This window comes from Somniosus microcephalus, chromosome 19 (genome assembly GCF_052327205.1).
Source record: "Somniosus microcephalus isolate GS21.2 chromosome 19, FLI_Smic_1.0, whole genome shotgun sequence".
NCBI classification, from domain to species: Eukaryota; Metazoa; Chordata; class Chondrichthyes; order Squaliformes; family Somniosidae; genus Somniosus; species Somniosus microcephalus.
The window spans coordinates 84,709,393-84,781,481 of NC_141005.1; the positions used below are offsets into that span (position 1 = coordinate 84,709,393).

At 49.4% G+C, this 72,089-nt stretch overlaps 1 protein-coding gene across 1 annotated transcript; it reads left to right on the forward strand.

The window, feature by feature from the left end:
- Window positions 1-8,031: 8,031 nt before the first annotated feature.
- On the forward strand, window positions 8,032-39,305 carry LOC147104969 (scavenger receptor class B member 1-like). Its single transcript, XM_085962127.1, has 6 exons — window positions 8,032-8,112; window positions 8,939-9,142; window positions 11,866-11,961; window positions 12,673-12,788; window positions 13,806-13,972; window positions 39,205-39,305. The coding sequence occupies exons 2-6, from the start codon at window positions 8,942-8,944 to the stop codon at window positions 39,303-39,305; spliced, it is 681 nt and encodes a 226-aa protein (XP_085818253.1). The 5' UTR covers window positions 8,032-8,112; window positions 8,939-8,941.
- Window positions 39,306-72,089: the final 32,784 nt, after the last annotated feature.

Sequence of the window (72,089 nt, forward strand, 5' to 3'; positions counted from 1 at the left end):
CTGACCGGGGCAGTGAGTGTGGAATGGACTGACCGGGGCAGTGAGTGTGGAATGGACTGACCGGGGCAGTGAGTGTGGAATGGACTGACCGGGGCAGTGATTGTGGAATGGACTGACCGGGGCAGTGAGTGTGGAATGGACTGACCGGGGCAGTGAGTGTGGAATGGACTGACCGGGGCAGTGAGTGTGGAATGGACTGACCGGGGCAGTGAGTGTGGAATGGACTGACCGGGGCAGTGAGTGTGGAATGGACTGACCGGAGCAGTGAGTGTGGAATGGACTGACCAGGGCAGTGAGTGTGGAATGGACTGACCGGAGCATTGAGTGTGGAATGGACTGACCAGGGCAGTGAGTGTGGAATGGACTGACCAGGGCAGCGAGTGTGGAATGGACTGACCGGGGCAGGGAGTGTGGAATGGACTGACCAGAGCAGTGAGTGTGGAATGGACTGACCGGGGCAGTGAGTGTGGAATGGACTGACCGGGGCAGTGAGTGTGGAATGGACTGACCGGGGCAGTGAGTGTGGAATGGACTGACCGGGGCAGTGAGTGTGGAATGGACTGACCAGTGCAGCGAGTGTGGAATGGACTGACCAGAGCAGTGAGTGTGGAATGGAGTGACCAGGGCAGTGAGTGTGGAATGGACTGACCAGGGCAGTGAGTGTGGAATGGACTGACCGGAGCAGTGAGTGTGGAATGGACTGACCAGGGCAGTGAGTGTGGAATGGACTGACCGGGGCAGTGAGTGTGGAATGGACTGACCGGGGCAGTGAGTGTGGAATGGACTGACCGGGGCAGCGAGTGTGGAATGGACTGACCAGGGCAGTGAGTGTGGAATGGACTGACCGGGGCAGCGAGTGTGGAATGGACTGACCGGGGCAGTGAGTGTGGAATGGACTGACCGGGGCAGTGAGTGTGGAATGGACTGACCAGGGCAGTGAGTGTGGAATGGACTGACCAGGGCAGCGAGTGTGGAATGGACTGACCGGGGCAGCGAGTGTGGAATGGACTGACCGGGGCAGTGAGTGTGGAATGGACTGACCGGAGCAGTGAGTGTGGAATGGACTGACCAGGGCAGTGAGTGTGGAATGCACTGACCGGAGCAGTGAGTGTGGAATGGACGGACCAGGGCAGTGAGTGTGGAATGGACTGACTGGGGCAGCGAGTGTGGAATGGACTGACCAGAGCAGTGAGTGTGGAATGGACTGACCGTGGCAGTGAGTGTGGAATGGACTGACCGGGGCAGTGAGTGTGGAATGGACTGACCGGGGCAGTGAGTGTGGAATGGACTGACCGGGGCAGTGAGTGTGGAATGGACTGACCAGAGCAGCGAGTGTGGAATGGACTGACCAGAGCAGTGAGTGTGGAATGGACTGACCGGGGCAGTGAGTGTGGAATGGACTGACCGGGGCAGCGAGTGTGGAATGGACTGACCAGGGCAGTGAGTGTGGAATGGACTGACCGGGGCAGCGAGTGTGGAATGGACTGACTGGGGCAGCGAGTGTGGAATGGACTGACCAGGGCAGTGAGTGTGGAATGGACTGACCAGTGCAGTGAGTGTGGAATGGACTGACCGGGGCAGTGAGTGTGGAATGGACTGACTGGGGCAGTGAGTGTGGAATGGACTGACCAGAGCAGTGAGTGTGGAATGGACTGACCGGGGCAGTGAGTGTGGAATGGACTGACCAGGGCAGTGAGTGTGGAATGGACTGACCAGAGCAGTGAGTGTGGAATGGACTGACTGGGGCAGTGAGTGTGGAATGGACTGACCGGGGCAGCGAGTGTGGAATGGACTGACCAGAGCAGCGAGTGTGGAATGGACTGACCGGGGCAGTGAGTGTAGAATGGACTGACCGGGGCAGTGAGTGTGGAATGGACTGACCGGGGCAGCGAGTGTGGAATGGACTGACCAGGGCAGAGAGTGTGGAATGGACTGACCGGGGCAGCGAGTGTGGAATGGACTGACCGGGGCAGCGAGTGTGGAATGGACTGACCGGGGCAGTGAGTGTGGAATGGACTGACCGGGGCAGCGAGTGTGGAATGGATTGACCAGAGCAGCGAGTGTGGAATGGGCTGACCGGGGCAGTGAGTGTGGAATGGACTGACCAGGGCAGCGAGTGTGGAATGGACTGACCAGGGCAGTGAGTGTGGAATGGACTGACCGGGGCAGTGAGTGTGGAATGGACTGACCGGTGCAGCGAGTGTGGAATGGACTGACCAGAGCAGCGAGTGTGGAATGGGCTGACCGGGGCAGTGGGTGTGGAATGGACTGACCGGGGCAGCGAGTGTGGAATGGACTGAGTTTTGTGGATAGTAGGTTTCAGGAGGTGGTCACCCCGCAGCTACAGAGGGTTCAGGGTGGGTGAGGGATTGGGTGACCACCAAGCAGACTGGATGGAAGAGGCAGGCAGTGTGGGAATCCCCTGGGAGTGTGGCACTCACACAAACCGGTATTCAGTGTTGAGTACCAGTGAGGCTAATGACGCCTCAGGGGAGTGCTGTCAGGAGAAAGCAGGGACAGCGTTCTGAATTTGGACGATCAGCCATGATCTCATTGAATGGTGGAGCAGGCTCGAGGGACCGAATGGCCTACTCCTGCTCCTATCTTCTGTGTTTCTATGTAAATCCACGGCACCGTGGGCAACTCGGCTGCACGGGGGGCACAAGAAAGTGTAGCAGTGCAGTTGGTATAGGGGATTCGATAGTCAGGGGGATAGACAGGCGTTTCTGCAACTGCAGATGTGAATCCCACATGGTGTGTTGCCTCTCTGGTGCCAGGGTAAAGGACATCACTGAACAGGTGCAGCAAATTCTGCGAGGGGAAGGGGAACAGCCAGAAGCCATGGTCCTTGTTGGAACCAATGATAGAGGTAGAAAAAGGGTTGAGGTCCAACAGGCAGAGTTTCAGGAGCTAGGAAAAAGATTAAAGAACAGGACATCAAAGGTAGTAATCTCAGGATTACTCCCAGTGCCACGTGCTAGTGATTGCAGGAATAGGAAGATTGTGCAGGTAAATGCGTTGCTGGAGAAATGGTGCTGGAGGGAGGGCTTCAGGTTCCTACGGCATTGGGACCAGTTCTGGGGCAGGAGGGACCAGTACAAGCCGGATGGGTGGCACCTGAACAGGATGGGGACAAATGTCCTCGTGAGGAGGTTAACTAGTGCTGTGGGGGACGGTTTAAACTAATTTGGCAAGGGGAGGGGAACCAGGCCGCAGCAGCAGAGAGGAGAGACAAGGTGCAGAGAAAACTAGGAGGGACTAACAGCAACAGAATAGTGCAGAAAGAGCGGCAATTAAATGGAGGAAAAAAGCAAAACAAAGTCATCGACAGTGCTATCAATAACCTGCTCACTGATGCTCAGTTTGGGTTCCGCCAGGACCACATGGCCCCAGACCTCCTTACAGCCTTGGTCCAAACATGGACAAAAGAGCTGAATTCCAGAGGTGAGGTGAGAGTGACTGCCCTTGACATCAAGGCAGCATTTCACCGGGTGTGGCATCAAGGAACCCTAGTAAAACTGAAGTCAATGGAAATCAGGGGGAATACTCTCCACTGGCTGGAGTCATAGCTAGCACAAAGGAAGATGGTTGTGGTTGTTGGAGGTCAATCATCTCAGCCCCAGGACATCGCTGCAGGAGTTCCTCAGGGCAGTGTCCTAGGCCCAACCATCTTCAGCTGCTTCATCAATGACCTTCCCTCCATCATAAGGTCAGAAGTGGGGATGTTTGCTGATGACTGCACAGTGTTCAGTGCCATTCACAACTCCTCAGATAATGAAGTAGTCTGTGCCTGCATGCAGCAAGACCTGGACAACATTCAGGCTTGGGCTGATAAGTGGCAGGTAACATTTGCACCACACAAGTGCCAGGCAATGATTATCTCCAACAAGCGAGAGTCTAATCACCGCCCCTTGACATTCAACAAAATTACCATCGCCGAATCCCCCAGCATCAACATCCTGGGGGTCTCCATTGACTGGAAACTTAACTGGACCAGCCACATAAATACTGTGGCAACAAGAGCAGGTCAGAGGCTGGGTATTCTGTGACAAGTGTCTCACCTCCTGACTCTCCAAAGCCTTTCCACCTTCACAAGTCAGGAGTGTGATGGAGGGTAACAAGGAGGGTCGATGAGGGTAGTGCGTTTGATGTAGTCTATATAGATTTTAGCAAGGCTTTTGATAATGTCCCGCATGGCAGACTGGTCATGAAAGTAAAAGCCCATGGGATCCAAGGCAAACTGGCAAGTTGGATCCAAAATTGGCTCAGAGGCAGGAAACAAAGGGTAATGGTCAAAGGGTGTTTTTGTGACTGGAAGGCTGTTTTCAGTGGGGTTCCGCAGGGCTCAGTACTGGGTCCTTTGCTTTTTGTGGTATATATCAATGATTTGGACTTGAATGTAGGAAGTATGATTTAAGATGTTTGCAGATGATACAAAAATCGGCTGTGTGTTTGATAATGAAGAAGAAAGCTGCAGACTGCAGGAAGATATCAATGGACTGGTCAGGTGGGCAGAACAGTGGCAAATGGAATTCAATCCAGCGAAGTGTGAGGTAATGCATTTGGGGAGGGCTAACAAGGCAAGGGAATACACTATAAATGGTAGGACACTGAGAAATGCTGAAGATCAGGGGGACCTTGGTGTGCATGTCCACAGATCCCTGAAGGTAGCAGGACAGGTAGATAAGGTGGTTAAGAAGGCATACAGGATACATGCCTTTATTAGCCGAGGCATAGAATATAAGAGCAGGGAGGTTATGCTTGAACTGTATAAAACACTAGTTAGGCCGCAGCAAGAGTACTGCGTGCAGTTCTGGTCACCACATTACAGGAAGGATGTGATTGCACTAGAGAGGGTGCAGAGGAGATTTACAAGGATGTTGCCTGGACTGGGGAATTTTAGCTATGAGGAAAGATTGGACAGGCTGGGGTTGTTTTCTTTGGAACAGAGGAGGCTGAGAGGAGACCTAATTGAGGTGTATAAAATTATGAGGGACCTATTTCCCTTAGCAGACGGGTCAATAACCAGGGGGCTTAGATTTAAAGTAATTGGTCAGAAGTTTAGAGCGGATTTGAAGAGAATTTTTTTTCACCCAGAGGGTGGTGGGGTCTGGAACTCACTGCCTGAAAGGGTGGTAGAGGCAGAAACCCTCATTACATTTAAAAAGTACTTGGATATGAACTTGAAGTGCCGTAACCTACAAGGCTACGGACCAAGTGCTGGAAAGTGGGATTAGGGTGGAGAGCTATTTGTCTACCGGCATGGACAGGATGGGCTGAATGGCCACCTTCTGTGCTGTAAATTTCTATGATTCTGATGATGGGAACACCACCACCTCCAAGTCACACACCATCCTGACTTGGAAGTATATCGGCCGTTGCTTCATCGTCGCTGGGTCAAAATGCTGGGACTCCCTCCCCAACAACACTGTGGGAGCACCTTCACCACACGGACTGCAGTGGTTCAAGAAGGCGGCTCACCACCACCTTCTCGAGGGTAATTAGGGATGGGCAATAAATGCCGGCCTTGCCAGCGACGTCCACAACCCATGAACGAATAAAAATAAAATAAGTTCTGTTTATGGAAAGGACTGTTCAACCATTAAGTGGGAAGAGCCCTGTAAAAGGGATCTATAAAAAACCCAAATTGTGATACTCACAAGCATTACACAAACCGAGCTTCCTGAATCCAAATCGCTGCATTTGTCTGTAAAGCGAGAATGATCACTGCACTGAAGGACACTGTTTGCAGAAAAGCCCAACTAAGGGAGCAAGTATTTGAAGTTCAGCTCATCTTCCTGTAAATCTGTAACTGTCTCATCAAACCTGGCACAAAGGAAGATGGTTGTGGTGATTGAAGGTCGATCATCTCAGCCCCAGGATATCGCTGCAGGAGTTCCTCAGGGCAGTGTCCTAGGCCCAGCCATCTTCAGCTGCTTCATCAATGACCTTCCCTCCATCATAAGGTAGAACTGGGGCTGTTTTGACAATTACATTTGCAACTCCTCAGATAGTGAAGCAGTCCGTGCCCGCATGCAGCAAGACCTAGACAACATTCAGGCTTGGGCTAATAAGTGGCAAGTAACATTTATGCCACACAAATGCCAGGCAATGACTATCTCCAACAAGAGAGCATCTAACCACCTCCCCATGACACTCAATGGCATTACCATTGCTGAATCCCCAATCATTGACATCCTGGTGGTCACCATTGACCAGAAAATTAACTGAACCAGCCACACAAATACTGTGGCTACTAGAGCAGGCCAGAGGCTGGGTATTCTGTGGCGAGTGTCTCACCTCCTGACTCTCCAAAGCCTCTCTACCATCTACAAGGCACAAGTCAGGTGTGTGATGGAATACTCTCCACTTGCCTGGATGAGTGCAGCTCCAACAACACTCAAGAACCTCAACACCATCCAGGACAAAGCAATCAGCTTGATTGGCACCTCAACCACCACCTTAAACATTCACTCCCTCCACCACTGGTGTACCGTGGCTGCAGTGTGTACCATTTACAAGATGCACTGCAGCAACTCGCCAAGGCTTCTTTGACAGCACCTCCCAAACCCGCGACCTCTACCACCTAGAAGGACAAGGGCAGCAGGGGCATGGGAACACCACCACCTCCAAGTACCCCGCCAAGTCACACACCATCCTGACTTGGAAATATATCGCCGTTCCTTCATCGTCACTGGGTCAAAATCCTGGAACTCCCTTCCTAACAACACTGTGGGAGCATCTTTACCACACGGACTGCAGCGGTTCAAGAAGAAGGCCCACCACTGCCTTCTCGGGGCAACTAGGGATGGGCAATAAATGCTGGCATTGTTAGCGAAGCCCACATCGTGAGAATGAATATACAAAAAGGTTTGATGTCTTCATTGGGTAATCAGACTGCATGAACTGAGGACATCAAGTCTCTGGGATTCAATGTTACCCGTGAAGCATCTGTACATAGTCTGTAAACTGAAGTCTTCATCATCATTGCCTCTTAAAAACCTGACTTTGGTTCAGGAGCAATATGGTAAATTATGTTAATTTGTGAGCTAGAGACCCTCACACACATCACACATCAACACCAATCAAACATCTAAGAAGGATTAGAAGTTCTCATTAGGCTTTTTGATGACTTATTATGGTGAGTACAGGGGAACACAGAGAGATTGTTACCCTGTACATGTTGAGCGTCCCAAATCCAGAGTTCCAGAATGCGGACTCTGGGACAATTGGTGGCAGGGGTCTGGAATCCATAAAATGTTCCGGAATCCGGACACCCTGAGGGAGGTTTACCAAAAACTGTAATAACAACAGAAAATGCTGGAAAAACTCAGCAGGCCAGGCAACATCCGTGGAGAGAGAAATAGAGTCAACATTTCAGGCCGAAACCCTTTATCAAGACTGAAGAAGCACAGGAAATGAAACAGATTAAAAGGCCAGTTTGGGGGCTGGGAGAGAACAAAAGAGAAGTGAAGAGACATTAAGAGGGACACTAAACTAGTCCTATCACCATCTCGTCTGGTTTTGAATACCTTAATGTCTCTTCACTTCTCTTTTTTGTTCTCTCCTAGCCTGGCCTTTTAATCTGTTTCATTTCCAGTGCTTCTTCAGTCTTGACAAAGGGTTTCGACCCGAAACGTTGACTCTCTTTCGCTCTCCACGGATGTTGCCTGGCCTGAGATTTTCCAGCATTTTCTGTTGTTATTTCGGATTTCCAGCATCTGCAGTATTTTGCTATCTTACCAAAAGCGCAAGCTGGGCTTGGGCGTTTCCGGACTTCGGACATCAGAAACATGTTCTGAAGTCGAGACAAACCCAAAAACCGGCTCGACCTCGGTCCTGAGGTTGCCTGATTCGGGACGTTCTACCTGTATATGGTGAATGGTATTGCAGTCTTTGCATACACTGATGAGAGAAATTAAAATTTAAAATTAAATATTGTAATCATTGACATGTTTCTCATTTTACAGAGAGTACAGGCCAAAAAGCAACATAACCTTTAATGAGAATTACACCGTTTCATATCGTGTATATCGCCAGTTTCATTTTGTTCCTGAACGGTCGATTGGGAATGAGAGCGACGAGCTGGTCTTGCCCAACATACTCGCACTGGTAGGTCTCCCCTCGCCAGGCTACATTAGCATTAAATCAAGGCAGCTGCAGCAGGCAATGCAGATGTTGATTACAGGTTCACAAACCTCAATAAATTTACATGCAAGTGGACAAACTATGAGGATTTTTGAAAATGATGATATATTCATGGGCGCTGAAATTTACTAGAATGACACCAGGGATGAGGGACTTCAGTTACGTGGATAGACTGGAGAAGCTGGGGTTGTTCTCCTTAGAGCAGAGAAGGTTAAAGGGAGATTTGATAGAGGTGTTCAAAATCATGGAGGGTTTTGATCAAGTAAATAAGGAGAAACTGTTTCCAGTAGCGGGAGGGTCGGTAACCAGAGGACACAGATTTAAAGTAATTGGCAAAAGGGGAGATGAGAATTTTTTTTTACACAGTGAGTTGTTGTGATCTGGAACGCTGCCTGAAAGGGCGGTGGGAGCAGATTCAATAGTAACTTTCAAAAGGGAATTGGATAAATACTTGAAGGGAAAAAAATCAAGGTTATGGGGTATTTCTGGCACCCTAAGGAAGCCTGCTGTAAGTGCAACCCACAATTGTCTGTCCTCCTCACTCCTGTCTGATGCATTGGGTTATTTCCACATTATTATGATGCTATATAAATGCACATTCTTCCTTTCAATGCATGTGATACGGTATTTAAAATACATTCTCCTTCACAACCTAAAAATAAATGCCTTCTTATAGTTGTGCATTTTCTTTAGAATCCAGAGTCACATGCACCAAATTCACTGCTGGTCTGAACAAACGTTTCTTATCATCTACTAATATTTTTTAAATTGTTGTTTGTTTTAACTTTAGGGGATGGCGATCGTGGCCGAGAAACTCCCTCCATCGATGAAGCTCATATACAATGTTGCCATGAAGGAGTTTAATCAGACTGCTTTCATCAAAAAGACTGTACAGGAGATAATGTGGGGATATGATGATGAACTTATTAACTTCCTTAAAAAACTCTTCCCAAACCTCCTCCCCTTTAAGAACAAGTTTGGTTTGTTTGCAGATGTGAGTATTACTTGCAGGTACAGGTAGGAAGAATTTGTAGCTTTCAAAATTAAGTAAAATGAGCAAACACGGAATATAGGAATTGCTAGACGAAAAATGACCAAAGTCCATCGAGTTTGCCTTCTCCCATCCTGGTAGTCACATGATCCAATGATAATGGGGTTGTTGACTAATCACAGCGATCAATCTCTATCAATGAGTCTACAACAGACCCAGACATGATGTGAAGGAAGCTATATTCAGAAAAATACACCATTCTATGAAAGAATTCTGACCTTTGTAACATGACATACTAGGTCTGGAAATCTAAAAGCCTCAACAATGGAGAAGCTGTAAACAGCATACAGGCTATTGAGATAAGATAAGTTGTTGACACTGAATCAATAACCTTATTGAAACAGGAGGTTGGAGGTTCCTGAAAGTCTGAAGCCTTGGAAAGAACATAATGGTACACCCTGTTAAGGTGTCCTAAACCAACACTTTGGAAAGAAACACAGAAAATTAAGAAACATATGCCTTCGTAAAAATGACATCAAATGAAACACAGGAGGCACGAGTCTGTGTTGCAACCAACTGAGGTAAATAAGAATTGCATAGATCACCCGAGTTGAGGTGTTTTTATTTACACAAGATGCACCTGTTCCACACCGTTTTTTATGATAAGCTTCAAACACCTAGGGTAGAGACATAATGCTTAATGCTACCAGCTGATCTAACTGTAAAAATAGCAGGGGTCAGCAGAAAAATGACGAGAGATAATTAGCTTACATCAGCAGAAAACTTCAAAGGAAATACCACTGCAAAAAGGTATAAAAATTGAACTTTCAAATGGGATGATAGATTCGCTGTAAAGGGGCAAAGCGATTCTTCAGAGGCAGGCTCTAAGTCTTCAACTCTCTGGGCTGGATTTTGATTCTGGAGGCGTGTAGGAGGCGGGACTACAACTTTCGGGGTTGTAGTCCCGCCTCCATCGAGTTGTGGCCAACCCACGCGATTTTCACTTGATTGACCTTGTTGAGCCCGCCCAGCGGACTCAGCAGGCCAATTAAGGGCCACCCGGCAACAGGTGACGTCACAGATTGAGATTTCATCTCTCAAGAGCTTTTGACAGATGAAATATCAGCGTTTGACAGCTCTTTGAAGCTGTCAAACACTGAATCTGTACACAAAGTTAATTCCTTCCTCTCAGGCTGATTTAGAGATCTCTCCTGGGATGTGGGCATCGCTGGCAAGGCCAGCATTTATTGCCCATCCCTAGTTGCCCTTGAGAAGATGGTGGTGAGCCGCCTTCTTGAACCGCTGCAGTCCGTGTGGTGAAGGTACTCCCACAGTGCTGTTAGGGAGGGAGTTCCAGGATTTTGACCCAGTGATGATGAAGGAACAGCCGATATATTTCCAAGTCAGGATGGTGTGTAACTTGGAGGTGGTGATGTTCCCATGCGCCTGCTGGCCTTGTCCTTCTAGGTGGAAGAGGTCATGGGTTTGGGAGGTGTTGTCGAAGAAGCTGCAACCATGGTACGCCAGTGGTGGAGGGAGTTAATGTTAAAGGTAGTGGATGGGGTGCCAATCAAGCGGGCTGCTTTGTCCTGGATGGTGTCGAGCTTCTTCAGTGTTGTTGGAGCTGCACTCATCCAGGCAAGTGGAGAGTATTCCATCAAACTCCTCACTTGTGCCTTGTAGATGGTGGAAAGGCTTTGTGGAGACAGGTGAGACACTCGTTGCAGAATACCCAGCCTCTGACCTGCTCTTGTTGCCACAGTATTTATGTGGCTGGTCCAGTTAAGTTTCTGGTCAATGGTGACCCCCAGGATGTTGATGGTGGGGGATTCAGCGATGGTAATGCTGTTGAATGTCATGGGGCGGTGATTAGATGCTCGCTTGTTGGAGATAGTCGTTGTTTGGCACTTGTGTGGCGCAAATGTTACCTGCCACTTATAAGCCCAAGCGTGAATGTCATCTAGGTCTTGCTGTATGCAGGCATAGACTGCTTCATTATCTGAGCAGTTGCAAATGGAACTGAACATCATGCAATTATCAGTGAATACCCCACATCTTGAGAATTAATTAGAAAAAATAAGTCCTGCAAAAACCTTGGGTCCTCGTTGCAGTCTGTTGGAGGTATGGTAGTTATTTCCTAGTGTAGATCAGAATACAGCAATCCATCACAGTAAAGCAGTATTAGTGATGGTGAGGATAATGATAAGCTGCTTGTATATTGTTCTTTGGCCACTGGCTCCTGTAACATGCCTCTCCCACATCAAAGTAAACCTACTGAATGTTTCTTCCTCGAGGTGAGGAAGACCTTTGCGGCACCGAGTGGTCCTGGTTCGCATGCCAGATCCTGCAGGAGGCCAAAACCCCCAGTAACCCCCAAAAACTCTGACCCCAATCTTCGTAGTGACATCTTGATGCAAGGTCCTGAGTCCTGCTCCACATTATTCTGCTGCCCACAGTGTGATGGGCACCCCTGAACCCCATGTCCCCACAGTGCAGGAAGTGAGCAAAGCATTTTATGGGGCTTGTTGCACGTTACAAAATGGAGATGGGGTTGATTAGCTCACTCCCCCGCCACTCGCTGCTAAAGGTGGGAGATGCGTTGTCGAAATCAGTTCTAACTCCCTGTCACAATGTGACTGGCTTTACTCTGAGGGTAAGTGAATTGTAAATTCCCTTTCATGTGAAGACTAAATGATCTAACAGCCTGTACTCTGATTCTGTTACAGTTCAACAACACAGACACTGGATTATTCACAATTAATACAGGAGTTGATAACATTAATAAAGTTCAGAAAGTGAGCAGATGGAATGGTGTTAAAAAGGTACAGTTCCTGTCCTTGGGATGGGGAGTGAACCGTTTATAGTGTGGGAGGGCGGGGTTCGGGGGTTGTGGGGTATGTGGTGCGGGGGGGGGGCGGGTGTGGTGCGGGGGGTTGGGGTGTGGGGGTACAGTCCCTGTCCTCGGGATAGGGTTTGAACCATTTATAGTGTGGGGAGGTGTGGGGGGGGTGTGGGGGGCGTGGGGTGTGGAGAGGTGGGGGAGGGTGTGGGGAGGCATGGGAGGGGGTGGGGTGTGGGGGGGGGGTGGGGTGTGGGGGGAGGTGGGGAGGTGTCGGGTGTGGGGTGTGGGGGGAGCGTGGGGTGTGGGGAGGCCGTGTGGGGGGGTGTGGGTTGCGGGGGTACAGTCCCTGTCCTCTGGATGGGGAGTGAACTGTTTATAGTGTGGGGGGGTGGGGTGCATGGGGGTACAGTCCCTGTCCTCTGGATGAGGAGTGAACCGTTTATAGTGGTGGTGTGGGGGGGTGTGGGGAGGTGTGGGGTGTGGGGGTACAGTCCCTGTCCTCGGGATGGGGAGTGAACCGTTTATAGTGTGGGGGGGCGGGGTGCAGGGAGTGTGGGGTGTGGCGGAACCCAGGCTCCATCGTGGTTTCTGTATTCCTATGATTCCGTGGTCGATCAAGCACCATATTTGAAACCTTTATTTTGTATATCATGAAATGTGACTTAATATAAATATACTTCACATATTCTAGGTAAACTATTGGCATTCTGACCAGTGCAACATGTTGAATGGAACAGCGGGTGAAATGTGGCCACCGTTCATGGATCCATCAGACACGTTAAAGTTTTTTAGCCCCGATGCCTGTCGGTACGAATCAACAAAGATTTGTGAGCCACAAATACAATGAGTGTTTGGTAAATGGTACAAGTCCATATTGTAAAGGGGGTTCAGGTGGGGGCAGGAGTGAAATGCAATTGAGGGAGTCAAAAAGTACTCGTTTAAATTGAGATTATTTACCAAAGGGAGAGGCTTAAAGATGACAAACATGGGATGGGAACTGTTTCTTGTCTGTCTCCAGACACTAATCACAAATGCAGAATCATAAATAACACCTACCCTTCCTCTGGTGGAGGGTCTAGGACAAGGGGACATATCCTTAAAATCAGAGCCAGGCCATTCAGGAGAGAAGTTATGAAACACTTCTTCATGCAAAGAGTGGTAGAAGTGTGGTACTCTTTCCTACAAAAAGCAATAGATCCTAGCTCAATTAATAACTTTAAATCTGAGATCAGTAGTCAAGGGTATTAAGGGATATGGGCCAAGGTGGGTGGATGGAGTTAGGATATAGATCAGCCATGATCTCATTGAATAGCAGAACAGGCTCGAGGGGCTGAATGGCCTCCTCCTGATCCTAATAATTTCCTTCTCAGAGGCAAGAGTTTCCAATGTGGCACAAGATGGGACTGGAAAATGTTTTGATTCTACCTTCAGTTCCTGATCGCAAGCAGCGGCACAGAGCAAAAGAGAAAAGGATAAAGTCACGCCACCCCCATACACCTCACAGTAAATGGGGGGCTTCCTCCAGGTCATAAGTGGGGGCTTCTTCAAGGTTTTAGTAAATGTTCACACAATTTTCTGCCATCAGATTTAGAATAGTTTATTGAAGATATGGTACCCCACCTGACTGCATTTAATGTTTTGTAGAATGTTGTCACTTCCATGGCCTTTGGCCTACATTGTGCTAACATGATACAAGTGGCAATAAATGTGTTGTGCAATGAACAGGCACCAACAGGGTAACACAGCAGGTAATTCTTTCACTTAGCAGTTGTAAAATTGGCAGGAAACTGATTCTTAAGCAATTTCACTTTTAAATTTGAACAGGTCATTGGAATTAGTTTACCAAAGATCAGGCAGGACCTTTGGGTTACCTTCTTTCTGGTACATTGCTCCCAAGACCATGTTTGCGAATGGAACGGTGTATCCCCCCAATGAAGGCTTCTGTCCGTGCAGACAGTCGGGGGTGCTGAACGTCAGCACGTGCCGAGACCGTGAGTATCTGAATCTATATAACGCATAGTTAAACAATCACAAATCATAGATACAAGAAATAAACACTGAATCATATTCATATTTCAGTTTTTCCTTTCTTTTCATTGAGATTTGCTTTTATGATGATGTTGAGAGTAATGATGTTATTAGCAAAGTTGAAGCTCTTAGGATTAAAGGGACGGTGGCAGCGTGGATACAAAACTGGCTAAGGGACAGAAAGCAGAGAGTAGTGGTGAACAGTTGTTTTTCAGACTGGAGGGAAGTGTACAGTGGTGTTCCCCAGGGGTTGGTGTTGGGGCCACTGCTCTTTTTGATATCTATTAATGACCTGGACTTTGGTATACAGGGCACAATTTCAAAGTTTGCAGAGGACACAAAACTCAGAAATGTAGTAAACAATGAGGCAGATAGTAACAGACTTCAGGAGGACACAGACAGACCAGTGAAATGGGCAGACACATGGCCGATGAAATTTAACGTAGAGAAGTATGAAGTGATACATTTTGGTAGGAAGATTGAGGAGAGGCAATATAAACTAAATGGTGTAATTTTAAAGGGGGTGCAGGAACAGAGAGACCTGGGGGTGACTGCACACAAATCATTGAAGGTGGTGGGACAAGTTGAGAAGGCTGTTATAAAAGCATACGGGATCCTTGGTTTTATTAATAGAGGATAGAGTACAAAAGCCAGGAAGTTATGCTAAACCTTTATAAAACACTGGTTCGGCCCCAGCTGGAATATTATGTCCAATTCTGGACACCACACTTTAGGAAGGATGTCAAGGCCTTGGAGAGGGTACTAGAATGGTACTAGAATGGTACCAGGGATGATACCATTATGGGGAGAGACTGGAGAAGCTGGGATTGTTCTCCTTTGAGTAGAGAAGGTTAAGAGGAACATAAGAAATAGGAGCAGGAGTGGGCCATTTGGCCCTTTGAGACTGCTCCGCCATTCAATAAGATCAGGCTGACCTACCTCATCTCCACTTTCTTGAACTATCCCTATATCCACTGATTCCCTTAATATTCAAAAATCTATCGATCTCTGTCTTGAATATACTCAACGACTGAGCCTCCACAGCCCTCGATTTCTTCACCAGTGGATCCTTCCAGTCTGCAACAGGAGTTATAGCTAACATATCGCAGTTCGCCATCCATCGCTGCATCAGGGAGGTCACAGAGGCTCTCTGCAGTAGGAGAAGGGACCACATTTCCTTCCCACCACCAGAGGGAAGCAGGACAAGCGTGCATGTGGCTTTGCCAGGATAGTGGGATTCCCCATGGTGCAGGGCACCATTGACTGCACCCACATGGCTTTGCGGGCACCATATAACAATCCTGATGTCTTCCATAACGGCAAAGGCTGCCATTCACTTAATGTCCAGTTGGTGTGCGACCACAGACAGCGATTCCTCAATGTGAATGCCCGCTATCCTGGCAGCAGCCACGATGCCTTCATCCTGCGCCAGCCTGATGGTGGCTGGAAGTGTGCTGGAACACATCAAGCTCGTGGCTAACTGGTCAGAGACAAGGGGTAGCCGCTCTCCACCTGACTCATGACTCCACTCCGCAACCCCAACACTTCTGCACAGTAGTCATATAATGAGAGCCATGCTGTCACCAGGAACATCGGCCTGCTGAAGCAACAGTTCCGCTGCCTTGACCACTCGGGAGGAGCCCTCCAGTACTCGGCAGAGCGGATGTCCCATTTCATTGTGGTGTGCTGCATGCTCTACAATTTGGCCATCATGAGGGCCCAGCCCTTGCCAGCAGGGATTGCAGGACCACTTCAGGAGGAGAGGAGGAGGAGGAACAGGAGCAAGGGAGGGGGCAGCCACTCAATCGGCCTTCCAGAAGGGCGGTCCTTGAGCGTCTCATCAGACTGCGATTCCAGTAAATTCAACCCCAGATCCCTGTTGCTCACCACATCCCCATCATTCCATCCCTCTCGCAGGCCATATCACAGCGCACAACTGAAATGAGAGACAGTACAAAATTATCTGAAGTGATTTAATAAATTTATCAATAATCAGTGAACACATCTTTACAACAACAATTTTTACTATTCACCCTTGTGTGATCCCTTAGTGCCTCTTGTTACTGTGCCTTTGCCTGCTCTAGTGCTCCTGCAAAGTGTTGGCCCAGTGACTGCTGCACGGCTGGTGGAAGGCTGCAGAGTGTCCATGTGGGAGACTTCAGATGGCCTCGCAGGACGCCCTCGACCAGCTCTGGGCCTGGAAGGCCCGGCTGTAGACTGTACCACCTCAGGATGGACGGTAGCAGTCAGGGCTGGCTGGATGACAGGCAGCGACAAGGGCAATGGCGGAGTGGCAGTGATGGGAGCAAGAATGCTGTCATCCTGAGAGAGGACAGCAGGTTCCTGCTCCACTGACCTTCTGCCACTCCCCTGGGGCATCACCTCAGCATCCCTAGCAATCTGTTGCAGCACAGATTACTGGCGTGCTGTGACACTGTGAAAACCCCGGTCGACGGTGGTAGACCCAGCCATGATGGCAGCTGTCAGAGCTTGCGTGGCATCAAGCTGAGACTGCATGAGAGCAGTCTGAGATTGAATGGCAACAACCATAGACAGCATTACAGCACTAAGACGTTGCGTTGCTTCCGTCTGTGCTGCAATGGAAGCTGCCAGATCGCCCATCATATGCGGCATCAGGTCTGGGTCGCCACGGTCTCTCTGGGAGTCTGCCATCCTTTGCAGACTGGAAATGATGGGCTCCATGGTGTGCACAGAGCTCTGTTGGAGGTGGACTCCTCCACGCTCCTTACCATTGCTGAAAGGCTCTCTGGCACCCTTGCCATTGCACCTATCATCTCGGTGTGCATGGCTATCACCCTTCTTCTAAAGGCCTCCCTATCGAGGTCCTCATCTGAGTCCTGTGCAGCAGAACTCGCGTGCAAACTCGCTCTCTGGGGAGCTGGCCCCTGAGCTACCCTTTCCCCCTGGCCTTGCTGCAGCCCACTCGTTCCTGGTGCATCACCCTGTGCAGATCCCACTACTATACTAACCTCTAATGAACGCGTAGTGTCAGTATCTGAGCTGGTGCCTGCGGGTGAGACATGCAGTGATGCAGTGTGTTCTTCCTCCTCCTTCTCCCGCATCACACTCTAATGTGCTCTTGGCACAGGCTGCTCTGGTGCTTGCTGATTATCTGAAAGCATAAAGGCACAAGAGACAGGTTAAGGTGAGGGGAGTGGGGCAGGAAGGGAGAAATGCATGCATAGAACATGATTAGCTGGAAAGTGCGAAAGGCTTGTGGGGTGAGGGGTAAGTGGGATGTGAGAAGAAGGAGTAGTGATGAACATACCGTTGTTGTCCCCAAGGGGGTCAACGTCACCGGTGGCCACGGTGCCCACCACCTGGCCTCCTAATAATCATCAGCACTCGATGCTCCAGCGCAGACAGTGGTTGGGTGTCGGCTTGTCCCCCGCCTGTGCGCTCCTGCTCCCTCCTGCTGTGAGCCACCTTGGCCTGCAAGAGAAAGGAAAGTGTGTGAGTGAGTGTGGAGCAATGTGTTTGGGTGATGTGCCTGCCATAGTTGGCTCGAGGGGCCGATTGGCCTACTCCTGCTCCTATTTCTTATGTTCTTATAGCTGTCATTGTGTGCAAGGTGTGAGATGTGGGTGTGAGTGTTGGTAGGTAGAGATTGTTGGTGGATGAGTGCTGGGGGTGAGGTGCTTTGGCCAGTGTGTGCAGACTGAGGTTCAGATGGTGGTATATAGCATTTGTTGAGGCATTGACTCACCCTGACCACCTGAGTGAGGTTGTTAAATTTCTTCCTGCACTGTGTGTGGGTCCTGGGGACTACAGTGCTGCCTGAGACCTGATGGGCAACCTCCCTCCACATGGCGTGCAGCGAGGGCCTCCTGCCACTTGCCGGGTATAGCACCGCCTTCCGAATCTTCACAGCGGGCACCAACTCCTCCAATGCTTGGTCCGAAAATCTGCAAGCTCTCTCCCTGCGGTGTGGATCTGCCATGAATACAGCTGGTTGAGTCATCCGGCTCCTTGGGCTTGGCCTGCTCCTGCTTGCTGACAGGTCCACAGCCAGCAATGCTGAGAATGAGATTCTGCAGCATGAATGAACCTTCCCCTTAAGAACTGGAATTGCAGTGCTGAGGGAGTGCTGCACTGTCACAGGTGCTGTCTTTCGGATGAGACGTTAAACCGAGGCCCCATCTGCTCTTTCAGGTGGATGTAAAAGATCCCATGGCACTGTTTGAAGAAGAGCGGGAGAGTTCTCCCCGGTGTCCTGGGGCCAATATTTATCCCTCAATCAACATGACAAAAACAGATGATCTGGTCATTATCACATTGCTGTTTGTGGGAGCTTGCTGTGCGCAAATTAGCTCCCATGTTTCCCACATTACAACAGTGACTACACTTCAAAAGGTACTTCATTGGCTGTGAAGCGCTTTGGGATGTCCCGAGGTCGTGAAAGGCACTGGAGAAATGCGAGTCTTTTTCTTTTACCCCACTCCCCGGAGCCTGTAAGCTCACCCGAATCATAGAAATTAAAGCGGAGGAGGCCATTCGGCCCATCGTACTTGTGTAACGGCCGCTGCTAGCTTTCCAACTGGCGTAGGCTGTTAGTCTCTCCCTCAGTCACCCTTGTAAAGAATTACACTGAAATAATTAAACTGTGTCCGCGTCCAACACATCAGGTATTTTCAGGAAACAGTTCATTATTGTCAGTGCAAGTGGGGTGGGAACTACAGAATCAGATCGACAGTAATCAGCTGGCATCCTTCGAAATCCATCTTCCAATACGATGTGACACAGTAACAGACTCACAAATATTACTGCTGGACAGAGCGCAACTGTAAAGGAGATTAATGCTCCTCTCCTCATACGTCATTCCTGCCATCCCAGGTATCAGCCTGGTGAATCTTCGCTGCGCTCTCTCCATGGCAAGAACATCCTTCCTCAGATAAGGCAACCAAAACTGCACACACTACTCAATGTGTGTTCTCACCAAGGCCCTGTACAACTGTAGCAAGACATCCTTGTTCCTGTACTCGAACCCTCTCGCTACGAAGGCCAACATACCATTTGCTTTCTTAACTGCCTGCTGCACCTGCATGCTTACCTTCAGCGACTGGTGCACAAGGACACCCAGGTCTCGTTGCACTTCCCCTTCTCCCAATCTATTGCCGTTCAGATAATAATCTGCCTTCCTGTTTTTGCCACCAAAGTGGATAACCTCGCATTTATCCACATTATACTGCATCTGCCATGCATCTGCCCAATCACCCAACCTGTCCAAATCATACTGGAGTTTCTCGGCATCCTCCTCACAGCACACACGCCCACCCAGCTTTGTGTCGACTGCAAACTTGAAGATATTACATCTGGTTCCCTCGTCTAGATCATTAATATATATTGTGAATAGCTGGGGTTCTAGCACCGATCCCTGCGGTACCCCACTAGTCACTGCCTGCCACTCGGAAAAAGAGCTGTTTATTCCAACTCTTTGCTTCCTGTCTGCCAACCAGTTCTCTATCCAAGTCAGTACCTTACCCCCAATCCCAAGTGCTTTAAGTTTACATGCTAATCTCTTATGCGGGACCTTATCGAAAGCCTTCTGAAAGTCCAAATACACCACATCCACTGGTTCTCCCTTATCTATTCTACCAGTTACATCCTCAAAAAATTCCAGTAGATTAGTCAAGCACGATTTACCTTTTGTAAATCCATGTTGACTTTGTCCGATCCTGTTACTGTTTTCCAAGTGCTCTTCTATTACATCTTTTATAATGGACTCTAGCATTTTCCCCACTACCGATGTCAGGCTTACCGGTCTATAATTCACCGTTTTCTCTCTACCACCTTTTTTGAATAGTGGGGTTACATTAGCTACCCTCCAATCCATGGGAACTGTTCCAGAGTCTATAGAATTTTAGAAGATGACCAGCAATGCATCTACTATTTCTAGGGCCACTTCCTTAAGTACCCTAGGATGTAGACTATCAGGCCCTGGAGATTTATCGGCTGTCAATCCTGTCAATTTCCCTAACAATATTTCCCTACAAATACTGATTTCATTCAGTTCCTCTCATTCGAACCTATGTTCCCTGACATCTCTGGGAGGTTATTTGTGTCCTCCTTTGTGAAGACAGAACCAAAGTATGTATTTAGTTGGTCTGCCATTTCTTTGTTCCCCATTATAAATTCCCCTGATTCTGTCTGCAAGGGACCTGCACTTGACTTCACCAATCTTTTTCTCTTCACATATCTATAGAAGCTTTTACAGTCAGTTTTTATGTTCCCTGCACACTTACTCTCATACTCTATTTTCCCCCTCTTAATTAATCCCTTTGTCCTCCTTTGCTGAATCCTAAATTGCTCCCAATCCTCAGGTTTGCTGCTTTTTCTGGCCAATTTATATGTCCTCTCCTTGGATCTTATGCTATCCCTAATTTCCCTTGTTAGCCACGGTTGAGTCACCTTTTTTGTTTTATTTTTATGGCAAACAGGGATGAACAAATTCTGTAGTTCATCCATGCGGTCTTTAAATGTTTGCCATTGCCGATCCACCTTCAACCCTTTAAGTAACATTCCCCAATCCATCCTAGCCAACTCGCGCCTCATACCATCGTAGTTTCCTTTATTTAAATTCAGGACCCTAGTCCCTGAGTCAACTACTTCACTCTCCATCATAATGAAGAATTCGATCATATTATGATCGCTTCGCCCCAAGGGGCCTCACACAAGATTGCTAATTAATCCTTTCTCATTACATAATACCCAGTCTAAGATGGCCTGATCTCTAGTTGATTCCTCGACATATTGGTCCAGGAAACCATCCCGTATACACTCCAGGAATTGCTCCTCCACAGTATTGTTACTAATTTGCTTAGCCCAATCTATATGTAGATTAAAGTCACCCATGATGACTGCTGTGCCCTTATTGCACACGTCTCTAATTTCCCGTTTAATGCCATCCCCAACCTCAGCATTACTGTTTGGAGGTCTGTATACAACTCCCACTAACGTTTTCTGCCCCTTGGTATTTCTTCTCTCAGAGGGTCGTAAATCTGTGGAATTCTCTGCCCCAGAGAGCTGTGGAGGCTGGGTCATTAAATACATTTAAAGTGGAGATAGGCAAATTTTTGCAAGATAAGGGAGTGAAGGGTTATGGGGAGCGGGTTGGGAAGTGGCTTTGAGCCCTAGATCAGTCATGATCTTATTGAATGACGCAGCAGGCTCAAGGGGCCAAGTGGCCTATTCCTGCTCCTATTTCTTATGTTCTTATGACAGAGAATGGGACGACCTTGGATCTGGACTGGCGGCGACGGAGGTTGAACAGTTTCCCATTTGTTCTGTAGATTAGCTCCACTCCAGTGGGGAGCTTACTGAGGGTGAGATGGAGCATTGCAGCCAGGAAGATCAAGAAGAGCGTTGGTGCGATGACACAGCCTTGCTTGACCCCGGTCCATACGTGAATTGGGTCTATGGTGGATCCATTGGTCAGGATCACGGCTTGCATGTCATCGTGAAGCAGGCGGAGGATGGTGACAAACTTTTGAGGGCAGCCGAGTTTGAGGAGGACACTCCATAATCCCTCACGGTTGACGGTGTTGAAGGCCTTTGTGAGGTCAAAGAAGGCCATGTACAGCGGTTGGCGCTGTTCCCTGCATTTCTCATGTAGTTGATGCGCAGTGAAGATCATGTCCATTGTGCCCCTTAGTGGGTGGAATCCGCATTGCGACTCTGAGAGGAGCTCTTCAGCCACTGGGAGAAGGTGATTGAGGAGGATTCTTGCGATGGCTTTCCCTGTGGCAGACAGCAGGGAGACTCCTCTGTAATTACCGCAATCAGACTTGTCACCTTCCTTGAAGATGGTCACGATTACGGCGTCTCTGAGACCTCCTGGCATGCTCTCCTTCCAAATAAGAGAAATGAGTTCATGTAATTGCGCCAATGGCGCTTCTCCGCCATGTTTTAGCACCTCGGCGGGGATTCCATCTGCTCCTGAGGCTTTGTTGCTCTTCAGTTGTCGGATGGTCTTTTCAACCTCATGCCGGGCTGGGGTTGTGCTGAGGTGGTGGCGGGTAGCATGCTGCGTGATGGAGTTGAGGACACTCCCATCGAAGACAGAGTCTCGGTTAAGGAGATCTTCGAAGTGCTCCTTCCAGCGGGCACTGACTGCCTCCCTGTCCTTGATGAGTTTCTCTGTTCTTGGCCCGCAGTAGGGTAGGGCCTTGGGTGCTTGGGCCGTAGATGGTCTTGACTGTGCTAAAGAATCCACGCACATCGTGGTTGTCGGCTAGCTGCTGGATCTCCTATGCTTTCTCCACCCACCATCTGTTCGTTAAGTCACGAGTTTTTTGTTGGGCCTCGGCCTTCAGGCGCCTGTAGAGCTGCTTTCTTGCTCTCGAGTTCTGTTGCTGTTTCCAGATCAGGAATGCTTTGCGCTTGCGGGTTATTAGCTCCTGGATCTCCTGGTCATTCTCGTCGAACCAGTCTTGGTGTTTCCTGGTCGAGTGACCAAGCATCTCTTCACAGGTGCTGATTATGGAGGCCTTGAGTGCAGACCAGGTGCTGTGGACACTCTGACAATCACTGGGAGTCGTCAGGTTGGTTGTGAGGTGCAGGCTGAATAGGGCTTTTTTAGCAGGGTCTTTGAGTGCTCCAGCGTTGATTTTCCTGCGGCATTGTTTCTGTGGCCACCGCTGTTTTGGGGCTACATTGATGGAGATGACAGAGTGGATTAAGCGACGGTCTGTCCAGCAGTCGTCCGCTCCTGTCATGGCACGGTGATGCGGATGTCCTTGTGGTCCCTTGCTTGGATGATAACATAGTCCAGCAGATGCCAGTGCTTGGAGCAAGGGTGCTGCCATGAAGCCTTGTACTTGTCTCTCTGACGGAACAAGGTGTTGGTTATGACAAGGCCATGTTCTAAGCATTTCATCAGGAGGAGGGTACCGTTGGAGTTAGCTTTCCCTACTCCCGCTGCCGACCTCACCTCCCCAAAGGTCTGTGTCTTTTCCAACTCTGGCGTTGAAGTCGCCAAGGAGGATCAGCTTGTCGCCTGTTGGGACTCGGGACAGGAAGTAGAATTCCTCTTTGGTCTCGTCTGTGGCTTCCAGCATTGGGGCGTATGCACTGATGACGGTAGTGCACTGGTTCCGGGCTAGGGTGAGCCGTCGAGTCATGAGGCATTTGTTTATTCCACAAGGGGAGTCTCTGAGACGTTCAACTCGCCCATTTTTTATGGCGAAGCCGACCCCATGGAGGCGGCGTTCTTCTTCAGGTTTGCCTTTCCAGAAGAAGGTGTAGCCACCACCTTGCTCCTTGAGCTGGGCTTCCCCAGCCCGCCGGGTCTTGCTTAGGGCGGCGATGTCAATGTCGAAACGTCTGAGCTCCCGAGCAACGATAGCAGTACGGCGTTCCGGTCTGTCACTGTTGGGGTTGTCCATGAGGGTCTAGACGTTCCAGGTCCCGAACTTCATTTTAAAGGGTGGAAGATGCCTGTGCATGAATTCTTTTAACGTGGGGTGGCCGTTGCACACCAGCTACCACACGGGCTGACAGAGCAAGGTCTTGGTCCAATGGCAAGGAGATCCAAGACGATTGGAGACCAGGCTCTGCTCCATCGGCCTAGCACACACAGACATATTCCTACTGTCCTCCTCCCTCCTTCCCGCAGGTCCTCTCTGCCTGGGTTTCATAGGTTGCGGTGTGGTCCGCTGCTGGTCCACGCTGCGCCACTCCTGGGCCCCAGCCTTGCTGCAGGGCTCGTCCTCGCCCCTGGGTCCCATCCTCACCCCGGGTCCCATCCTCGCCCCTGGGCCTCGACCTCGCCCCTGTGTCCCGTCCTCGCCCCTGTGTCCCGTCCTCACCCCTGGGCCTCGCCCCTGGGCCCCGTCCTCGTCCTCGTCCCTCGGCCTCGACCTCGTTCCTGGGCCCCGTCCTCGTCCCTGGGCCTCGACCTCGTTCCTGGGTCCCGACCTTATAGTGTGTCTCCTTCCAGTGAGTGTGTCCCGCGGTGTTTCCTTCCATTCATTAAATAAACTGTTGGCAGGGAGCGTTACCTCATCTTGAAAGTATTTAGCCACAGCTTCTGAAACCAAATTCAGGATAAGATTGACAATTGCTCACAGGACAGGTGATCAATTCCTCACGCAGCATAATAACCTTTCACTTTCCTTCTTTAGAATTACTGGGAAAATGCAGACGATGCTGCTTCCTTTAATTTGGTTTGCTGAGGTAAGGTCACGACCAGAAAACTCTGCTAAAACGCGTCGGGAAAATCTCCCCTACCCAGAGTCAAATGAAAGCTGGGAACTCGTGAGCAAGATTGTTCCCAGTGCGGCTCACAGACTGAAACAGGTTCATGAAAATTAACTCGCACAAAACAATTTGCTTGTTATGTTTTTGTTGAAGGAAATTAAGAGAAATACAGAGTTAATTACACTGCCACATCGGACTGGGAGCCCCAGCCTCTCCCCGACCCCTGCTGGGAGCCCCAGCCTTCCCCCAACACCTGCTGGGAGCCCCAGCCTCTCCCCGACCCCTGCTGGGAGCCCCAGCCTTCCCCCGACACCTGCTGGGAGCCCCAGCCTTCCCCCGACACCTGCTGGGAGCCCCAGCCTTCCCCCGACACCTGCTGGGAGCCCCAGCCTTCCCCCGACCCCTGCTGGGAGCCCCAGCCTCCCCCCGACCCCTGCAGGGAGCCCCAGCCTCCCCCCCGACCCCTGCTTACATAAGAACATAAGAAATAGGAGCAGGAGTAGGCCAATCGGCCCCTCGAGCCTGCTCCGTCATTCAATAAGATCATGGCTGATCTGATCCTAACCGCCAATCTACTATCACAGAACCATCTCCTGAATCTAACAGAATTAGACACACGAAATAGGAGCAGGATCAGGCTACACGGCCCCTGGGCCCGCTCCGCTACCCACAGGGCCATGTCCGATCCGAACCTAGACTCATGTCCAAATTCCTGCCCGCTCCCCGTAACCCTTAATTCCCTTTACTTCTAGGAAACTGTCTATTTCTGTTTTAAATTTATGTAATGATGTAGCTTCTACAGCTTTTTGGGGCAGCATATTCCATGGACCTGCCACCCTCTGAGTGAAGTAGTTCCTCCTCATCTCAGTTTTGAAAGAGCAGCCCCTTATTCTAAGACTATGCCCCCTAGTTCTAGTTTCACCCATCATCGGGAACATCCTCCCCGCATCCACCCGATCCAACCCCTTCACAATCTTATATGTTTCAATAAGATCGCCTCTCATTCTTCTGAACTCCAATGAGTAGAGTCCCAATCTACTCAACCTCTCCTCATATGTCCATCCCCTCATCCCCGGGATTAACCGAGTGAACCTTCTTTGTACTGACTCGAGAGCAAGTATGTCTTTTCTTAAGTATGGACACCAAAACTGTATGCAGTATTCCAGGTGCGGTCTCACAAATACCCTGTACAACTGAAGCAATACCTCCCTATTTTTATATTCTATCCCCCTAGCAATGAAAGCCAACATTCCATTGGCCTTCTTAATCACTTGCTGCACCTGCATACTAACCTTTTGAGTTTTGTGCACCAGGACCCCCAGATCCCTTTGTACTTCAGTACTTTCCAGTTTCTTGCCATTAAGATAATAACTTGCTCTACGATTTTTCCTGCCAAAGTGCATAACCTCACACTTTCCAGTATTGTATTCCATCTGCCAAATCTCTGCCCACTTACTTAGCCTGTCTGTGTCCCCTTGCAGGTTTTTTATGACCTCCTCACTCACTACTTTCCCTCCCATCTTAATATCATCTGCAAACTTTGATATGTTACACTCGGTCCCCTCCTCCAATTCGTTAATATAGATTGTAAAGAGTTGGGGACCCAGCACTGACCCCTGTGGAACACCACTAGTTACTGATTGCCAGTCTGAGAATGAACCATTTATCCCAACTCGCTGCCTCTGTTAGATAGCCAATCCTCTATCCATGCCAGAATATTACCCACAATCCCGTGATTTTTTATCTTAAGCAATCTTTTGTGTGGCACCTTGTCAAATGCCTTTTGGAAGTCTAAATACACTACGTCCACTGGTTCCCCTTTATCCACCCTATATGTTACTTCCTCAAAGAACTCCAGCAAATTTGTCAAACATGACTTCCCCTTCATAAAACCATGCTGACTTTGTCCTATTAAATTATGATTATCCAAATGTCCTGTTACTGTCTCCTTAATAATGGGCTCCAAAATTTTACCTACCACAGATGTTAGGCTAACCGGTCTATAGTTTCCAGCCTTCTGTCTACTGCCCTTTTTAAATAAGGGTGTTACATTAGCAGTTTTCCAGTCTGCCGGTACCTTTGCTGAGTCCAGGGAGTTTGGAAAATTATTACCAATGCATCCACAATCCCTACCGCCACTTCCCTCAAGACCCTAGGATGTAAGTCATCAGGTCCAGGTGATTTATCCCCCTTGAGTCCCATTATTTTACCGAGTACCACTTCCTTAGTGATTTTGATCGTGTTTAGCTCCTCCCCCCCCCACCATAGCCCCCTGTTTCTCCAGTGTTGGGATATTCTTAGTGTCCTCTACTGTAAAGACTGATACAAAATATTCATTCAGTGTTTTTGCCATCTCCATATTTCCCACCATTAATTTCCCGGTCTCATCCTCTAAGGGACCAACATTTACTTTAGCCACCCTTTTTCTTTTTATATAACTATAAAAACTCTTACTATCTGTTTTTATATTTTTTGCTAATTTACTTTCATAATCTATCTTCCCTTTCTTGATCAATCTTTTTGTTATTTTTTACTGTCTTTTAAAGTTTTCCCAATCCTCTATCCTCCCGCTAGATTTGGCTACCTTATATGCCCTTGTTTTTAGTCGAATACTATCCTTAATTTCTTTACTTAGCCATGGATGGCTGTCTTTTCTTTTACACCCTTTTCTTCTCAGTAGAATATATATTTTTTGGAAGTTGTAAAATAACTCCTTAAATGTACACCACTGATCATGTATCGTCTTACCCTTTAATCTATTTTCCCAATCCACTCTACTCAATTCCGCTCTCATACCTTCATAGTCTCTTTTATTCAAGCTTAGCACGCTTGTTTGAGATCCAACCTTCTCACCCTCTAATTGAATATGGAATTCAACCATGTTATGGTCACTCATTCCAAGGGGATCCTTTACTAGGACATTTTTAATTAATCCTGTCTCGTTACACAGGACCAGATCTAAGGTTGCTTGCCCCCTCGTCGGTTCAGTTACATACTGCTCAAGAAACCCATCCCTAATACACTCAATGAACTCATCCTCAAGGCAGCCCTGCCCAATTTGATTTGTCCAATTAATATGATAGTTAAAATCCCCCATAATTATAGATGTTCCCTTATTACAAGCCTCAACTATTTCCTGATTGATACTCCGTCCAACAGAGTTGCAACTGTTCGGAGGCATAGTCATGCCCACTAGTGTTTTTTTCCCCTTATTATTCCTTACCTCCACCCAAACTGTTTCATTATCCTGATCTTTTGACCCAATATCATTTCTCTGTATTACAGTGATTCCTTCCTTTATTAACATAGCCACCCCACCTCCCCTTCCTTCCTGCCTGTCCTTCCTGATCGTTAAATAACCTGGTATGTTTAATTCCCAGGCATTGTCACCCTGCAGCCATGTTTCTGTAATGGCCACAAGATCATACCCATATGTAGTTATTTGTGCCATTAACTCGTCTATTTTGTTACGAATGCTACGTGCATTCAGATAGAGAACTTTCAAATATGTTTTGTGACACTTAGTTGCTGCTTTTGCCCTTTTTATTACTTTACCTTTTACTCCATACCTTCTGCCCCTTCCTGACACGCTCTGGTTTTTAATTTCCCCACTGCTACCTAAGTCTATGACCTTCTCTGTTGCCATTTTTATTATTTGCTCTCTAGGAACCTCCACCCCACTAGTTAATTTAAAGCCCTCTCTACAGCCCTAGTTATATGATCCACCAGGACTCTAGTCCCAGCACTGGCCAAGTGAAGCCCGTCCCAACGGAACAGCTCCCTCCTGCCCCAGTACTGGTGCCAGTGTCCCAGGAAGCAAAACCCATTTCTCCCACACCAGTCTTTGAGCCACGCATTTAACGCTCTAATTTTATTTGTCCTAGCCAAATTCGCTCGTGGCTCAGGTAATAATCCAGAGATTATTACCCTTGAGGTTCTGTTTTTTAATTTGACCCCTAGCTGCTCATACTCCTTTAACAGAACCTGTTTCCTAGTCCTATCTACGTCGTTTGTACCAACATGGACCACGACAACTGGATCCACCCCCTCCCACTGCAAGTTTCTTTCCAGCCCAGAGGAGATGTCCTTAACCCTGGCACCGGGTAGGTAACACCGCCTTCGGGACTCTCGCTCTTGGCTGCAGAGAACTCTATCTATCCCCCTATTAATACTATCCCCTACCACTACAACATTTCTATTTACTCCCCCCTCTTGAATGGCCCCCTGTTCCACGATGCTGTGGCCAGGTTGCTCATCCTCCCTGCAGTCCCTGCTCCTGTCCCCACAGGGAGTAAGAACCTCGAACCTGTTGGACAAGAGCAAGGGCTGTGGCTCCTCCAGCTCTACCTCCTGGATCCCCGTACCTGCCTCACTCGTAGTCACACCGTCCTGTCCCTGACCATGGGCTACATCTGAATTAATTAACTTCATAGGTGTGATCACCTCCTGATACACAGAGTCCAGGTACTTCTCCCCCTCCCTGATGTGTCGCAGAGTCTGAAGCTCAGACTCCAGCTCATCAACACGGAGCTGGAGTTCCTGTAGCAGCAGACACTTGTCGCAGACGTAATCACCGTGAGCCTCAATGGGGTTCACTGGCTCCCACATCTCGCAACAATAACACATCACCTGCTCCATTCTATGTAATTAATTAAATTTTTTATTGTTAGTTATGGACACCCTCTGCCCAATTTTAGATGCTAGTATCCCCTTTAATTAATTGGATTTAAATTAAATTAATCCCTCTAGTTACACCAGGGAAATGGTTTACCAACAGTCACTCTGCACCAGAAAGGCCTTATTAACTACAACCCACAGAGTTAAAGTTTGAAAAGAGCAACTAACACCCCACTTACCCTAACTCACACTTACCCAAACTCACAGCACTCTTTGATGACTCGCACTCAGTGCTTGCTCGCACTAGGACTGGACTTTTTATACTGTTTGTTTGTTCACAGCCAAATGAGTCACCCCTGCTGATTGGTTAGAAAACTGGTTTCCACTGCCTGCTGTGCCAATTTACTCCTACTGCAATGTAACCTTGTTTTACTCTTAAACCAACAGAATCCCAAATATTTAACTTTTCCCCTTTACTTAAACTGCTTAAGTAATCTTATCAAGAATGATTTAAAGAGAAATAACAATTAAAGAACTCTCACACTTACCCAAACTCACAGCACTCTCTGCTGACTCGCACTCCAGCCTCCCCCCCGACCCCTGCTGGGAGCCCCAGCCTCCCCGACCCCTGCTGGGAGCCCCAGCCTCTCCCCGACCCCTGCTGGGAACCCCAGCCTCACCTGACTTCTTCTTCTGTTGGGCTCTGTTGGTTTTCAGCTGGAATTATGGTGGGAAATTAGCAGAACCCCTAAGAAATTCCCAGGATTTTATTTCTCTTTTGCATCTCAGCTTGTGATCAGTGGGAGAGTCACTCCCCCATTTGCCCCGTGAGCTAGACATGTCGAACTGGTCTCTCTATGCTTATCCCTTCCTAACCCACACATTAAGAACATAAGAACTAGGAGCAGGAGTAGGCAATACGGCCCCTCGAGCCTGCTCCACCATTCAATAAGATCATGGCTGATCATCGACCTCAACTCCACTTTCCTGCACTATCCCCATATCCCTTGATTCCCTTAATATTGCTGTCAGCTGTCTAACCCCGCACATTTATTAAAGGGCTTTTGAACTTGAGGGACTGCATTAATGTGATGATTTATAATCTAAGTGAAGTGAATAATAAATGGCCGTGAAACATTTAACCAAGAGGTAATATACTTACTAAAATTAACCATTCCCTGTCCTAATGACCCTGGGTGACAATATTTCTCCAGCCTCCCCCTTCATTCTGCCCATTATCCAGACATTATGGCCCTTGTTACCAATGGGCCAACCAATGGAAACCACTTTCACCGTTTACACTCATGCTCAGAACAAGTGGCCACTCAGGGTTTGGAAGCTTTAAACAAGCCTGGGGTCAGTGTACTCTTTTGGTGGCAACAATTAACAAATAAACTGTAACTTAACAAAAATAAATAAAATGAAACTTAACAAATTAAATTTAAATTTGGCTGCTGGGGTGATGATGCACTCCAGTCCCTGTGGTGCTCACTAGTCACGGAAGGCCTGGAGTGTGCCGGCAGACACCGTGTGCTCCCATCTCCAGGGCCACCCGGGCACGAACGTGGCAGTCGGGCCGAACGACCTCCTCGACCGCCCGCTGCCTGGACCAGTTGATGGCCACTTTGGCCAGGCCCAGGAGCAGTCCTACGAGAAGGTCCCCCGATCTGCCCGCTCCCCACTGCACTAGGTGACCAAAGATCAGGAGCGTGGGACTGAAGTGCAGCCAAAAATCGAGGAGCAGCCCCTTCAAATAGTGGAAGAGGGGCTGCAACCTCTCACACTCTACATAAACATAGAACACGGACTCCTCCAGGCCACAGAAAAGGCAGGCGGCCTGGGAGTCCATGAACCGACTTAAAACCTTATTGCATGGGACTGCTCCGTGCAACACCCTCCAGGCCAAGTCCCCAATAGATAAAGGGAGGACTTCCGCGTAGAGAGCCCTGAGGTCAGTGTAAAACTAAGGATACTGGATCGGCTGCCCGTTATACACGTCAGTGAGATGGAACATCAGGCGAGATGTATAACGTGTGGCTGATCCAGTAGTGTCCATTTTAAACTAATGGCAAAAGTTAAAATGCCCCCCACCCCACCCCACCTGTGCGGGGGTGTGAGGCTGTTGTCTGATGTTCCCTGGGATGCTCACCAGAAGCTCCACTTTGGTATCAGCACTCGCTATAAAAGGAGCAACCATCACAGAAAGGAAAAGAAAACAGCAGAAAATTAAAAAAAAACGTACCATTACATGTTGGAAAAAATCACTAATTGAGGTAACATTATTTAATCAATAATAGTTATTATTAAGAAGCAGAATCTGAGTGTCCTTTTGTGTACTTTTACCAAACTGGTTGATGCTTATTCTACTTACTACCATTCCTTCAGAGTGGGAACATTGATGGTCCAATCCTCGATACCTTCTACACCTTCATGGTGTTGGTACCCACGGTTCTGCAATATGTTCAGTACATTCTCCTGGGACTCGGTGCTGTACTGCTGGTTATTGCTGCAATTCTTGGAATAATTTTTCTGCAACAGGTAAGAAAAATTAAAACTCGTGGAACACAAATTGCAGATGTATCATCCTGTTTGACTATTTGCATGAAAATAACCAATTTAAATAAAATAGAAGCTAATTTTTTTTCAAATTCTCAAAGCGATGAGCGCAACAATTATACGAGTAAATCAAAATAATAGTGCATGAAATGTTTTAAATACTTAACTAAGAACCAATAAGTTGATACTTGGAAACTGTGCAAACGTATTGTGAAAGCGAATGTGCCCTAAAATAGTCAGAATTGTGAAAGGACATTTTTTAAATTACTATTTATTCTCTGGATGTGGGCGTCACTGGCAAGGCCTGCATTTATTGCCCATCCCTAGTTGCCCTCGAGAAGGTGGTGGTTATTACGTCCGTGAATGACTGAGACACGGACAGCAGGAGTTGAACAAAACACGTCTTTACTGATGGAAGTCAATAGTGAAACTGAAAACAACAGAGGCTCACTAGCGCCTTTTATAAAGGGGTGGTGACTGCCGGTACTGCAGTCTGAGACCAGTTATTCTCTTAAAGGTACATACACAACAATTCCTCCCCTTTTAGATGAACAGTACATAACATTCATTTAACAACTAAATGATAACTAATTACAATCACAATTACGGTTGCTAGATACATTGGTTAAGTTTAAGCAATTATAAGTTCAGTCTTTGAGGAGGCTTCCTGATTCTGTCTGGATAACGCCTCTTTGGGGTATCAGGTTCTTCTGGCAATGTTGAGTCGGGATCAATGTCGTTGTTTGGTTCATCTGCTTCCAATCTTACCGGTTCTGCGGTAGCTGCAATTGGAACGTCGATTTCATTACCAGGTGTATCAGATCGTGGTGTGGAGTTGACGTTTTCCAGTGACTCTAGAATCTGGTCAGCATGGCGTCTTACAATGCTCTCCCCAACGTCCACGGTATACATGAGAGGTCCTTGTCGTGTACAAATCGTTCCTGGCTGCCATTTCTCAGTGCGGTAGTCCCGGGCCAAAACTGGTTGACCTATCTTAAAACTCCTGGTTGGCCTTTCATTCATATTCTGAAACTGCCTGTTCTCCACATCTCGTCGGACGTTTGGCTTAACCAAAACCAAGCGGCATCGTAGTCTTCGATTGAAGAACATCATGGCTGGAGCTTGGTTGGTAACCGCATGTGTCGCATTCCAGCAGGCAAACAAGAAGTTGTCCACCTTGTGTTGTAGGGGTATATCTTCATTACACATTGCCTTGATAGCCTTCTTGAATGTTTGGACAAACCTCTCGGCCAATCCATTAGTGGCTGGATGATATGGGGCAGATGTGTAATGCTTAACACCATTGTTCTTGAAGAACCTCCGGAACTCTTCAGACACAAACTGTGGTCCATTGTCAGAGCAAATCTGTTCAGGCAGCCCATTCCTGGCGAATATGATTCGTAAAACTGTGATAGTTTTTTCCGTGGTGGTTGAGGACATTTTTATTACCTCTGGCCACTTTGAATGTGCATCCACCGCAATTAAAAACATCGAGTCCATGAAGGGACCAGCAAAATCAATGTGCACCCTTTGCCATGGAGATGAGGGCCACTCCCATGGATGCAGAGGAGCTTGTGGTGGGGCGTTTTGGACCTTCTGCCATCCTGCACAGCTCTTGGTCATCTCTTCGATTTCTCTATCGATTCCCGGCCACCACACAAACGCTCTGGCTAAGTTCTTCATTTTTACCCCACCCAGATGACCCTCATGAAGCTCATTGAGCACTCTATCCGTCAACTTAGGTGGAATTACTACTCTGGATCCACACATCAAGGTTCCTCTGCACACTGACAGCTGTTCTCTTCTCGGCGAGAATGCTGGCAGCAGTGGTTCGCCATGTGCTGGCCATCCCTTCACCGTTAAATCATAGACCCATGATAGTGTCGGGTGTTTCCTTTTCTATGTTTGCATTCGTCACAGGGAGACATTCGACTATGGTCGAGTGGAATAACTCCATTGGATCCACTGCAAGGTCGTCTTCTTCCACCGTCGGCAACGGTAGGCGTGACAATCCATCAGCATTTCCATGCTGTTTAGTTCCTTTGTACTCGATGTCATATTGGCGTGCCCCTAGGAAAAGGGACCACCTCTGCAGCCGTTGTGCTGTCATTATTGGTACGCCCTTCTGAGGTTTGAAATTGGAGACAAGAGGTTGATGATCGGTTAGTAGAGTAAATTTTTGACCGTGCAGGTAGTGATTGAACTTCTTCACCCCCCACACTAGGCTGAGGGCCTCTCTGTCAATCTGGGCATAGTTACGCTCGGCAGAAGTTAACGAGCGTGACGCAAAAGCTATCGGCCTCTCCAAACCATCAAGGAATTTATGTGACAGTACCGCCCCAATGCCGTAGGGAGATGCATCACACGCCAGTCTGATCGGCAGTGCTGGGTTGTAGTGAGCCAATACTTCCCTTGAAGTGATTAAGTCCTTACTCTTCTGAAAGGCCCGCTTACAATCATCGCTCCATTTCCATGCTACCCCCGTTCGTAGCAGGGCGTTCAGTGGGTGCAAAATTGTCGACAAATTCGGCAAAAACTTATGATAGTAATTCACCAATCCAAGGAATGACCTCAGTTGCAACACATTTTCAGGTGCTGGGGCCTTAACAACCACTTCAATTTTGTCAGGGGACTTATGTAACCCCTCTTCATCAATCACGTGGCCACAATACGATATCTGTTTCTTAAAAAATTCGCACTTGGGGCGGTTGGCTCGCAGCCCATGTTCCCGTAGTCTAGTGAGCACCTATTCTAGGTTGTTAAGGTGTTCACTGTCATCTTCACCTGTCACAAGGATGTCGTCCAAGTAACACTGAGTCCCCGGAATGCCTTGCAGGACTTGTTCCATCGCTCTTTGCCATATCGCCAGAGCCGATGCTACTCCGAATACCAATCGATGATACTGGTAAAGACCATTGTGAGTGTTTATCGTGAGATACTTCCTAGAGGACTCTTCAACCTCCATCTGCAAATATGCTTGTGCTAGGTCAATTTTTGTAAAACGCTTCCCTCCAGACAGTGAGGCGAAGATGTCTTCTATCCTTGGAAGAGGATATTGTACTGTGTGAAGGACAGGGTTCACCGTCACCTTGAAATCCCCACAGATGCGAATCTTCCTTGGCTCCCCGGACTTATTGCTTAACGTTTTCTTCATGACAGGAACGATGGGTGTCGCCCACTCGCTCCAGTCGACCTTAGACAACACGCCTGCCTTCTCCAGATTCTCCAGCTCTGCCTCGACGGCTGGGCGAATTGCATATGGTACCGGTCTTGCTTTGAAAAACTTGGGAACTGCATTCCATTCTATTTTTATCGAGGCGGTTATGCCTTTAAGCGTGCCCAGTTCTTGTTGAAATACCTCTTTGGCGTTAGCTAAGATTGTTGACAATCGTCCAGGAGTGACGTCTTCATCTTTTTTACCGTCCACCGTCATTGCATGAATGGAGTGCCAATCTAAGTTTATCTTCCTGATCCATTCCCGTCCCAATAACGGTGGTCCACCATTTGGCAGTATGTAGAGATACAATTTCCGTATTTTCTTGCCGTTGTATTCGACAGGCACCCTTATTTTTCCTCTGGGGTATACTTTTTGCCCTGTATACGTCGTCAAGACGATGGATGTCTCTCTTAAGGGTATGTGTGAAAATAGCCGCTCGTAGTCTCGTCGATTCATGACGGTTAGCGCTGATCCTGTATCCAATTCCATTTTAACTTGGGACCCTGCTATCGTGAGGGTGACTCAAATGGTTCGGTGATCCTCTTTTGTGATTACATTGTGAAGTTTGAGACAGCTTAGTCTCCTGTTCCCGGATTCACTATCGCTCATCTGGTCTTCGGAACTACTGTCCGTCATCTTTTGTACTTTCTTGTACGGTTCCTTAGCAGCCTTTTTGTTGTCGCTGGTCTTCTTCCCAGACCTGCAAACTCGTGCAATGTGTCCCATCTTCCCGCATTGCCTGCATATTTTGTCTTTGGACCAGCAGTCCTTCTGGTCATGGTTAGTTCTGCCGCAGCGATAACATTTTGCAAATCCCCGTGTCATTTCGTGGGTGCTGTATTCCTGTGGTTTTTGCTGAATTTCTGCAGCTCCCCTGGCTGCTGCTTCATACGATACTGCCACGCTGAAAGCCTTATCTAGCGTCAGCTCTTTCTCTGAGAGTAACTTCTTCTGTGTTCCTTCACTCAGGAGTTCACAGACAAATTTGTCCCGTAGGGTATCTGCCAGTCCTGCTCCGAACTGGCAGTGCTTTGATAGCTTGCGTAGTTCCATAAGGTACTCAGCATTGCTCTCATCTTTATGCTGAGTTCTCCTGTGGAATTTAAATCTTTCTGCTATCAACAGCGGTGCAGGGTATAGGTGTTCCTGTAGGACAGCAACAATTTCGTTAAAACTCTTCACCTTCGGTTTGGCTGGAGTAATCAGGTCCCGCAATAGGCCGTACGTTCTAGCGCCCATTAAGTTTAGCAATATCGATGCCTTTTTCTCCTCCGCTATTTCATTTGCCTCGAAATATACCTCGGCTCTTTCCACATACGTGGTCCAGTCCTCTATTGTATTATCAAAAGCAGTGATACAGCCAGTCTTCGGCATCTTGCAAATCTAAAATGGCGCCTCCCGCGCTTTGCCTTCTTCCCCGCTGATTAAGATGGTGCCTCCCGCACATTGCCTTCTTCCCCGCTGTTGTTAGCGCTGCTTTCCGCGGTTCCCGTTGCAACCTGCAGCTCCTCGCGGTTTCTTGCGCGTTTAATATTTCTTTTTTTTTTAAATTATCCTCCCGTTGTGGAACAACCCTGTGGCACTCTTGGCTCCCTCTTCGCGGGTCTATACGCAGCCCGGCTTCGTAGCACCGGCCGCGCCCTGTGTGCTCCACCCTCTCTCTCTCTTCTTCCCGACAATGCTGCTCGGCCCCGTTGCAAACCACCCGCTCGAGTTAGCGACCGCCGCAGCCCAGGAAGGATCAGTGCACTACCTGCCACCAGCCCGATTAGCTGAAGCACCGTTGACAGGAACCAGGCCCCGCATCCGACAGCTTCTCCAGCAATCTTCAACTCCGCAACACAGGGCGGATGCCCACGGTCGACGCCCGTTTCTACTGCCTCTTACTTTCTTTTCTTTCTGGCATCGACCTCTGCTCACTTCACTGTAGGAATGGATCCCAGGAGGTGGTGCAGACTGTAGGTAGGTTCGTATCTGCTCGTCGCCAGTATTACGTCCGTGAATGATTGAGACACGGACAGCAGGAGTTGAACAAAACACGTCTTTACTGATGGAAGTCAATAGTGAAACTGAAAACAACAGAGGCTCACTAGCGCCTTTTATACAGGGGTGGTGACTGCTGGTACTGCAGTCTGAGACCAGTTATTCTCTTAAAGGTACATACACAACAGTGGTGAGCTGCCTTCTTGAGCCGCTGCAGTCCGTGTGGTGAAGGTACTCCCACAGTGCTGTTAGGGAGGGAGTTCCAGGATTTTGACCCAGCGACAATGAAGGAACGGCCGATATATTTCCAAGTCAGGATGTTGTGCGACTTGGAGGGGAACTTGGAGGTGGTGGTGTTCCCATGCACCTGCTGCCCTTGTCCTTCTAGGTGGTAGAGGTCGTAGGTTTGGGAGGAGCTGCCGAAGAAGCCTTGGAGAGTTGCTGCAGTGCATCTTGTAGATGGTACACACTGCAGCCACGGTACGCTGGTGGTGGAGGGGGTGAATGTTTAAGTTGGTGGATGGGGTGCCAATCAAACGGGCTGCTTTGTTCTGGATGGTGTTGAGCTTCTTGAGAGTTGTTGGAGCTGCACTCATCCAGGCAAGTGGAGAGTATTCCATCACACTCCTGACTTGTGCCTTGTAGATGGTGGAAAGGCTTTGGGGAGTCAGGAGCTAAGACACTCGCCACAGAATACCCAGCCTCTGACCTGCTCTTTATGTGGCTGGTCCAGTTAAGTTTCCGGTCAATGGTGACCCCTGAGAATGTTGATGATGGGGAATTTGGTGATGGTAATGCCGTTGAATGTCATGGGGAGGTGGTTAGACTCTCGCTTGTTGGAGATAGTCATTGCCTGGCACTTCTGTGACGCGAATGTTACCTGCCACTTATCAGCCCAAGCATGAATATCGTCCAGGTCTTGCTGCAAACAGGTACAAACTGCTTCATTATCTGAGGAGTTGCGAATGGAACTTAACACTGTGCAGTCATCAGCGAACGTCCCCACTCCTGACCTTATGATGGAAGAAAGGTCATTTATGAAGTAGCTGAAGATAAATCAAACAGTAAATCTGATGTTAGTCTGTAAAACAAACCTGACCTCAGATAATACAACAACTTGCATTTATATAAAGCCTTTTACATTGAAAGACCTCGCGAGGCGTTTCATAGAGGTGTAATCAAATACATAGTAATTCCTTCTCTGGCTTGGAGACTAAGAGGGGAAACCAAAAGTGGAAGAGTTTAGGGAGGAATCGCAGAGTCTGAGGCCTCGATGGCTGAAAGCACAGCGGCGAGTAATGGGGAGAAGACTCTGGGATTCTCTCACAAAACCCCTCCCCCTCCTCAACACAATAGCAAAATACTGCGAATGCTGGAAATCTGAAATAACATAAGAACATGCTGGAAACACTCAGCAGGTCAGGCAGCATTGTGGAGAGAGAAACGGAGTTAACGTTTCAGGTCTGGGACCCTTCGTCAGAACTGGGAAAGGTTAGAGAAGAGTGATTTTTAAGCAGGGGCAGGGAGGAGGGGAGGAAAGAACAAAGGGAGGGTCTGCGACAGGCTGGAAGGCTGGAGAGATTGACTGACAAAAGGGATGATGGTGCGAGGCATAAAGAGAGGTAATGGGACAAGTACAGAAACACAAGAGGACTCTAGATGAGGTGTGAATGGCGATGGCAGAATCATCAACAGCTGCCGTGTGAGAAGACAAGGGGGAAAAAAAGTATAAATAGGGGCAGAGGTCATGGTCTGAAATTGTTGAACTCGAGGTTGAGTCCAGAAACTGTAAAGTGCCTAATCGAAAGATAAGGTGCTGTTCCTCGAGCTTACGCTGAGCTTCGTTGGAACAGTGTAAGAGGCTGAGGTCAGAGTGGGAGTGGAGCGGAGAATTAAAGTGACAGGCGACCGGAAGCTCGGGGTCACGTTTGTGGACTGAACGGAGGTGTTCCGCAAAGCGGTCACCCAATCTGCGTTTGGTCACCCCAATGCAGCATCGTGAGCAGCGAATACAGTATACTAAATTGTAAGAAGTACAAATAAATCGCTGTTTCACCTGGAAGGAGTGTTTGGGGCCCTGGACAGTGGGAAGAGAGGAGGTAAAAGGGCAGGTGTTGCATCTCCTGCATTTGCATGGGAAGGTGCCGGGCAAAGGGGAAGGGGTGTTGGGGGTGATAGAGGAGTGGATCAGGGTGTCGCGGAGGGAGCGGTCCCTTCGGAATGCTGAAAAGGGGGGGAGGGGAAGATTTGTTTGGTGGTGGGATCACGCTGGAGGTGGCGGAAATGGCGCAGGATGATCTGTTGAATGTGTTGGCTGGTGGGGTGAGAGGTGAGGACAAGGGAAACCCTATCGTGGTTCTGGGAGGGAGGGGCAGAGGACAGACACGGTCCAGGGCCATGTCAACCATGGTAGGTCAACCATGTCCTTCACCTCCTCTCTGTCCTTTAAGACCTTCCTTAAACCCATCTCTGACCGAGCTTTTATCACCCCCTTGCATTGGTTCAGCCTGTGTGATGCACCTCGGGGAACCTTTTCTGTTATTATATAAATGCAAGTTATTAATTTTGATCTTGTTGCCCTCTTCCTGTCGTCTCCTCTGCTAGACTCTCGTGTCAGTTTTTGTCAAACTGCCGACTCCTCACCCAAGACCATCCCGCCTGATCGAGCTGTACACCGGGATTCTGGAGAGAACCTGCCTGCCTGAAACACTGCCATCGCCGGAGCAAGGGGTAGGGACTGGACGCAGATCTCTCCCCCCTCCACCTTAGATGTGCCCCTAGTGACGGAGTCTCTGACCCTGGAGTGTCTGCTGGTGTCGGCAGGTGCATGTCCCCAGTAGGGGCACCAGGACAGGTGCATGTCCCCAGCAGGTGCATGTCCCCAGTAGGGGCACCAGGACAGGTGCATGTCCCCAGTAGGGGCACCAGGACAGGTGCATGTCCCCAGTAGGGGCACCAGGACAGGTGCATGTCCCCAGTAGGGGCACCAGGACAGGTGCATGTCCCCAGTAGGGGCACCAGGACAGGTGCATGTCCCCAGCAGGAGCACCAGGACAGGTGCATGTCCCCAGCAGGTGCATGTCCCCAGCAGGAGCACCAGGACAGGTGCATGTCCCCAGCAGGTGCATGTCCCCAGCAGGAGCACCAGGACAGGTGCATGTCCCCAGCAGGTGCATGTCCCCAGCAGGGGCACCAGGACAGGTGCATGTCCCTGGCAGGGGCACCAGGACAGGTGCATGTCCCCAGCAGGTGCATGTCCCCAGCAGGAGCACCAGGACAGGTGCATGTCCCCAGCAGGAGCACCAGGACAGGTGCATGTCCCTGGCAGGGGCATGTCCCCAGCAGGAGCACCAGGACAGGTGCATGTCCCCAGCAGGTGCATGTCCCCAGCAGGAGCACCAGGACAGGTGCATGTCCCCAGCAGGTGCATGTCCCCAGCAGGAGCACCAGGACAGGTGCATGTCCCCAGCAGGTGCATGTCCCCAGCAGGAGCACCAGGACAGGTGCATGTCCCTGGCAGGGGCACCAGGACACGTGCATGTCCCTGGCAGGGGCACCAGGACACGTGCATGACCCCAGCAGGTGCATGTCCCTGGCAGGGGCACCAGGACAGGTGCATGTCCCCGGCAGGTGCATATCCCCAGCAGGGGCACCAGGACAGGCGTCATCGTGGGTGTTTTGGGCTCCGGCACAGCTTGTGTTGCTCATGTCATGTTGATTATTGCTTCTTTTGTAGAAAAGAAACCAAAAACCGAGCGCTGAAAATATTGGAGACGTGTTAGCTGATTCAGAAAAAGCCAAAGTGGTGGCAGCTGCTAATGGGAAGATAATAACTGTGTCCCATTTCTAGGTGGGTTACACATTTTATCACCGCTCATCCTCACCCGTTTTATTATCGCTGAATCACAACTCATGAAACTGTGTTGTTAGTTTAACAATTAGCAATTGAAGGATTCATTCACAGACTGAGGCTCCCCTAGAAGACCAGTTTTCCCCAGGAACATTCCAGATAGTGGCCCATAATTTCCGATCAGAGGCTTCCTGCATGCGGATGCCTCCTATCGGGAAAAATCTACGCCCTTACCTGAGGGCTCCCAAGGTGAGGCCATTTCCGATTCTGGGCCTCTCCACAGTCGGAATGCGCAGGGCCCAGGTATCCCAGGGGCGCAGGCGGTTCACAAGCATCCCTGGATCACGTGGGCCAGGCTAGCCAATGGGAGAAGGGAATCTCCTTTCATACTTTTGACAGGTGGACCGGTCAAATATATGAATGGGGATCACTGGAAAAAAGACACTAAAACATTAAATACATTTTTTTTTTAAATCACATTTTTAAAATGAGTTAAAATTACATTAAATTAAATATTTTAAACAAATTTAATTTTTTGAAAAACAAAGTTTTTTACAGGGCTAAAAATAAACTTACCTTTTTTAAAAGTATTTTTAAATTTTAAATGAAAGATTTTTTTACTTTTTTTAAACTCTTGTGCTGGTAAAAGCAGGTCTTACACCTGCTTTTACCAGGCGTAAGATTTTTAAGGGATTTCAGCAGGCGGAGGTTCTGCAGAAAGTGGAACTCTCCCCCCGCAGAGGCCCTTCTCCAGGGCAGGCGTCCGATCTGTCAGGAGGATTCTTGACAGATCGGAAATGCCAGTTTTCAGCGCATGCGATTCGTTCAACTCGTACACACCCGTAGGCATCGGGAAATATGGGCCAAAATCTCTCTAACCAGGGGGTGTGTCCGCTATTAACATGAAAGGGCTGTAGGGGGAAGGGGGGGGTGGGGGACATTAGTAAAGTGCACCATCTGCTGCAGGATGAGCGTTGGTTTGGAGTTTCGCGGTGTGAGGAGGAACTTCAAGTCACCTTCCCCTAAATTCTACGGAATAATTTATTAATACAATGTAAACAAATAGATAATTTACTGATGTAACCTGCACTTTGTAATTTACTGATGTAACCCGCACTTTGTACTATGTGTACACTGAAACTTTACACCCACAGGTCATAACAGTATTCTTGATGTGCAACCTTCTGAACTGATACCCCGTGTACCCCTCGCTCCCAGTGTCCCCCTCGCTCCCAGTGCCCCCAGTAAATCTCATGTTTCTTTTGTTTTAGTACCTTCAAAGCACTCTGAAGAAAATGAAGAAAGTTCCTGAAGAACAGTCTCCTGCCTTACTCTTCTTGACTTGCAGACTGAGCATTATTAGACTAAGTTTGGAATCTGAACTGATTTTTTTTTCATGTGATGGAGTTTTTCTGTAATTTTGACTAAGATGTGAAAAGTCCCTCATTTTCTGTCCTCAGTCTCTGGAAACCTCTCGTGTGAGAGGCACAGTCTGCCCCCAGATTTTGATGGAGCTGTGATTAGATCATAAGAATTCGGAGCAGGAGTCGGCCCCTCGAGCCTGCTCCGCTCATTCAATAAGGTCAAGGCTGATCATCGACCTCAACTCCACTTTCCCAGCCGATCCCCATATCCCTTGATTCCCCTAGAGTCCAAAAATCTATCGATCTCAGTCTTGAATATACTCAACGACTGAGCCTCCACAGCCCTCTGGGGTGGAGAATTCCAAAGGTTCACCACCCTTTGAATGAAGAAATTTCTCCTCATCTCGGTCTTAAATGGCCGACCCCTTATCCTGAGACTGTGACCCCCGGTTCTAGACTCTCCAGCCAGGGGAAACAACCTCTCAGTATCGACCCTGTCAGGCCATACAACATGACCACTGGGAGTTGTATGGAACCCTTTCTCTGTGTCTCTTCCCCCTTCCACTCAGAACCTCTTCACAATGGTGCAGCTGACAGTGCCAGAAAGTGTCACCATTTGCCCCGAGCCGTGCGTTACCGTGGGTCGGACAGTCAGCTTTCTCTGTACATCTTCTGCATTTCATATAATTGCTGCAGTTTGCGTGTGATTCCCCCTCCTCGTTGACTCCTCTGTTCACTTCATCATAGAAACTAGAACAATGTGCCTCTGCTGGGACTGGAACTGGTGCTGGTGTCGGTGTCAGCTCCCAAGCCACAGCTAGCTGCTCGAGTCTCATTCCTTCAGTGTTTCTTCAGGTCTCAACAGAAATCTGCAGCAAGATCAGGAAAGTCCACATCAGCGCACAGCTGTATCCCACAAACCACTTGAGTTTCATTTCTCTTCCTTGCTCGGGGATTCCACCAGTAACTGAGGCAGCGGAAACCTTTTCTTAACCTGTACTACCAATTTTATTTTAAGAACATATTTACGTATATTTTAAACAAACTACAAAGCTGATTTAATTTTGTAGCAATATTTTAACCGTATTAATTATGAACATTTTACAATTGAAACATTTTATTCGGGTGATGTGAATCACCAAAACCAAAGCTTTTATTTTTCCAAAAATCAGTTTGTTTATTAATAGTCACTCTGCACATTAAAGGTATATAAATGCTCAGTTTCTCGTCATCTATCACAGTCACACCTTTCCTCACTATATGTCAACATTTATAATGGAAACGGTCCTTAGAAACATGTCACGTTGGGATAATGAGCCATGTACTGAAGGGATCCAGATGTTTTATTGCAATCAGTCTATTATAAATGCAAACATTTGGAAAGCTGTACAAGGCAGGATTTTGCTGTCGTTTGCCGCCCATTTAGCAGCAGTCATGGGCGGTGGGAGGCGGATCCTTGTATATTTTCCCCCAACAGATTTTCCGTGGAAGTGACGCCAGCTCAAATGTGGGCGGAGAATTCAAATCAGATGCTAATGACCCAATAACGTTGTACATCACTTTATCTGTCATTATCACCGTGGCAACACGGCACAGTATTTACCCCGAATTAACCAGACAGTGTGACTGGCGGAGGCGCCTGGCAGCAATCTAAATGCTGAAGGAGATGCAGCTCGGCCACTGTTTTCTCCCCTGCCTCTTTACGCTGCTGGGGTCCGTGCCGACTCCACAACCCCGTGCACAGCTGGGGTCCGTGCCGACTCCACAACCCCGTGCACAGCTGGGGTCCGTGCCGACTCCACAACCCCGTGCACAGCTGGGGTCCGTGCCGACTCCACAACCCCATGCACAGCTGGGGTCCGTGCCGACTCCACAACCCCGTACACAGCTGGGATCCGTGCCGACTCCACAACCCCGTGCACAGCTGGGGTCCGTGCCGACTCCACAACCCCGTGCACAGCTGGGATCCGTGCCGATTCCACAACCCCGTGCACAGCAACACAGGGCGAAACATTGGTGGCAGCTCTGCCAGGGCAGACACCGTGCTCGGAGCTAAGCATGTGTGCGACATGGTTACCCCCTCACCGTGTTCACTAGCTCATCACCAGGACTGGCGTGTGGACCAGTCCTTCACTCACATCCTCACACACTTTCTCCCAAATCCAAGGCATGGATTGTGACCGAGGAACATGGATCGAGGAACAGCACCTCATCTTCCGATTGGGCACTTTACAGCCTTCCGGACTCAATATCGAGTTCAACAATTTCAGATCATAACCTCGGCCCCTATTACATTTTTACTTATATTTTTTATCCACACCTTTGTTTTGGCTTTCCCCCCACCTTTTTTTTTTCTTTTTCTCCCCCACATGGCAGCTGTCTCCCATTCTGCCAGCGCATTTCACACCTAATCGAGAGCCGTCCTTTGTCTCCACTAGTCCCATCACCATCTCGTCTGGTTTTGAATACCTCTTAATGTCTCTTCTCTTTTGTTCTCTCCTAGCCTGGCCTTTTAATCCATTTCATTTCCTGTGCTTCTTTAGTCTTGACAAAGGGGTTTTCACCCGAAACGTTGACTCTATTTTCTCTCCACGGATGTTGCCTGGCCTGTTGAGCTTTTCCAGCATTTACTGTTGTTATTATGGATTGTGACTGATTGATTCATGCCTGGTTATGATCTGTGTACCAATACTTGGGTACGACTGCATTTCACGCCAACGTGCACCGTGACACACCAGCAGTGGTCAGTGAAGACTCAAATCTATGCCCTAATATCCAGATGGAGGAGAAAGCTTCACAGCGGCTGAGTGAAAGACACCAGTGGGAATGGGGGAATGGGCCAGCCGGCCATTGATTGTATGGAATCCCTTCCTGTTCAGGAAATGAAGTATTTCTCCACAGCTTCCCTTGTACTTTGAGTAAACCAGACACACGCTACTGCAATGAGTCATGCCAAAATTAATAGTTTCTGCTTTATCAAACGGAGCTGCTGGAGCCTGGTCAATATTACACCGTTTCCCTGCTCCACATTCCGGACTGGCTCAGCCGCCCGCATCTCACTGAAGACAGTAAACAGACATCCTCGGCTCCTACACTCCGGCCTAGAAAATCAGCAAACAGTGACCAGTGACTCTAACACCTCCTCTCTTCCCATTGTCCAGGGCCCCAAACACTCCTTCCAGGTGAAACAGCGATTTACTTCTACTTCTTTCAATTTGGTATACTGTATTCGCTGCTCACGATGTGGTCTCCTCTACATTGGGGAGACCAAACACAGATTGGGTGACTGCTTTGCGGAACACTTCTGTCCCCACCCTCACACACACAAACTGTAACCCATCCAACTCCCCACCCTCACACACACTGTACCCCATCCAACTCCCCATCCTCACACACACTGTACCCCATCCAACTCCCCACCCTCACACACTCTGTACCCCATCCAACTCCCCACCCTCACACACACTGTACCCCATCCAACTCCCCACCCTCACACACACTGTACCCCATCCAACTCCACACCCTCACACACACTGTACCCCATCCAACTCCCCACCCTCACACACACACTGTACCCCATCCAACTCCCCATCCTCACACACACTGTACCCCATCCAACTCCCCACCCTCACACACACTGTACCCCATCCAACTCCCCACCCTCACACACACTGTACCCCATCCAACTCCCCACCCTCACACACAAACTGTACCCCATCCAACTCCCCACCCTCACACACACTGTACCCCATCCAACTCCCCACCCTCACACACACTGTACCCCATCCAACTCCCCACCCTCACACACACTGTACCCCATCCAACTCCCCACCCTCACACACACTGTACCCCATCCAACTCCCCACCCTCACACACACTGTACCCCATCCAACTCCTCACCCTCACACACACTGTACCCCATCCAACGCCCCGCCCTCACACACACTGTACCCCATCCAACTCCCCGCCCTCACACACACACTGTACCCCATCCAACTCCCCAACCTCACACACACTGTACCCCATCCAACTCCCCACCCTCACACACACTGTACCCCATCCAACTCCCCACCCTCACACACACTGTACCCCATCCAACTCCCCACCCTAACACACACTGTACCCCATCCAACTCCCCACCCTCACACACACTGTACCCCATCCAACTCCCCACCCTCACACACACTGTACCCCATCCAACTCCCCACCCTCACACATACTGTACCCCATCCAACTCCCCACCCTCACACACACTGTACCCCATCCAACTCCCCACCCTCACACACACTGTACCACATCCAACTCCCCACCCTCACACACACTGTACCCCATCCAACTCCCCACCCTCACACACACTGTACCCCATGCAACTCCCCACCCTCACACACACTGTACCCCATCCAACTCCCAACCCTCACAAACAATTTTCACAATTCACAATTCAAATCGCTTTATTGGCATGATAAGTTCCATCTTATGTTGCCAAAGCATCAAAATACATTTATGGTTTAGCACATAAACGCAGTTCTATTCATACAGTATATAAACAGGTATATCCCTGAGTGTATAAATATACATTCGCATTGTAGATATATATTCTTTTCTTAGTTTACTGGTTGTCCCTCTGTTCATGGCAAGCTGTAACATAGTGTGCCGCCAGTGTTACATAGCTTCTCTCCTCTCCCAGTAGGAATGGGAGTTTTTGGTTGTCATTCAGATTTCTGAAATCAGGGCATATTTGTGAGAATTTTTGGTAGAAATTCTCCCTGATGCCCTGATATTTTCCGCAGGCTGTGAGGAAGTGCATCTCTGTCTCCACTACTCCCTGACAGCAGTGAGAGCATATCCTGTCTTCTCTTAGCAGCCTGGTCTGCCTGTGTCTGCCTTTTTCGATCGCTAGGCTATGTTCGCTAAGTCTGTACCTTGTCAAGGTTCTTCTCAGTTTGTTATCCTTTACCATGGTCAGGTAATCAGTTATGTTGTATTGTCTGTTTAGGGCCAAGTAGCAATTGAGTTTGCTTTGGGTTTTTGTTGTTTCTGCCCAATATGTCAGGTATTTTTCCTTTTGCTTAGCGACGATTATGTTGGGTCGAATTCTTTGTGTTACCCTGTCACTGTCCTGGGGCTGGTTAATGTTAGTATTGTTAGTAGGTACTTCACAACTCCCCACCCTCACACACACTGTACCCATCCAACTCCCCACCCTCACACACACTGTACCCCATCCAACTCCCCACCCTCACACACACTGTACCCCATCCAGCTCCCCACCCTCACACACACTGTACCCCATTCAACTCCCCAACCTCACACACACTGCACCCCATCCAACTCCCCACCCTCACACACACTGTACCCCATCCAACTCCCCACCCTCACACACACACACTGTACCCCATCCAACTCCCCACCCTCACACACACTGTACCCCATCCAACTCCCCACCCTCACACACACACTGTACCCCATCCAACGCCCCACCCTCACACACACTGTACCCCATCCAACACCCCACCCTCAGACACACTGTACCCCATCCAACTCCCCACCCTCACACACGCTGTACCCCATCCAACTCCCCACCCTCACACACACTGTACCCCATCCAACACCCCACCCTCACAAACGCTGTACCCCATCCAACTCCCCACCCTCACACACGCTGTACCCCATCCAACTCCCCATCCTCACACACACTGTACCCCATCCAACTCCCCACCCTCACACACACTGTACCCCATCCAAATCCCCACCCTCACACACACTGTACCCCATCCAACTCCCCACCCTCACACACACTGTACCCCATCCAACTCCCCACCCTCACACACACTGTACTCCATCCAACTCCCCACCCTCACACACACTGTACCCCATCCAACTCCCCACCCTCACGCACACACTGTACCCCATCCAACTCCCCACCCTCACACACACTGTACCCCATTCAACTCCCCACCCTCACACACACTGTACCCCATCCAACTCCCCACCCTCACACACACTGTACCCCATCCAACTCCCCACCCTCACACACACTGTACCCCATCCAACTCCCCAACCTCACACACACTGTTCCCCATCCAACTCCCCACCCTCACACACACTGTACCCCATCCAACTCCCCACCCTCGCACACACTGTACCCCATCCAACTCCCCACCCTCGCACACACTGTACCCCATCCAATTCCCCACACTCGTAAACACTGTACCCCATCCAACTCCCCACCCTCACACACACTGTACCCCATCCATCTCCCCACCCTCACACACAAACTGTACCCCATCCAACTCCCCACTCTCACACACACACTGTACCCCATCCAACTCCCCACCCTCACACACACTGTACCCCATCCAACTCCCCACCCTCGCACACACTGTACCCCATCCAACTCCCCACCCTCACACACACTGTACCCCATCCAACTCCCCACCCTCACACACACTGTACCCCATCCAACTCCCCACCCTCACACACACTGTACCCCATCCAACTCCCCACCCTCACACACAATACAATACAATAATACAATACAAATCGCTTTATTGGCATGATAAGGTACATCTTATGTTGCCAAAGCATCAAAATACATTTATGGTTGAACACATAAACGCGGTTCCATTCATACAGTGTATAAACAGGTATATCCCTGAGTTTATAAATATACTTTCGCCTTGTTTATATATACTCTTGTCTTAGTTTACTGGTTGTCCCTCTGTTCATGGCAAGCTGTAACATAGTGTGCCGCCAGTGTTACACAGCTTCTCTCCTCCCCCAGTAGGAATGGGAGTTTTTGGTTGTCAGTCAGGTTTCTGAATTCAGGGCATATTTGTGAGAATTTTTGGTAGAAATTCTCTCTGATGCCCTGATATTTTCCACAGGCTGTGAGGAAGTGCATCTCTGTCTCAACTACTCCCTGACTGCAGTGAGAGCATATCCTATCTTCTCTTGGCAGCCTGGTCTGCCTGTGTCTGCCTTTTTCGATCGCTAGGCTATGTTCGCTAAGTCTGTACCTTGTCAAGGTTCTTCTCAGTTTGTTATCCTTTACCATGGTCAGGTAATCAGCTATGTTGTATTGTCTGTTTAGGGCCAAGTAGCAATTGAGTTTGCTTTGGGTTTTTGTTGTTTCTGCCCAATATGACAGATATTTTTCCTTTTGCTTAGCGACGATTGTGTTGGGTCGAATTCTTTGTGTTACCCTGTCACTGTCCTGGGACTGGTTATTGTTAGTATTGTTATTAGTTACTTTATTGTGTCCCAGGACTAGTTGACTGAGTGTATTCTTCTTTATGGTCAGCATTTCAGGGCGTCGTAGTGATAGCATTGGGGTTTGCTCATTTGTAGGTGATTCCAAAATTTGGTGGCTCTTTTTTGGATAGTGATTATTAATGGGTATTGGCCTAGTTCCGCCCTGCATGCGTTGTTTACTGTTTTCCTTTGCGTCCGGAGGATACTTTTACAGAATTCCGCATGTAGGATCTCAATTGGGTGTTTGTCCCATTTTGCAAAATCTTGTTGTGTTAGTGGTCCCCAGACCTCACTGCCATAGAGTGCAATTGGTTCAATTACTGATTTGAAAATTTTGAGCCAAATGCTAATTGGGATTTCTATTTGGATTGATTTTTTGATGGCCTAGAAAGCCCTTCTTGCTTTCTCTTTCAGTTCATTCACAGCCAGTTTGAAGTTTCCCGTAGAACTGATTTTTAAGCCCAAGTATGTGTAGTGAGTGGTTTGTTCAATTTTGGTTGTTCCTACTGTGAAATTTATTGTGGGTCCATGTTGTTTGGATCTTTGCTGGAACACAAGGACTTTGGTTTTTTGGGGATTTATTGTCAGGGCCCAAGTCTGGCAGTACGACTCCAGCAGGTCCAGGTTCTGCTGTAGACCCTCCTTAGTTGGTGACAGCAGAACCAGGTCGTCGGCATAGAGGAGGAATTTAACCTTGGATTCATATAGGGTGAGGCCGGGTGCTGTAGATTGTTCAAGTAGTTTTGCCAATCCATTAATGTAAATATTAAAGAGTGTCGGTGAGATTGGCGAGCCCTGCGTCAACCCCCGCCCCTGTGGGAAGTATTTTGTTTGTTTGTCTCCAATTTTAAGTGCACATTTATTGTTTGTATACATTGATTTAATTACATCATATGTTTTCCCTCCTACCCCGCTTTCGATAAGTTTCAGGAATAAACCGTCATGCCAGATGGAGTCGAAAGCCTTCTGGAAATCTACAAAGCATGCATAGATTTTGCTTTTGTTATGGTGAACGTATTTGTCAATTAGGGTCTGTAGGGTGAAGATATGATCGGATGTTCTATAGTTTGGCAGGAATCCAATTTGGCTTTTACTCAAGACATTGTGCTCTTCAAGGAAGTTTATAAGTCTTTTGTTTATGATGCTACAGAATACCTTCCCCAGGTTACTGTTTACACAGATGCCTCGATAGTTGTTTGGGTCGATTTTGTCCCCACTTTTGTATATGGGTGTTATGAGTCCTTTGTTCCAGATGTCAGGGAAATAACCGACACTCAATACAATACAATACAATACAAATCGCTTTATTGGCATGATAAGGTACATCTTATGTTGCCAAAGCATCAAAATACATTTATGGTTGAACACATAAACGCGGTTCCATTCATACAGTGTATAAACAGGTATATCCCTGAGTTTATAAATATATTTTCGCCTTGTTTCTATATACTCTTGTCTTAGTTTACTGGTTGTCCCTCTGTTCATGGCAAGCTGTAACATAGTGTGCCGCCAGTGTTACACAGCTTCTCTCCTCCCCCAGTAGGAATGGGAGTTTTTGGTTGTCAGTCAGATTTCTGAATTCAGGGCATATTTGTGAGAATTTTTGATAGAAATTCTCTCTGATGCCCTGATATTTTCCACAGGCTGTGAGGAAGTGCATCTCTGTCTCCACTACTCCCTGACTGCAGTGAGAGCATATCCTGTCTTCTCTTGGCAGCCTGGTCTGCCTGTGTCTGCCTTTTTCAATCGCTAGGCTATGTTCGCTCAGAACCAAGTTGAAGAGTTTTAGGAAAGCCAGTTTCAGTTTGTCGTCTGCGTGTTTAATCATCTCGTTTAGTATGCCGTCTGTCCCGCAAGCTTTTCCTGGTCGCAGGTCCTTGAGTTTTTCAAGAAGTTATTTTTCTGTTATTATGGCGTCTAGCGGGTTTTGGTTATCTTTTATGGCCATTTCAAGCTTTTCCAGTTTTTTGCGTATTTGGTATTGTTCTGGTCCTAGTGTGTTTTTCTGGTATAATTTTTCAAAGTGGTTTACCCATGTGTCCCCATTTTGAATGGACAAATCGTCGTGTTGTTTTTTGTGTAGTGTTTTCAAGTTGTCCCAGAAACAATTCGACTCAATGGATTCCTCCATGGAGCTGAGTGTATTCTTAATAAATTGCTCTTTTTTGGTCCTGAGTGTGTTTCTGTATTGTGTTAGCATCTGACAATAAGTAAGGCGTTGTAGGGGGTTTCTCTTGCTCTTTCTGGTCTCCTGCCAGGCTTTGTGCAATAATTACCCTTGAGTGGTTCGACCCACTCCCCCCTACGGTTCTAGACCTTGGACTTAGGTGCAGAGAACAGTAGTGCAGAGAAAGAACTCAATAGACCAGGTTGAATAGCACGAAATGGATGCTTTTATTTTTAAACAGTTTGAAGCATTACAAATACATGTCATAGGCACAGATTAAAGTTACTACAATCATGCACAAATTTATGAACTTGACTCTATGGAAATGGGGAACACACGGCACATCGAAAAAGGGGAAACACATTACGATTTCCCTTAACTCCCTCCCCTATACCTAAACTAATTTCGACCTGGGGAACTTGGGATCATGCTCACCACTCTCGAAATCGCGAGAAAGGGGGGGTTCGCAGCCTTTTTGGCACCGCTTTCCGTCGTCACGTGGATTTGGAAACTTCTGGCGCAGTCGATATTCTCTCCTCCCTCGAGGCGGTGGGGTAGACCCAGCCTCGATGAGCGCTCGTTAAGGTTGAGATCCATTAAGTCAATTTGGGTTCATGGAGCAGACCCAGATGCAGGCTATGCACTTGGGAGAATCTTGTGGCATCGATCGCCGGTTCTCCAGAGGGTTTCTTCTCCGTCGGCCTGGGTCGTCGATGATCTCCCGACCCCAGTACCCGGGCCACCCTCGTCATCTTCTCGTCGTGGCCGAGCCTTGTTTGGCTGAACACCGACCACGTTGTCCTTTTACCGAAACCGTCCGTCTTTAAAAAGACGAAAACGTTTTCATCGATCTGCCAAAGTGGAAGAGGCACCGATCCGGGCACCGTCCGCCCTTCGTTCGTTCCTCGTAGAAGAAAGTTCTTGAAGAAATGGAAGCCTGAAGTCGCCCAACAAGAAGCCGTGGCAGTGAAGAAGAAGTTGTTCAAGTAACCCGAAGTCCGAAGTAACTTAGATGGACTTTCAATCCATAGTTATACTCTTTTGGGACAGTCTTATCTCCCGCCAAATCATAGTCCTGTCTTTGTATTAATTTTGGCGGGCAGAAATCTCTGCAGGGGCGCTTTGTCTTGTAACGGAGCCGGTGATAACTTAAACTGGCCTTCCTGGCCGATAATGTCTTTCAATGTCTTTTGCATTGTCACCGTGGCTCGGTTCGCATATTGATCGGTCCGGACATTTTCCTTGATGGCTGCTAAACGGTTTTTCCTTTGTACGATAAATGGGTATAAGTGTTTTTACATTGTCCGCCCATATCTTGATGGGCCCCATCCTGTACTTATAATCCATTGAATATGTATGCTGTTGCTCTGAGTTTCGGTTCCCAGAGACTGGCTTTCGTGGGCTCACTGTCTTCAATCCACAAGCCTGTCTGGCTTGCAGTAACAGAAATAAAATGGTTCATAAACTGATCACGGGGCCTGGCGGCCATTTTGTATGCCCTTTTATCAAAGGTTTTTCTGTGCAAGCTTACTTTGGTCAATAAACAGTCTTATTTTATCCAGTTTTCTTGCGTGATTTTTGCTGAAAATTGCGAATCTTACAGGCCCCCCTGTGATACTGATAGCTTGCTTAAAGTATCAATAATCCTTGATGAGCAAATTTTCCCTGATTCCCCACATCCAAACATTCCTGGCACTTAACTATCTATGCCCCTCACGACACATGCAGTTCCCATTTCCGGAGAAAATGAAAATTACCTCATGCACATTTGGAATCATAGACAGCAAATCTTAAACTATAACACCTTCACCTGTCAGATGGGCAGGGGTTGATACCCTTTTGCGCCATCTGCATGCATCTTTTATTAATCCAAAAAAACCTAAGAACAACTAATAACATGACAATACTTATTTCCTTATAACCCTATACTAGCAGCTTAGAGTGGGGTATCTGCTTCCCCCATCCGCACATAGCGTTCTCTCCATTCTCCTGTGTTCTCGTGCCTCTGGAGGCATTTGCCTCTTTTGCAATGCACGAAGAGCAAATATATCACAATCAAAACCTGACATACTACTAGGATATGGGATGCTATTCTAATCCAGGCGGGGACCTCTATGTTGGTGAACAAGTCCCACCATGGTGGGACGGTTATGTCCAATATGTCTTTTCCTATCTCTAAAGTCTTCTGCTCCAGTGTGTAGAAATGTTTCTCCGAAATTATAACGGCTTTTAAAATCTTGGTGAGGTGTTCGGGAAGAGGGGGAATGACATAACCAAAATGCGCGACAAATCGTTGTAAGTCTGTGAAATTCTCTTTGATAGTGATGTGTACGGTGGAGGGCGCAGGAATGGGAACAATTCGTTGTTGTGCCACTTGAACCTCGGCCCTGGGTTTGAAACAGAAACTGCTATCACCGACCGAACACCACTCGTGTTGTCCATATCGGTACTGAGGCGCTGCAGTGGTGACGCAGTATGTCCCACCCCCGATATATGCTACCTGTGGGGGCACATGGTCCTCTGCCATTGCCTCCATGGTGCAATTCACCGGCTTCGCGCTAGCGGTTCTGAACCCGCACTGTGGTTTCAAAAAGGCATTCAAGTGCTGGGGACACAGGATGATGTGTGCTCCCCGGCTCTGACATCCCGAGAGGTCGGTGCCTGTCATCGTACGCTCCCATCTGATGACGTAAGGCGGGACCACTGCGTAACGAATGTGTGCGCCCCCCTGAATGACTCCAATGTTCTCTACTCTGTATACCGGGGCGGGCTTTGCTGCGGGACCCAACACCGGCATTCTTACTACTATTCCCATAATAGTGTGATTCGAATGTCCGCAGTCCACTGGAACTGGGTATGCTTCTGCGGCTAGTCTGAGCTGGCACGGGCTTAATGCATTCTCAAAAGGGTGGAGCGCTTGCAAGTGCTTGTTGCTGATCCAGGACGGGACCAAACCCTGTTTTAAATCCTCAAGATTACTGCGGCCCTCGCCCAATAACCACGCCCCGTACAGCACACAGGCCTCGTTTTGCGCAGCTTGATCGGACGCATTCCGATCCTCCTTAATGAGTGCATTTACCGTTCTCGCGTGTTTCTCCAGCTCAGCAATTATGTCCTTAAAGTGTAGTGTCATGGCCTGGTCCTCATGCAACTCAGAACCCACGACCTTGTTTTCGTCTGTCAATATGTTCCTTAACTGGGCTTTTAAACCGTTGATCTGTGTCTGCAGCTCCACGTTATCTAGAGCGTTGACAACAGATGTCCCGGTATTAAAAGCAGTGAATATGTCATTTACAGTACCCCTTCTTTGCCTCCCGACTCGATCCAAAACTTCTGGCGGTGTGGTGTATAATTTGTCTCTGTCGATGTCGGCAAAGTCAAATTCGTAAAATTGTCTAAACATACTGGTTAACAGGACCTGGTATAATTGTTCCGTTTCTTTGGGACACCACTCCGGCAATCTTACCTCAGTGAGATTTAAAATCACTGAGGCCACCGCGTAGTGTACCCCTTGGTACAGCACCTGACCGGTGGGTACCAATACTAAACCGTTCCCGGGTCCCTTGGTGGTGGTTGGGCACCCTCCTTTCTGGGCTAGTGCTACCGGAAGTGTGGGCAGGGGCTTGCGTGGGTGGGTGATGAGTTCAGTGGCGTTCACCGGAATAGGGGAGTATGGGGCTCCGCACGCTCAAGTGCTAACATCCCATCTCATCCCCTTCCCTTCATCCTGCCACTGCCTCTGGAAGAAGATGGACACGCCCTTGGGGCAGACGCGTCTCGAACCCCACATACAGACATATATTCCCTCATCCGGTTCCCACCATTTGTCCCAACACACACGTAATTGTCCGTGAGTTCCCGTAATAGTCCGATGGGTATTATTACCCAGTCGCTCCCACTCGACCGTAGAGTTTCTCATGTCCTTTCCCAGCTTTCGTAGCCACCACCATCGCCTTGGTGGTACGTTCCCATTGCACACCAGACAAATCCTCTTTCCCACGGTGACACTGACTCTGGGCGCTAGGATCCTCACTCGAGGGCACGTTAATGAAGTCTCTTGGTAGGCAAAACCGAAATTGCTGGAATATTCCGTAGAATTCGTTCCCAGCCAACCTGGCCATCTCCCTTGGTGGAAGTAGGTGGCGGTTTCCTCTACCTCTCGCTCCCCCGTCCCATCCGTTGTGATGGGGGCCGTGTCCCCGGAGCACCCGAAAATGATGACGTCCTTGGTGCGGCCTCGGTAGGCCCACCCGCACCCGATCGCCATGAACGCAACGACAATCCTTTCCATCGTATCCCAGGTTTCTGTAACCAACAAAATGATGTAGCCGGGCTCCCGATAGGTGCTGGCCTAAATTAATTGGATGCGTGGGTTCCTGGACCCCGCTCCCTAACAAACACACATACCGGGCAGACTTCAAAATTGTACTCTTAACACCATATACTTTACATTCCTTAAACTATGACCATAATTACCTATCTTAACTTATGTACAGCGCCGCCCTCCGTGGGGCGGCTTTCCGAATCCCTGTGAGGTCTGTCGTGTGCCACACCCTGCGGTGGGGCTGCATTGATCTTTGGCCTTGATCCCCCGCAGCCTGTCGCTGCTGAACGGGGATCATGTCTTCCTGGGGCTGCTTTAAACCGTGGTTGGGGAGGATGGGGAGAATCTGGCCAAAATTTTCTGGGCTGGGGCGCTCGAGCTGACCTACGAGGGGCTGCTTTGGGTTGGGCTCCCGGGGCCGATGGACCTGGGGTCGTGACTGTTACCGTCACAGCCTGTGGTTCCTCCACAGCTGCCGGCTCCAGCTCCCCTTCCTCAGGCTCCGCCCCCCCGGGGTCGGGATCTGTGGCTTCCGACTCCACCTCACCTGTCCCTACAGTTAACGAGTCTCCACCCCCACTCTCTACCTCCCCCAAGCTTGAGTCGAGGGCGGGACTGCCGTCCTCTGACTCTTCCTCCTCCGTGATTGGGTCTAAAGCGAGGTTGAGCTGTTCGGGCTCTCCCCTGCCTAAATCCCATTCAAAAGATGAGACCTCCCACTCCAATGGGATGGCCTCTCCCTTCACGCAGGCTACTGCTCCAGCCTGTGTGGTCTGTGACTCTGTTACAGGCTGAGGATCTTTGTTCTCAGACCTGGTCCCCTTTGGTGGCCCTTGTGTACCCGGTTTAAACAGTTTACACTGGTTGATGTGAAACCATTTGGTACGTCGGGGCGTCTTCACTGCATAAACCATGGGGCTGGCTTTGTCTACAATGCTGTATGGCCCCATGTACAGTGGTTCAAAACTCCCTACCCTGGCATAGTTTCGGACCATGACCTGGTCCCCGACTACCCACTCTTGTTGTTTCCGAGGTTCCAACAACAGTTTATTTCCCTGGTGCTGTCTTCCCATGTTCCCAGCCGCCTGCCCATAAATCTGTCTCAGGCGCTCCAAGAGGGTTTGGGCGAATTTGTCCCGTTTCACCTCTCGGAGCTGGCCCTCAGTGAGCACCGGGGCTAGCACATGGGTGGGTGTTCGCATGATCCTTCCAGTCATTAACTCGTGCGGGGAATACCCCGTGCTTTTGGACTGGCTGGCTCGGATCCCCATGAGGACTAAAGGCAGGACCTCCGCCCATTTCTGGGGCGAGCCCATTGTCTCTTTCCTCAGCTTTTCCTTGAGGGTCCGATTCATACGCTCAACAATCCCGGATGACTGGGGATTGTATGCTACGTGCCACTTTCCCTCAATGCCCAAGAGCCTGAGGGCGTTCTGCATTACTTGACCGGTGAACTGACTCCCTTGGTCGGACTCTACAAAACGGGGGAGTCCCCACCGTGAGAACACTTCCCGAATCAAGATCTTAGCAGTACCCAGTGCCGTAGCTGTTCTGCACGGGAAGGCTTCTACCCATTTGGTGAACACATCTACCAGGACAAGGCAGTACTTATAGCCTCCCTGGGCGGCGGGCAGGGGCCCTATGTAGTCGACCTGAATCGACTGCCATGGTCCCTCTACCCTCCTGATGTGCCCCATGGGCACCTTCCTTTTGTGGGGGTCTGGGTTGTTAGCAGCACACACAAGACAGCTTGCGCGGAACTCGCGGACATCGTCCCGAAGTCCCGGCCACCATCCCGCCTGTTCCACCCGTTGCCAGGTGACCTCAGGTCCGGGGTGTCCCGCTCCTGGACCCTCGTGGGCCAATTGCAGGAATTCCCTTCGGTGCTGCTGCGGCACAACCCACTGCTCCTTTCGGAACAGCATACCTTCTTTGACTGTGAGGGCTGCCGTACTGTACGGACCTTCTACCTGTTTGCCCTCTGTGATGGCTTTTAGGACTGCTTTTAGGGCGGGATCCAGGGTTTGGACGGTCTTTAGGTCTGGGGGCGGTGTCACCCCTGTGTTCCCGGGAATTCCCTCCCTGCCTTGGATCGCCGCCACGGGTCCGGGTTCGTATGGGTCCCAGAGAATGCCGCTGCGGGCACCCTCCCTGGCTAGCGCATCCGCCTGCTGGTTGCCCTGACTGCGGGGTTCTGTAATGGAGTGAGCCTTCACCTTATGGATGAACACCTCTCCTTTCTCCCCCACAGCTGCTAGGATCTTCTCCAGCAAGGGATTAACTCTTAAAGGCCGCCCGTCCGCGGAGGTGTACCCGCGTCGGGACCAGATGGCGAGGTACTCCGTACACGAATTGCACGTGAACATGCTGTCTGAGCAAATCGTGTGTGGGGTTGGGAAAATCTCGGGGTGGGTAACCACGTACGCCACCGCGGACAGTTCAGCCTGCTGCGCGCTCATAGTGCTGGGGAGCTTAATTGCCAGGGCAATGTTTGCCGCAGGGTCATAAACTCCACACCCTGTGAGTCGCTTGCCGTCAGCTACAGTGCTAGAACCGTCTACGTAGATCTCGCGGCCCATGGGATGTATCCCGGCCCGTAAACCTATGTTAACTTCCCATACCCCTTCTACGGAACATTGATGGGCTGTCCCGGGATATGCCATATTGGCTGCGAGCCTTGGTGCGCAGAGGCCTTTAACTTTGAGATCCATCTGAGAAAGGAGGAGGGTCCAGCGCGCAATCCGAGCGCTGCTTATGGTCCCATCCTTAATCCTCCCGTCCAGAAGCATCTTCGTGGGGGTGTGATGGGTGAGGAGCGTAATGGGAGAGGTCCCTGTGAAGATCACTGATCTGTTCACAGCCCAATGCGTGGCCAGGAGATGCCGTTCGCAATTGGAGAAACTCCTCTCCACATCCGTGAGCACCCTGGAGGAATAAACTACTGGTCTTAGCTTGCCATGCCGCTCTTGGAGCAGCACTGCGCTCAGGCTGTCCCCACTAGCGGCTACCTCCAGAAAGAACTCCTCTCCCCCATCTATGGCCCCTAGGGCTGGCGCAGTCTGCAGATCTCTTTTCAACTTCTCGAATGCTGCCTGGCACCCCTCGTCCCAAGACCACTCGACTCCCTTGTGTAAGAGTCGAAGTAGCGGGGCCGCTGTGGCAGCATAGTCCTCGATGAAATCTCTGCAGTACCCGGTCAATCCCAAAAAGGACCTTACACCCGTTACTGTGTTGGGAATCGGCAGATCTTGTATAGATTCCCGTCTGGCCTTATCTATGGCTCTTTCCCCAGCGCGGATGGCCAGACCCAGGAATTTAACTTCCCGCTGGCCGATCTGGGCTTTCTTTGGGTTTACTTTGAAACCCTTCCTTTCTAACAGTTCCAACAATTCGGCTAACAGTGGGCCGTGCTGCTCCCTTGTATCTGTGAACAGGAGTAAGTCATCCACATACTGCACTATCTGGTTGGGCTGGCTGAACTCTTTCAAACTCCCCGCCATGCACTGATGGAAAATGCTGGGGCTGTTGTGAAAACCCTGTGGTAAGCAGTTCCAGGTGTACTGTTGCCCTTTGAAAGTAAAGGCAAACTTGTACTGGTCCTCCCGCCGCAGCGGAATGGACCAAAAACCGTTCGAGATGTCCAGCACCGTGAATGTGGTCGCCGATGCTGGAATACTCCCTATTAAGTCTGCAACTGCTGCTACCGTGGGCGCGCAGGCTGGGATATTACTATTGAGGACTCTATAGTCCACCGTGGCTCTCCACGAATTGTCCGGTTTCTTTACCGGCCATAATGGGGAGTTCACGTGGGTGGCTATCGTCCTCAATACGCCCTGCTGTACCAATGAAGATATTGCTGTCTCCATGTCGGGTTCTGCCTCCTTGGGGAAATTATACTGCTTTTGGGGTCGGATCATGGGGTCCCCGTCTACGCTGACTTCGAACCCAGTGACTCTCCCACAGTCGTGCTTGTGGGTGGCGAACGCGGTCAGATTTTCTGACACACGCGCCTGCAAGTCCGTTGGGACATTTGTTATCATGAGCTCGAGATCGTAACCTCCTGATGGCTTCATAGTGCACAGGGCCCCCTTTTCTTCCTTCCCCGGGATTACGACTACCTTACCTAAACCGCCCTCGGCTCCCCAGAGACAGTGATTTCTCAGGTCCACGAGGATCCCGTGTTCCACCAAGAAATCAGCCCCGAGGATGCCTTTCCCCCCCCCTCTTTCCACTTCAATAGGATGCACGTCCATGTGGTGTGGAGCGCTCCCAACTGAATGGAGAGCGGGAGGGAGTGCGCGCCAGCCTGTGCTCTACCTGTGAAACCCGCTACTAAATATGGAGCCTGGGCGGACAGAGGTGAGGCAAAAGGTTTGTCCGTGTGGATCACGGTACACGAAGCTCCCGTATCCAACAGGTAACTACCCCTTTGTTTCTCCACCTCCATCTCCACCACAGGTCTTCTCCAAGCGTCATAGCGGAGCGGACACAAGTAGATGGGCTGCGCGGGCGTCAGTCATTTAGGTGTTTCGGCTGGGGTCTCGGGGGCGATAGGGCTGTTAGCAACCACTACCTTCCCCTGCCAGGTCATCAGAGACCGCATAGTCTCCAAGACTGACTCGATCGCAGCGGGGTCCACAACCGCACCACCCCCTTCATTCGGGGCAAAGGCTACGGTTGGGTTCTGGACTGGTGTTGGGGCAGCGGCCTGCACTTGTGGTTGTGCTGGTGTTGGGGAAACTCTCGGGCCGTTGGCGACTCGGGCTTGGGCTCGATCTTGGGCTGCGGCGAACGCTCTCTCCCTCTTATCCTTCCAAGGATTCCTACAGTCCTTGCGCCAATGACCCTCCTTCCCACACCCGTAACAACTGCTATTTGCTTGGGGATGGCGATTTCCCTCCTGACGCCATTCCTTTTTAGCAGAGGCTGCGGGTCTCACCTCATGCACCTTTCCTTTCACAACAGGCGTTTTCTTGCCCTTGTTGTTTCTATAACTGATCGTGAGCTGATCTAGTACTACTTCCTCCGTGGAGCGGGCGTTAGTGGGGTCAAACCATGCTTTGGCCTGTTCCTTCACTACTGGCAGGCAACCTGCTACCAGGCACCGAAGCCAGTGAGCCCTTTGTTCGCCATCCAGCCCGGCCCGGGCCGGCCCGCCCGGGCAGCTGCGCCGATACACTGGCCATAACCTGTCGGCGAAAACCCGTGGGGGTTCTCCCTCTAGCTGCACTGTCTTTTCTAAATGGAGGAACGGAGTTCCGTCCCCCTTTCCCATGATCTCCAGAATCTCATCCCGTAGCAACTCATAGTCCCTGTGCCCTCTCTTGCTCTCGTCAGGGAGACACTGGAGGAGCGAACTGTCCAGGGAGAACAGCAGCATTTTAGACTGTTCAACCCCGTCGCAGTCATTGACTGCTGCGGTCTGCTCCACGTCCCTGAAATGCACGGAGGGATCTCCTGACTCGGAGAGTTTTGGGATGTGACTTATCATCTCTCTTAGCTGTCGTGCGCTATGAGGCATTATGATCTGACTCTCAAGGGGTCCGTCATCGCCATTTTCTTCATTTGGACCGATCCTCCGGTGTATCGTTGGACACATTGGCGCCGACCCCGACTCTACTGTCTGGGGTTGCTCTACCTCAGGGCTCTCTTCCTCTACCGTCTCCGTCTCCTGTCCCGGAGTCCAAGACTCCTCATAGGCAGGAGGCGCAGAAGGTTCGGGGGTTGGTACCCCAACTGCCTCTTGTGGAATCGGTCTTTTGGATTCCTTGGCTAGCAACAGCTGACTCGCTGGTGGATTTATGAGACACACCAACCCGTTTGCCTTCGCTAGGGCCTTTCTCAGGTCCTCTAGCTCCCGGCGGCAAGTGCTGTGGTCGGTGTTCTCAGATCTATCCTCCATGGCCATCTTATATGCTGCCCTGGCTCCCAGGAGCTTTTCCTCTTGGGCATCTACTTGTTTGGCTAGACGGGAACACCTTTCTCTCATTCTACCTTCACTGGCCTTGGCCTCAACGACCTGACATTTTAAATATTCTACCCGGGTTTCGTGGCAGCGAATTACAGAGCGGCGTTCCTGGTTCAGCGCGTCAAGCGATTCAATCAGTTTTTGACCTCCCGCAACCTTTTCCTCCACGCCTTTAAGCAAGCCGTTGATCTGGACTGTCTGTGCTGCAACTACCTGGTCCAAAAGCTGGACTTGCTTCTTGTAGCACATCAGCCAGACCGCCTTTTCTACAGATTTCTTATGCTCTCTACCCGCTGTCCACTTGATGGCTGCGTCTAGCGGGCACCTATCCCTTAGTAGATCAGATATCCATTGTTTTGTGAGGTTGACTTTTCCGAAAACATAATCTGCTATTCTTTCATCCATCACATTTCGTTTATTCAGATCTTGATCTAACACACTACTTTCCTGCTGCCAAGGTCCTGCTGCGGTCGCCATTTCTGTAGGGGGTTTCTCTTGCTCTTTCTGGTCTCCTGCCAGGCTTCGTGCAATAATTACCCTTGAGTGGTTCGACCCACTCCCCCCTACGGTTCTAGACCTTGGACTTAGGTGCAGAGAACAGTAGTGCAGAGAAAGAACTCAATAGACCAGGTTGAATAGCACGAAATGGATGCTTTTATTTTTAAACAGTTTGAAGCATTACAAATACATGTCATAGGCACAGATTAAAGTTACTACAATCATGCACAAATTTATGAACTTGACTCTATGGAAATGGGGAACACACGGCACATCGAAAAAGGGGAAACACATTACGATTTCCCTTAACTCCCTCCCCTATACCTAAACTAAGTTTCGACCTGGGGAACTTGGGATCATGCTCACCACTCTCGAAATCGCGAGAAAGGGGGGGTTTGCATCCTTTTTGGCACCGCTTTCCGTCGTCACGTGGATTTGGAAACTTCTGGCGCAGTCGATATTCTCTCCTCCCTCGAGGCGGTGGGGTAGACCCAGCCTCGATGAGCGCTCGTTAAGGTTGAGATCCACTAAGTCAATTTGGGTTCATGGAGCAGACCCAGATGCAGGCTATGCACTTGGGAGAATCTTGTGGCATCGATCGCCGGTTCTCCAGAGGGTTTCTTCTCCGTCGGCCTGGGTCGTCGATGATCTCCCGACCCCAGTACCCGGGCCACCCTCGTCGTCTTCTCGTCGTGGCCGAGCCTTGTTTGGCTGAACACCGACCACGTTGTCCTTTTACCGAAACCGTCCATCTTTAAAAAGACGAAAACGTTTTCATCGATCTGCCGAAGTGGAAGAGGCGCCGATCCGGGCATCGTCCGCCCTTCGTTCGTTCCTCGTAGAAGAAAGTTCTTGAAGAAATGGAAGCCTGAAGTCGCCCAACAAGAAGCCGTGGCAGTGAAGAAGAAGTTGTTCAAGTAACCCGAAGTCCGAAGTAACTTAGATGGACTTTCAATCCATAGTTATACTCTTTTGGGACAGTCTTATCTCCCGCCAAATCATAGTCCTGTCTTTGTATTAATTTTGGCGGGCAGAAATCTCTGCAGGGGCGCTTTGTCTTGTAACGGAGCCGGTGATAACTTAAACTGGCCTTCCTGGCCGTTAATGTCTTTCAATGTCTTTTGCATTGTCACCGTGGCTCGGTTCGCATATTGATCGGTCCGGACATTTTCCTTGATGGCTGCTAAACGGTTTTTCCTTTGTACGATAAATGGGTATAAGTGTTTTTACATTGTCCGCCCATATCTTGATGGGCCCCATCCTGTACTTATAATCCATTGAATATGTATGCTGTTGCTCTGAGTTTCGGTTCCCAGAGACTGGCTTTCGTGGGCTCACTGTCTTCAATCCACAAGCCTGTCTGGCTTGCAGTAACAGAAATAAAATGGTTCATAAACTGATCACGGGGCCTGGCGGCCATTTTGTATGCCCTTTTATCAAAGGTTTTTCTGTGCAAGCTTACTTTGGTCAATAAAGAGTCTTATTTTATCCAGTTTTCTTGCGTGATTTTTGCTGAAAATTGCGAATCTTACAGCGTAATTCCTCGTTTTCTGGATGTCTGTGTTTTTGGTTTGATAGTTTTCTAAGCTTTCTCCTCATGTTATGGCAATCATGGTCAAACCATTTTTCATAGTTTTTTGTTTTGGGTTTGTTCTTGCGAGCTTTCAAGTTTGCATTTGTTGCCAAATTATCAAAAATATTGTTTAGTTTACTAACACCCCATCCAACTCCCCACCCTCACACACACTGTACCCCATCCAACTCCCCACCCTCACACACACTGTACCCCATCCAACTCCCCACCCTCACACACACACTGTACCCCATCCAACTCCCCACCCTCACACACACTGTACCCCATCCAACTCCCCACCCTCACACACACTGTACCCCATCCAACTCCCCACCCTCACACACTGTTCCCCATCCAACTCCCCACCCTCACACACACACTGTACCCCATCCAACTTCCCACCCTCACACACACTGTACCCCATCCAACTCACCACCCTCACACACACTGTACCCCATCCAACTCCCCACCCTCACACACAATGTACCCCATCCAACTCCCCACCCTCACACACACTGTACCCCATCCAACTGTGGGAGACTCGGCGGTGGCAATAAAAGCGGCAGCGGGGCCAGGAGAGGCCTCAGAGCAGCGGCGGCAGGCAGCGAGAGGCGGGACCTGTGGGAGACTCGGCGGCGGCAATAAAAGGCGGCAGCGGGGCCAGGAGAGGCATACCAAACTCCAGTCTGCGAGCTCGGAAGTTGCAGAGAGGTAAAAAGTAATCGGGCTGTGACGTCACCAGGGAGCAGGTAAGTGATTGGTTGGTGAGTATTTCTCTCTTTTCATTACAAGCTTGAATTCTGTGGTGTTCAATTTCTAGGGGCTCTGTGTTGTAGTGAGGACAGTTGGTAAATAAAGCGCCCTAGAGTATACCTGTAACTGGGGTATTGAATAAATTTTTCAGACCCGTGTTCTGCTCCTCCTGCTCTATGTGGGAAGTCAGGGACGCTGCCAGTGTCCCTGGCGACCATGTGTGCGGGAAATGCATCCAGCTGCAGCTACTTGCAGACCGCATTGTGGCGCTCGAGCTGCGGGTGGATGAGTTTTGGAGCATGCGCGATGCTGAGAGGCTCGTGGATATCACGTTTAGCGAGTTGTTCATGCCTCAGGGTAGGGCTGCACAGGGGGTGACCATCAGGCGGAGCAACAGAGGCAGGCAGGAAGTGCAGGGGCCCCCTGCGGACATCCACCTTTCAAACAAGTATACCAAGTTGGATACTGTTGAGGGGGATGACTCACCAGGGGAAGGCAGCAGCAGCCAGCTTCCTGGCACCAGGGACGCTTCTGCTGCTCAGAAAGGGAGGAAAAAGAGTGGGAGAGCAATAGTGGTAGGGGATTCTATCGTAAGGGCAACAGATAGGCATTTCTGTGGCCGCAAACGTGACTCCAGGATGGTTTGTTGCCTCCCTGGGGCCAGGGTCATGGATGTCACTGAGCGGCTACAGGGCATTCTTAAGGGGGAGGGTGAGCAGGCAGAGGTCGTGGTCCACATTGGGACCAACGACATAGGTAGGAAGGGGGATGAGGTCCTGCATCAAGAATTTAGGGAGCTAGGTAACAGATTAAAGAGCATGACCTCAAAGGTTGTAATCTCTGGATTACTCCCAGTGCCTTGTGCTAGTGAGTATAGGAATAGGAGGATAGAGCAGTTGAATGCGTGGCTAATGAGTTGGTGTAGGGGGGAGGGTTTTACTTTCCTGGACCACGGGGCCTGCTTCTGGGGAAGGTGGGACTTGTACAAGTCGGACGGGTTGCACCTGAACTAGAGCGGGACAAATATCCTTGCGGGGAGGTTTGCTAGCACTGTTGGGGGGGGTTTAAACTAACTTGGCAGGGGGATGGGATACAGAGGGGAGCTGAAAGAGGGGGTGATGTGCTGCCAATTATAGAGAAAAAAACAAGTCAGCTTGGTAGACAGGGCAAATATACAAAGGCAAGGCTGGATGGCATCTATTTTAATGCAAGGAGTCTTGCAAATAAGGTGGATGAACTGAAGGTGTTGATAAACACATGGGAGTATGATATTGTTGCTATCACGGAGACATGGTTGAGGGAGGGGCAAGACTGGCAGCTCAATATTCCGGGGTACAGAATCTTCAGGTGAGACAGAGGGGGGGTATAAGAGGAGGGGGTGTAGCAATATTAATTAAGGAGTCAATTACTGCAGTAAGGAGGGATGACATATTAGTAGGTTCCTCTAATGAGGCCATTTGGGTGGAGCTTAAAAACAAGAAGGGGGCAAGCACTTTGCTGGGAGTGTACTATAGGCCTCCAAACAGTCAGGGGGAGATAGAGGTACAGATATGTAGGCAAATCTCAGAGAAATGTGCAAATAATAGGGTAATAATAATGGGGGATTTCAACTTCCCCAATATTAACTGGGATAGTCAGGGTGTGAATGGCACAGAGGGTGTAGAATTCGTAAAGTGCATCCAGGAGAGCTTTTTGAGCCAGCATGTAGAAGGTCCTACAAGAGAGGGGGCGGTACTGGACCTAATTCTAGGGAATGTGGCCGGCCAAGTGGAAGAAGTGCTAGTAGGTGAGCACTTTGGTGACAGTGACCATAATATGGTGAGATTTAAGGTGGTCATGGAAAAGGACAGGAATGGGCCGGAAATAAAGGTTCTAAATTGGGGGAAGGCCGATTTTAATAGGATAAGGCAGGATCTGGCCAAAATGGACTGGGATCAGCTACTGGTAGGAAAATCTGCATCGGAGCAATGGTAGGCTTTCAGAAGGGAGATTAAGATCATACAATGGCAACATGTTCCCGTAAAGGTCAAGGGTGGTACCAAAAACCACAGGGAACCGTGGATGTCAGGGGATATACGAGAATGGATTAGAAAAAAAAGGAGGGCTTTTGGCAGATACAAAAGGCTAAAGACGGAGGAAGCCCTAGAGGAGTACAAAAAGTGCAGGGGGATACTTAAAAAAGAAATTAGGAGATCAAGGAGGGGCCATGAAATAACACTGGCGAGCAAAATAAAGGAAAATCCTAAGATGTTTTATAAGTATATTAAGGGCAAGAGGATAACTAGGGAAAAAATAGGGCCCATTAGGGACAAAAGTGGCAATCTGTGTGTGGAGCTGGAAGATGTAGGAGGGGTTCTAAATGAATTTTTTGCATCTGTTTTCACTATGGAGAGGGACGATGTAGACATAGAAATAGGGCGGGGGGACTGTGATATGCTCGAACACATTAACATCGAGAGGGAGGAGGTATTGGCGGTTTTAGCAGGCCTAAAAATGGATAAATCCCCAGGCCCGGACGAAATGTATCCCAGGCTGCTGTGTGAGGCAAAGGAAGAGATTGCGGGGGCTCTAACACACATATTCAGAATCTCTCTGGCCACAGGGGATGTGCCAGAGGACTGGAGAACCGCTAATGTAGTTCCATTATTCAAGATGGGGAGTCGGGAAAAACCGGGGAACTACAGGCCAGTGAGCCTAACATCAGTGGTGGGAAAATTATTGGAAAAAATTCTGAGGGACAAAATCAGTCTCCACTTGGAGAGGCAAGGATTAATCAGGGATAGTCAACATGGCTTTGTCAAGGGAAGATCATGTCTGACTAATTTGATTGAATTTTTTGAGGGGATGACTAGGTATGTGGATGAGGGTAATGCAGTGGATGTGGTATACATGGATTTCAGTAAGGCCTTCGATAAAGTCCCGCACAGGAGACTGGTCAAGAAGGTAAGAGCCCATGGAATCCAGGGTGCCTTGGCACATTGGGTACAAAACTGGCTTAGTGGCAGAAGGCAGAGGGTGATGGTCGAAGGTTGTTTTTGTGACTGGAAGCCTGTGGCCAGTGGGGTACCACAGGGATCGGTGCTGGGTCCCTTGCTGTTTGTGGTCTATATTAATGACTTGGATATGAATGTAAAAGGTATGATCAGTAAGTTCGCGGATGATACAAAAATTGGTAGGGTGGTAAATAGCGAGGAGGGTAGTCTCAGTCTGCAGGACGATATCGATGGGTTGGTCAGATGGGCGGAACAGTGGCAAATGGAATTTAACCCGGAAAAGTGCGAGGTGATGCACTTTGGGGGGACTAACAAGGCAAGGGAATACACAATGAATGGTAAGACCCGAGGCAAGATGGAGGGTCAGAGGGATCTGGGTGTGCAAGTACACAGATCCCTGAAGGCGGAACAGGTGGATAAGGTGGTAAAAAAGGCATATGGGATACTTGCCTTCATTAGCCGAGGCATAGAATATAAGAGCAAGGAGGTTATGATGGAGCTGTATAAAACACTGGTTAGGCCACAGCTGGAATACTGTGTGCAGTTCTGGTCGCCACACAACAGGAAGAATGTGATAGCTTTGGAGAGGGTGCAGAGGAGATTCACCAGGAGGCTACCAGGGCTGGAACGCTTCAGCTATGAAGAGAGACTGGGCAGATTGGGTTTGTTTTCCTTGGAGCAGAGGAGGCTGAGTGGTGTCATGATTGAGGTGTACAAAATTATGAGGGGCATAGATAGGATGGATACTAAGGAGCTTTTTCCCTTAGTAGAAGGGTCAATAACTAGGGGGCACAGATTCAAGGTAAAGGGCGGGAGGTTTAGAGGGGATTTGAGAAAGAACTTTTTCACCCAGAGGGTGGTTGGAGTCTGGAACTCACTGCCCGGAAGTGTTGTGGAGGCTGGAACCCTCACAACATTCAAGACGCATTTGGATGAGCACTTGAAATGCCACGGACCAAATGCTGGAATATGGGATTAGATTAGACAGGGCATGATGGCCGGCGCGGACACGATGGGCCGAAGGGCCTCTATCCGTGCTGTAAAACTCTATGACTCTATAACTCCCCACCCTCACACACACACTGTACCCCATCCAACTCCCCACCCTCACACACACTGTACCCCATCCAACTCCCCACCCTCACACACACACTGTACCCCATCCAACTCCCCACCCTCACACACACTGTACCCATTCGAACTCCGCACCCTCACACACACACTGTACCCCATCCAACTCCCCACCCTCACACACACTGTACCCCATCCAACTCCCCACCCTCACACACACTGTACCCCATCCAACTCCCCACCCTCACACACACTGTACCCCATCCAACTCCCCACCCTCACACACACTGTACCCCATCCAACTCCCCACCCTCACACACACTGTACCCCATCCAACTCCCCACCCTCACACACACTGTACCCCATCCAACTCCCCACCCTCACACACTGTACCCCATCCAACTCCCCACCCTCACACACACTGTACCCCATCTAACTCCCCATCCTCACACACACTGTACCCCATCCAACTCCCCACCCTGACACAAACTGTACCCCATCCAACTCCCCACCCTCATACACACTGTACCCCATCCAACTCCCCACCCTGACACAAACTGTACCCCATCCAACTCCCCACCCTCACACACACACTGTACCCCATTCAACTCCCCAACCTCACACACACTGTACCCCATCCAGCTCCCCACCCTCACACACACACTGTACCCCATCCAACTCCCCACACTCACACACACTGTACCCCATCCAACTCCCCACCCTCACACACACACTACCTCATCCAACTCCCCACCCTCACACACACTGTACCCCATCCAACTCCCCACCCTCACACACACTTTACCCCATCCAACTCCCCACCCTCACACACACTGTACCCCATCCAACTCCCCACCCGCACACACACAGTACCCCATCGAACTCCCCACCCTCACACACTGTACCCCTTCCAACTCCCCACCCTCACACACAATGTACCCCATCCAACTCCCCACCCTCACACACACACTGTACCCATCCAACTCCCCACCCTCACACACACTATACCCCATCCAACTCCCCACCCTCACAAACACTGTACCCCATCCAACTCCCCACCCTCACACACACTTTACCCCATCCAACTCCCCACCCTCACACACACTGCACCCCATCCAACACCCCACCCTCACACACACTTTACCCCATCCAACTCCCCACCCTCACAGACAATGTACCCCATCCAACTCCCCACCCTCACACACACACTGTACCCCATCCAACTCCCCACCCTCACACACACTGTACCCCATCCAACTCCGCACCCTCACACCCACACTGTACCCCATCCAACTCCCCACCCTCACACACACTGTACCCCATCAAACTCCCCACCCTCACACACACTGTACCCCATCCAACTCCCCACCCTCACACACACTGTACCCCAGCCAACACCCCACCCTCACACACACTGTACCCCATCCAACTCCCCACCCTCACACACACACTGTACCCCATCCAACTCCCCACCCTCACACACACTGTACCCCATCCAACTCCCCACCCTCACACACACTTTACCCCATCCAGCTCCCCACCCTCACACACACTGTACCCCATCCAACTCCCCACCCTCACACACACTGTACCCCATCCAACTGCCCACCCTCACACACACTGTACCCCATCCAACTCCCCACCATCACACACACACTGTACCCCATCCGACTCCCCACCCTCACACACACTGTACCCCATCCAACTGCCCACCCTCACACACACTGTACCCCATCCAACTCCCCACCCTCACACACACTGTACCCCATCCAACTCCCCACCCTCACACACACACTGTACCCCATCCAACTCCCCACCCTCACACACACAATGTACCCCATCCAACTCCCCACCCTCACACACACTGTACCCCATCCAACTCCCCACCCTCACACACACTGTACCCCATCCAACTCCCCACCCTCACACACACTGTACCCCATCCAACTCCCCACCCTCACACACACTGTACCCCATCCATATCCCCTCCCTCACACACACTGTACCCCATCCAACTCCCCACCCTCACACACACTGTACCCCATCCAACTCCCCACCCTCACACACACTGTACCCCATCCAACTCCCCACCCTCACACACACTGTACCCCATCCAACTCCCCACCCTCACACACACTGTACCTCATCCAACTCCCCACCCTCACACACACACTGTACCCCATCCAACTCCCCACCCTCACACACACTGTACCCCATCCAACTCCCCACCCTCAGACACACACTGTACCCCATCCAACTCCCCACCCTCATACACACTGTACCCCATCCAACTCCCCACCCTCACACACACTGTACCCCATCCAACTCCCCACCCTCACACACACTGTACCCCATCCAACTCCCCACCCTCACACACAATACAATACAATAATACAATACAAATCGCTTTATTGGCATGATAAGGTACATCTTATGTTGCCAAAGCATCAAAATACATTTATGGTTGAACACATAAACGCGGTTCCATTCATACAGTGTATAAACAGGTATATCCCTGAGTTTATAAATATACATTCGCCTTGTTTATATATACTCTTGTCTTAGTTTACTGGTTGTCCCTCTGTTCATGGCAAGCTGTAACATAGTGTGCCGCCAGTGTTACACAGCTTCTCTCCTCCCCCAGTAGGAATGGGAGTTTTTGGTTGTCTGTCAGATTTCTGAATCCAGGGCATATTTGTGAGAATTTTTGGTAGAAATTCTCTCTGATGCCCTGATATTTTCCACAGGCTGTGAGGAAGTGCATCTCTGTCTCAACTACTCCCTGACTGCAGTGAGAGCATATCCTGTCTTCTCTTGGCAGCCTGGTCTGCCTGTGTCTGCCTTTTTCGATCGCTAGGCTATGTTCGCTAAGTCTGTACCTTGTCAAGGTTCTTCTCAGTTTGTTATCCTTTACCATGGTCAGGTAATCAGCTATGTTGTATTGTCTGTTTAGGGCCAAGTAGCAATTGAGTTTGCTTTGGGTTTTTGTTGTTTCTGCCCAATATGACAGATATTTTTCCTTTTGCTTAGCGACGATTGTTTTGGGTCGAATTCTTTGTGTTACCCTGTCACTGTCTTGGGACTGGTTATTGTTAGTATTGTTATTAGTTACTTTATTGAGTCCCAGGACTAGTTGACTGAGGGTATTCTTCTTTATGGTCAGCTCTTGGCATTTCAGGGCGTCGTAGTGATAGCATTGGGGGTTGCTTATTTGTAGGTGATTCCAAAATTTGGTGGCTATTTTTTGGATAGTGATTATTAATGGGTATTGGCCTAGTTCCGCCCTAAATGCGTTGTTTACTGTTTTCCTTTGAGTCCGGAGGATACTTTTACAGAATTCCGCATGTAGGATCTCAATTGGGTGTTTGTCCCATTTTGCAAAATCTTGTTGTGTTAGTGGTCCCCAGACCTCACTGCCATAGAGTGCAATTGGTTCAATTACTGATTTGAAAATTTTGAGCCAAATGCTAATTGGGATTTCTATTTGGATTGATTTTTTGATGGCATAGAAAGCCCTTCTTGCTTTCTCTTTCAGTTCATTCACAGCCAGTTTGAAGTTTCCCGTAGAACTGATTTTTAAGCCCAAGTATGTGTAGTGAGTGGTTTGTTCAATTTTGGTTGTTCCTACTGTGAAATTTATTGTGGGTCCATGTTGTTTGGATTCATAGATTCAT

Bases quoted from the DNA above. Each gene is read 5' to 3' on its own strand.
- LOC147104969 (XM_085962127.1), top strand. From the start codon at position 8,942: ATGGCGATCGTGGCCGAGAAACTCCCTCCATCGATGAAGCTCATATAC. The intron at 11,962-12,672 runs GTACAGTTCCTG...CACATATTCTAG, and splicing joins GATGGAATGGTGTTAAAAAG to GTAAACTATTGGCATTCTGA. The intron at 12,789-13,805 runs GTACGAATCAAC...AAATTTGAACAG, and splicing joins TTTAGCCCCGATGCCTGTCG to GTCATTGGAATTAGTTTACC.